This window comes from Camelus dromedarius, chromosome 5, assembly GCF_036321535.1.
Source record: "Camelus dromedarius isolate mCamDro1 chromosome 5, mCamDro1.pat, whole genome shotgun sequence".
In the NCBI taxonomy this organism is placed as follows: domain Eukaryota; kingdom Metazoa; phylum Chordata; class Mammalia; order Artiodactyla; family Camelidae; genus Camelus; species Camelus dromedarius.
Genome location: NC_087440.1, coordinates 42,848,438 through 42,920,526, shown reverse-complemented (window position 1 = coordinate 42,920,526; position 72,089 = coordinate 42,848,438). Strand labels below are relative to the sequence as shown.

Here is a 72,089-nt window from a genome sequence, read left to right as displayed (position 1 = left end):
CACCACCCACAGTCAACAATCAAATTTCATTTCTCAGACACAACTATTAGAAAATAAATGGTCCATGTAACATTCTTTGTATTTGTTTCCCTGTTCATTTGTGAATTCTCCTACCTGTTTGAGGCATTCATAAATGTAATAAAATACCTTTTTAAAAATTTGAGCAATAATCTGTTAATTCAAGAAAAATATTTATTCAGGTTCTCAGTATTTTAAAAATAGCTTTCTGTCAACAAATAAAAAAAAATAAGCAGAGTCATAAGCTACTTCAGTCCTAGTTTTTGTTTAGTCAAACTGCTTCTTATTTTGCAATAGGAACATGAGATGAATTGTAACCTATTATTTGCTAAAAAGAATTTTGCCTCTTTTATTTTTACACCCTGGGGCAAAAATGACTTAGTTAACCAAGTCGTTTCAAAAACAAGAAGAGGGATGGAGAATTTCTACTTCTCTTCAAAGGCCTCCCCACCAGAGCCATCCTTATCCTCTAATCTGAGACAAAGCGACAACACATGATATGTGTGCCAGCAGTGGCCAACACCGCATATCTCTAAGATACTTTTCCAGGTGCATGGTCAGGGAAAACCTAAACCAGGCCCCGACACTGGGATGTCAATAGCAACCATGTTCCTTCCTTTCCATTCCTGACTCTCCAGCCTTCTCTTGGTGGTTCCTTAGTAAGTGATGGTTACAGCTGAGTCTCTCCAAGTGTGGAGGCCTGGGAATGGGGACAAGGAGGAAAGTCTACTTGATCAACGTCATCTCTCCATCCTGTTGGGAGATAGGGCAGTAGATGAATAAGCAGAGCCTCTCCCCACCCTTCCCTTTATTCTCCCACTTTTCCCATCTCACAACCTCCTCCGATTCTCCTCCCCCATCTCTGATGATACCCCATACCAGTGATTATTGATCATAACCAAAACAGCATTTGACAAGAATATATGTGGGTATAATAACACTCAAAGTTTAAGGAAAGAGTAAAGCTAAGAAAGATTTAGGACAATGGTCTTATAAGAACTTCTTGGAATAAAAATCTCTCAAGAATTTTGATCAAGTGTCACTAAAAGTCAGTGTATATAATAGATGGTTTTCATTTCTCCAAACCACTAGGCCCCTTTTGTATTTTTAACTTTATTGGGAAATATCAGTTGATTCATTTAAAATAGTAAAAACTCATTTCTATATGTGAACAAAGGAGACAAGAATAACCTGCAGGAGCACATAAATTAGAAGGCATTTGAAAAATCTTGCCTTATAAAATTGTAAATATAGTATGCAATAATAAATGTGCTGATTTAGCCTTACTCTGCATCTCTGAGATGCACTCTGAATTTCAAAGGAAAATGCTTTTTTTTTTTTTTTTTTTTAATTCAGAGAAAACGGCTTAGAGATTCTTCCAAAAATTCTAAATATCAGACAGGTCCTTCCTGCCATACTGACATTTTCTATTAAAAGTGAGTAAATATTACAGCCAAAAAATCAATGAAGTAATTCCTTTTGAAGAAGCTGTGTGGGTAGGTGGCAGAGAAATGATGGGTATATATCAGGAAAACAGATACCTCGACAGACAGCATGGGGGGCCTGTGTACAGCAGCTACATGGAGTGAGACGATCCCCTTGTGGAAAGGCTAGCTTTCCAGTAATGGAGATTAGTGGGTGGTTTCACTGTGGAAAGAATGGAAGGATTGGATTTATCTTATTAAAAGTTGTTGCAAGTGGATTTTTAAAAAAATACTAGGTGAATATAGTTTTCAACCTGTAATAACTATTTCTTTTTCTTGTATCTAAGACATTATGCCCTCTGGTAAATATAATTTTAAGCAAGTTAAATAGCAGTTAAAAGAGATAAGATTTACACCTTAATGCAAAGAAAAAAATACTACCTTCTCATCTTCAGGATAGGAAGAAACCGAAGCAATTTCTTGAGAAGGGGTTGCACATCTAGAAATCAAAGGGAACTCCCCAGTGGTGAAAAAAACCCAGTTTTAGCTAAAGAGCATCTTGACTGTTATCCTAATGAGTCTCAGGTGGAGATAGTTGTTGCCAAATTCAGTAGTTTCTGCTATTTGGCTTTCTTTGTTTAAGACTTCAGAATATTTGAAATTAATAAAAGGTATTAGTACAGTATACCCCTGATGACTATTCAAGATATACCGTGGAAATTTACCAAAAGCTTTTGCAGGCTTGGAATTAAGCCCTCAGAGTATGTTAGTGAAAAAAAGAAAAAGAAGCATTCTCTCTCTTTTGCCATGTCAGTGGGGGATGTGTTTTCCACTCTCTTCTGTGTCCAGTACTAGTAAGAGGGACCGTCACTTGAATTCCTTTGAGAGCATACATAGTTTAAACTTGGATCATGTGTAACCTGTCCACTTTATACTTAAAGAACTGTAAGATTTACACCTGGAGGTTTTTTTTTGTCCAATTGCTTTGGAAGGAGAGCACATTAGTGCATGGAACTCCATGAGCAGTGTCTGATGTAATGAATGGATGATTTAACATGGGATTAACGCTCCCCTCACAAAAATACTTCCAGTGTGTACAAACCAACGGCTCAAAATGAAGAAAGCTAGCCCCCAGAGGCAACCAGACATTCTGATTGGTCAAATAAAGCCGGTGTTAATTATTTTAATTATGAAAAGGCAAATCATGGTTCTGGCCAGCCTCAAGCCCATGGGCTTCATTTATTAGCTATTGATATTAATCAAACTACCCACTTATTGTTGTGCTGGTTGCTCTGGATGATAAAGAGCCAGTCCAAAGTGTTAATGACTTTGTGCAGTTGGGAAGCCAGGACTATCACATGGGAAACAGTAGCAAATAATACAAGGCAGTATGTTCATATAGCAAAGGCTTCTAGTTCTGTTAGAGAGAAATAAGAAGCCATGCAGAATTTTTTTAATTGGGGGTAGGAGTGGGGAGAGGGGCGTGACCTAAGTGGATATGTGCTTTTTGATAACCTTAGAGGGAGTGGGGAGGGAAGAGTAAGAGCAGTGGAGACAAGGAGCCTGGTTTGGAGGCTGTTAATGAGAGTCTGCGTGACTTAGAGCAGAGGTAGTGGGAATAGAAAGAGCACAAAGGATACATTCAAGAGACTTGTCTAAGGTGGAAACCACAGGCAAGACTGACCAGCTCATGGAAGAGAGGAAGAGAAAGGTTCAAGGATATCTGTGGTTTCTCCTTTGGAGAAGGATCCTAACCTGAAGCAGGCAGTTCTTGGAATTTTGGCATGAAATGATGATACTTCAGTCTAAAGGCAAGATGCTTTTGAGGTTAGAAAACTCAGGGAAATACTGTGACTGTAGGTCAGACTTCTGATAAGACTCAGAGCTCCATTGACTACATAATATACATATGAAACTGAAAAAGCACCTGAAAAGCAGGTGCTGCCTACAGTGTTCTTAACGCCACCACAGCCCTGAAAAGGGAGCTCTGACATCCACTTGAGGCTTCACAAATTTGATGCTAAGCTACCATTCTTATTCACTTCTCCAATAGGATTTGATCCTGTTTCTCCTTTCACTACACCTGCTCACCCTTGGACCTCAGTTTAAATGCTGCATCCTTGCCCTTCCAGGAGTAGTGAGTTGAGTGCAGGTTCTCTGTCATCCTCTTCTATAGCTCCCCACTATTTTTCTTCATAGCACTTACTACACTTTGTAACTATCCATCTCTTAATTTACTTATTGTCTTTCATAAGATCATATTCCCTTAAAGCAAAAGATGTTTCTATTTTATTTATCACTGTAATCCCAGTATGGAGCTTGGAACCAAGGATGTGGGAGGTGCTCAATAACATATGTTGAATAAATGAATTCTCCATTTCAGTTCCATTGCCTTTGACGTTTTTGGGTACCTCATGGATGCTGTCTTTTTGAGCAGAAATTGAATAGTCTATTTTATGCGATTGGAGAGGAAGTGAAAGATGAAAGAGTGATGGAAAATATAAGTGGAATTAATGTCTAACCAGATATAGGAGATGGACAGGGGAGATTTCAGTGACTCAAACCTGGGTGACAGAAAGTGTTGTCTCTCTCATCTCATGCTCTCGGGGAATGCTATATTACAGGCCAGGAAAAAAAAAATGCTCTATTTTGGCAGTTAAGTTGGAGTTGTACTTAAATTCAGATTACAAAGTGCTGAATTATATGATAATTCTATTTTTAACTTTTTGAGGAACCGCCATACTGTTTTCCATAGCAGCTGCACCATTATATAATGCCACCAACCATCTATAACAATGTGAATATGCTAAGACTGCTGAACGGTACACCTAAAAATAGTTAAGATGGTACATTTTATGTCATGTCGTTTTTACCACATTTTTTAAAAATGTGGGGTGCTCATTGGGCGCCTACTGGGTGCTAAGCACGTTGGCAGCATTTCAGCTGACAGATTCCTTGGATGATACTGGCATCTCTAAACCCAAGTGTTTCAGTGGTGAGCCTGGGTGGAGAAGTTGGAGTGTTGGATAGTAAACCCATCCTAACTTCATCACTGCCCTGAGTTTTAATCCAGATGGGCTAAGTATTCTCATTGTTCATAAAAGCCTGAATACCAGTTTTAAGATTGACTATGTAGTAGTGTGGAAAAAAAATATGAGGAAATTTTATATACTTTGGCCCTCCTTCTAGCATTTCTGTTTTGTTTTCATTAAGCTACCCTGAGCTGAACTTTAATCCTCTTTCATCATTTGATCATCCCTTAAAGCCGCCTGTAGTCTAATTATTCATTTTGATGGGGATGTCAGTAACTCAAAACATCCAAAGGATATTGGCCTCTAACACCTCCCTCATATATCTATGCTGTTTTAAAAGAATACAGAGTATTCTCTTTAATGATTTCAAAACCAGAAGAGAACAAATTTCCTAAACATAAATATACTCTCAACAGTAAAAATAATGTATTTATTCCCTGTTGACTGAAATATGTGTGTGTGTTATATGTGCATAATGTCTCAGGTAGAGCAGATGTGGAGAGGGAAGACTGGTGAAGAATCCATTTAAGGCTGAGAATTAGCTAAGGTAAAGGTTGTTTATTCCAAGGGGCTGGCAAATTGAATTCTTATCCATCATCTTCAGAGAGGGACAGACAGAGCTAATATTCTACAACAGGAAGGGAGAGTCAGAGAAAGGCCAGGGGAGTTGCCCTCTCTTTGGGTTGAGATTCCCAGGTGGAGCCAAGTCATGGCGTGTGTGTGTCACCGAGCAAAGGGACTCACAGAGCCTTTTCTGAATTCTCTCAGCACAGAGAGGGGAAGACAATTTCCTGCTTTGCCGGTGAAGCCTTCTATGTGTTGAAATCAGCTTTCCCCACAGTCCTGCTAGTCTTCAAGGAGGCTCAGGAGTGAGTGAGGAGGGATTTACACGCCTTTTTCCGGAGGATGTTTCTGCTGGTTTTCCATGCCCCCAGACAGCAGGGCCAGAGCTTGTAAGTCGGCACACTGCAGCCTCCCAGTGCCTCCCCCTCCTCGTTCTGAAGGCACATTCAGATACTACTCCAAGAAAGCCGCAGTCGTTCAAGGCTACCCAGCTTGTCATGGGCAGTGTATTTCTAAATTCCTTCCCTGCTCTCCACGTTCGTCTCCCACAACTCAGGATGACCCTGCTAAATAGATCTGGAAAACTGTAATTCTGAACTATAAATTATAATTATAAACTGTAATTTGGATTCCCTAGTGAGATTTCCAATTAGCACCTACCCAGTCACACAGAGAGTGAGGAAGGCCTAGTATTAAACAAGAATATATTCACACATCCATTTAAAATTGTGAATTCCTGTGTTAAATATGAGATATTAAAAGAAAGTTGGTACGAAGTATTCTAATCTGCCAACAAGTGTAAAGCCAAATCCACAGTAAGACCACTCACGAAAGGTGTAATTTAGCAAAAACATAGCAATGATCTTCAGTTTTTCATAGATGTGTGTGTGTGTACTGTTGCACAGTACAGCAGCTAGCATTTTCCCTCTCACCCTTCAATAGTAAATCATGTCATATTGTGTGAATTCAGAGCGAAAAGAAGTAGAGTACCAAAAAGATATATGGCATCCAGTTTTATTGAATAGATTTGCCTAAATCACTGCTATTTTAAAACAAAAATTCCTGACACTACCTCTGAAGGTCAAACAAAAATCTTCTAAAGGTATCAGGTTTGAAATGCCATCTAATAGTAAGAATAAATCACATATCTGGAATAGACAAGCCAATATAGAAGCTGTGGTGCAGGGGTGTGTGAATTTATCAGAAACACAGGCCTTAAAATAGGCCAGATAGTAAGTCTGGCTAATGATAATTTCAAGGTCCCTGCATCTGCAAGGTAAATGCTAAGGTAACTGCTGATTATCCCGAGTGCTTACAAAGTGATAACAGATAAGCCTCATAGGATTTGAACTGAAGTAGCTGTGATTCTCCCCTGGCTTGTCCAGCTCTGTGAAGTGGAAATTCCATAGGCGCCGATAGAAAAGAAACACTGTCAGATGGTCAAGCACACACACCATACAAATCTTTTGAAACCAGATCATAGCATGGAACTAGGGCTGGATCAGAAACCAGTTAGCTGTCCAGAGACCTAAATACAGACACCACCTACTTTGTTATAAAAAGAATTCCTTAGAAACAAGTCCTAAAGTAGTACTTCAGATCCGTTTATTAGAAGACACACCAGCCAGCGGGTCTAGAACTGCTGGGCCCTGATTCATGACAAAAAGCTAGAAAACTCTGTGTTTAAATATTAGCATTTTTGCTAAATCACTGGCACTCTGTGTGTACAATGCATGCGTGTGCCTACACACATGTGCACTGGGTGTGTGTTATTTCTTGAGTGCTTACTGCAGACCAGCTGTGTTACTAGGGACCAGGGATAAATGCTAAAGAAGAGGGACACAACCTCTTCGCCCCCAGAAAATACAGTCTAGTAGAGCGGTGCTTCTCAAATTTTAATTTGCATGCAAGTCACCTGGGGATCTCGTTGGTATGCAAATTCTAATTCACGGCGTCTGGTGTAGTGCTGCGATTCTGCATTTCGGATATACTTCCTTTTAGTGCCGGTGTTGCTGGCATTTGAGTAGTAAGGTACTGGAGGGCATAGACATTACATCCCAGAAATAAACAGTTATATGCTTACATTTGTGATAAGTGATATGAAGGAAAAAGTACAAGGATCCATGGGATCAAATAAAGTGGGGGGACCCGTATATACTTTGGGGCTTAGTGAGGGGGCGTTTAAGCCACAAGCTGAAGGAGTTAAGAATATGGCAAACTAAGTTATTGAGACCAGTTGTAGTAAATGCTGCATATACCTTTTGTGTCTTTCTGCCTGAAGGTATTTTCCTGGACACCAGCCTGTGCATTATCTGGCTCAGGGATTGCTAGAGGCCTTCGGCCAGATACCCTGGAGCTACTGCTTGAGGGACAGGATAGCCCAGCCTCACCACCCCTTGGGGGGACATGCTCAGTTGGGTTTCATAGATTCTCAGATGGCTCCCTGCAGTATTGGTCTCTAGTTGCCCACAGCTGTAACTCATATATTAATTTCCCTGTCTCATTTCTTGCCAGTGACTTCTGGCCTCACTTCCAAATAAATTACTTACTTCCAGATCCTTGTCTTAGGATTGGCTTTTGAGGGAACCCAAATTAAGAAATCAACCTGTTCAAAGAAGACAACAAACAATGATAATATATATATATATATATATATATATATATATATATATATATATATATATATATGTATATATATATATATGTATATATATGCACTCCTGCATGTGTATGTGTGTGCATGCACACGCACACACACACACACAGACACACACAACCAGGTTGAAATCTTAGGGGGAAGAAAGAACACAGAAACCAAAAGTGAGCACCAAGACTACTGACTTTTGCCCTTGGATGTTTGCCACCAATCCTGGTAATCTTGAACTTTGGCTTTGACAACCTCCTAGGGAGAGAATAACAAGTGTGTAAACCCAACCCTACCCAAGGAAACCTCCTATCAATCAGCTGAACTGTATCCTCAGTGGCAGGGTAAACCAGAAGTAAACCCATCTCTCCTCATCTCAGGGAACTACAAGAGAAGTTGTCTCGGGGCTGGACAGAGCAGGGAGGAAATACCCCCAAAGAAGTTGTAACTATAAGCCGGCCCCATTTCCTGACTTGGATGGTGGCTTCTTGGTTATTTGGAAAACTGTACATAAGTGTTTTAGGCACTTCTCTCTATATATTTTACTTCACAATTTTTAAAGATGTAATTTTTAAAAATCTAACAGACAAGAGAGAGATGATTTAGTTAAAGGAAAATCATATGAGAATTACAGGTGTTTGGAGGAACAGAGAACAGCCAGTGTGGCTGGAGCAAAATGAACAAGGGGCAGAATGGTGGTAGGTTCAGTCATACATTCACGTACTCATTTGTGACAAGTGCTGCCTTTTTTATGGAGCTTCCATTGAGTGGGAGACAGGCAAAAACAATCAAATAAAAGAACAAGATACTTGCTATGAAGAAAACAAAACAGGTTGGTGTCATAGAAAGAGACTCGGGGTAGAACGTTGCTTGGTGGGGAAAGGGAGATTGGGTTCCCTTCAAAGATCTCACTTACATGCTGGCAATTGAACTGAGACCAGAGGGACAAGTGGATAAAGCTAAAAGGTGCAAAGGAGCCAGTGCCTCGTAGGTCGCAGTAAGGATCTGAGCTTTATTTTAGGAGCAGCAGAGAGTCATTCAAGGATTATACACAGAAGAAAGACATAATCAGACTAAGGTTCTTAAAGGTCATCCTGATGAGTCTTTGAAGAATGAGTCTGGATTCCATGGGGTCCAGAATGATGCAGGCAGACCAGTGAGAAGACATACGATAGGGGTTGACCAGGATGATCAAACTGGAGACATAAAACTAGACCTATCCAAAGTATACTGTAGACCTAGAATTGAATATATCTTACCTGTAACTCTGGTACAGCGTCTGCCCTCTAAAGGAAATCACTAATCACTGGGTCCTGTCTTCTTGGCTACTATGATTGAGCAAATGATTGGCATATTACTGAAGCTGGATCAATCAGAATCTTCTGTTAGGATTTTGCTAATGGAGCTAGAGGAGAAAGCTCTCCTTTAGTATCATGTTATACCGGCGTAACATGACAGCTGCCAGTGGTCTTGTTCAGGCCATCTGAAGAAAGACAGAAGGAAGCAAGGGAGGATGCAGCCGTGAAGAGAGAAGAGAAAGGGAGGGAGATTAAGACAAATCCTAATGTGATTGAATCTCCTGGCTGCTGTGGTTTTGGCACTATTCCGTTCTGACTATTGGAACTACTCCAGGATTTTTCCTAGCTACACGAATCATATAATTCCCTTTTGCAGTTAGCTAATTTAAGTTGGATTTCTATCAGTTACAATTGAAAAAAACCTGACCAGTGTAAGGTGAGGAAGCTGGTGGTGAGCATCTTACAGGATCGTTCACTGTTTACTGAAATGATGGAGGCAAGAACCAAAGTTCTGTTTAGAAAATGCGAATTTGAAATACCTAGGAGATATCAAACGTTAAGTACATGGTGGATATGTGAGTTTAGAGCTTTGTCAAGAATGGAGTGTGGATATGTTTGGGTATCACTGGTATAGAGATGCTATCCAAAACCGTAAGGTGAGATGAGATTACATGAGGGAGAGAGTAGCCAGTGGAAAGAGAAAAGGGCCAGGACTAGAACCTCCAAGTGCTATGGACCTGATCAGACAGATGCCAAACTTTAACTAATTAAAAGGTCTACAACGCACCCACCATCTCCTCATCTCATACAACTGTACTTTGTTTGCTGGATGATGTTAGCTAATCCTACACGTTTCACCTTCATTGTGATCTGTCCAAAAAAAAAAAAAAAGTCTGGTTGAGATGTGTGAGCATGTGTGTGCATGTGCATCTAACTGTGTGACTTTAAAGTAATGAGACTGATTTTCAAGTGTGGCTCATAAACTGGCTCTGTAGGCAATTTTGAAAAAATATCTGAGTAGTAAGATAAATATTTATAGTTTAGAACTTGTTAGGCAGTTGGATTATAACAAGCCTTCTGTGTGCATGAGTCATTCCTCCATTATTTATTGATTATAAACTTGGCAATGGGGACACGTACTAATTCTGCAATGACCACCAGAGAGTAATTTTTTATATTACCTCCAGGACACATGGAACATGGTCATGACTGCCTCTGTTTAGAGAGCAGTTTGAATGAAGGATCTGGAAGTTTAGTGTGTTTTAAAGTTTCTTATTTCTGTGCTTAGTTATGCTGTTCACTAAACCAAGAGAGTTGTCCTTGTGACATACGTTTCTGAAATGACTGCATATAAATGTGTGCAGATGACTTAAACACAATGCCACCTAAAAGAAGACTTCATCTATTCAGAGGTGTGTGAATTTGTTAGGTTACAAGCCTATATGATCTGTTGGGTTAAGAGTCGAACCACATATCCTGATTAGGACATGTACATAATGATGATTAGAAGCTGGGTTTTTGGAAAATAAAATTAGCAGGTTTTATCGTTCATTAAGCACTTCATGGATACTTGAGACTTAGAATTTAAATTTTCCTCAGTTAAATATATAAAAATTTTGATCATTGATCATTTCGTTAATGTCCAATACAGTTCTAAAAGGCAAAGAATCTTCATAACTCCTAGTCTCTAGCTTAGGTTAGCTTCTGAATGCCATGTTCTCCTAAGGGAATGTTGTCTCCTTTTCAATTTCCTCTGAAGTATTTTTATGTATCTTTGGTGAACTCAGAAATATGCTAAGACTCAGATGTTGTTTTCTTTCAATTAACAGAATTTATTCAGAGGATCAACAACTTTATAAATTTATAAGATTACTTGAGACATGATTAGTGAAGTTTTATCTTTCTCCATCTTTGTTTCTGATATTTTTAAATTAATAATCAAAGGAAAATGTTGGACTAAGCTTAATTTTGCTTATGTATTCTCTCTAGTTCTTTGGAAGGCCTTGTATAAATGAATGAACAAATAAATACCATATGTGATTCTTAATAATAATACTCACATTGTCTGGAAAGTCTAGAAACAGGGACATATTTTATTTATTATGCTTTTTCAGATTAATAATTGGCTTAAATTCAGAAATATGTTACCTGCAAAAGAATGTGGGAGCCAAAGTAAATATATCAACAATATTTCTTGAAAATATAACTAGCATCTTGATTTTATTTACATTGTACATTTTGGAACTCAGCTGCTTAGAGATTAGTTATAATTTTTGGTTCACATCTTTCTCTCATCATTTGTCCAGATAAACCCACTTTTATTTATTTTGTTAATTATTTATTTTTTTAATAATAGAATACCTACAAAGCCACAATCTAACACAAAAGCTAGAACTCTAACAGCCCACATCAAATACCATGTCCCCTACCAGTCCATCTTCCCCTCCCTCCCACGCAAAGGATCCATCACCCAGAATCTTACGTTCATTGTTCTTTTTATCTCATTTTTTAACTATTTTTTTCCTTAAAAATACAAATATATATTTAATAATTTTTAAAAATTTCATAAAAGGAATGCCAGAATATGTATAATCTTTTGGAATCTTTGTTACTTAACATTGTGTTGATAAGATTAATTCATGTTGTTATTTGTGGTGATTTTTCATTCATTTTGATTGCTATATAATATTTACTGAGTGAATGTACCACAGGTTATTTATTTACCGTCTGTTGCTAGACATTTGGGTTCATTCTGTTTTTTAATATGAAAGTGCTGCTATCAGCATCTTTTTATGTATCTTCTCTTGTACACGTGCAAGCATTTCTCGAATATATACCTGGGCATGGAAGTACTGGGGTAGAGAGTATGTAAATGTTCAATTTTAGGAAAAAACGTCAAGTTTTTCCAAAGTTGTTGCTCTCATCTGTAACATATAAAAGGCTGTGGATCCACACTTGGTATTGTCAAAATTTTAAATATTTGGAATCCAGTGGAGGTAAAATAGTATCCTGTTATGATCATAATACATTTTTAAACACATAGAACATTCTGAGAATAAGATTTCCTTTTGAAGTGATAGAAATGTTCTGGAACTAATGGAGGTGACGGTTGCCTGACACTGAGACTGTGCTAACCATCAATTTGGACTGAATATCCCTAGAGCCATGTTTCCCAGGCTTGCTTAGCACTTGATAAAAAAAAACTAGGGCTCTCCCGCGGGGCGGGAGGTGGGGGAGTGGGGATCCACTGTGGCTCTGGGGTGAGGTCAGGGAAGCTGGATGTTAAGGAACCTCTAGGGTGATTCTTGTGATCAGGCAAGTTACAGAAAAAAAAATAATTGTACACTTTAAAATGGTTAATTTTATGTTAAGTGAATTTTATTGCCATTTAAAAGGAAAACAAAAAACAAAAAAACATAGGCTTTGGATTCAGAGTGGTTGGATTCATCCTTGCTTATTTGACCCCAGACCAACTACATACATGATCTCCAGATTTTGGTTTTAAATCTGCAAAATGGGCACTTAACTAATACTAATCTTCAATGGCAGCCATGAGCACTAAACCCACACCCACCAGGATAAATGTTCAATCAGGTGAGCTGTTAATAAAAAATAATAAATTAGAAACTAATAAAAAGTAAAAGCATTCCTTCATTTCTAGTTTTCTCAGGTATACTAATACATTTTAAAATATGTTAGTGGTATATTGATCAATACAAAGTAATTTATTACAAAACAATATGTGTCTTACTTGGAGCTAATTTTTTTTTTCTAACTCTTCTCTCACATCACTGCAGGCATGGCCAGGACTGTGATATGCAGTCATTACGGCCACTGTTTTCTCTTCTAATATCCCACCTCCCTGAGCAGAATGCCAGGAGGTGAGATCACATATTTACTATCAGTTTTTCAGTCATTCACTCTTTCTTACTCTGGAAACCTCACCTCTTCTGAAATACCTAAGATTTTTAAAATATCTAAGAGATTTCCACTGACTACTTAGATTTGTAGAAAGTTTTATTTTATTAAAATATACAGTTCTGCATAGACACATTTATAAACACACAGTTGTTGGATTGCAGAGGTATACAGAGCTGGCCCAAGGAATTAAGTAGTTTTAAAATCCATTCAATTAGATTTCTAGATTTTCACATTCCTCTTGTGTAAGACATTAATTTAAATGCAAAGTCATGTTTAGGGTGATTCTCGGGCATCTGAAATGAAGGATTAATGAATGTCCTTTAAATTGGAACACAGCAAGGGTAGGAGAGCAATCCCACTACAGAACTCCCCAGTCAGCGAAAGCAAGGCAAGTGTGATGATGGTTCCTGTTGTTTACTATCATTTATTAAGATACATGGAATTTCCAAGAGGAAAAGAAGAGTGAAAGTATCAGTGAAAACAAGGTGGGAGCACACAGATGTGGTCCTGAAACCTTCCTTGCGCCTCTTCTCACTAACCTCAGCAATCCAGTCCAGAACCAGTGAGTTTAAAAGCCTGGCGTGCATTACCCATGGAATGACAGCTTTCATTCTGGTTATAGATGTCTTAAAGCATCATGCAATATTAAGAGGGCTTAGCTGAAATTCTTTATGTATTTCTAACTGCAGCTTACTTGGTCGCTGTGCACCAAGATAGATAACATATTTTTTAAAATGATGCATGTTGTCTAAGTTGCTCACAAGAAAATCCCTTCATAGTGCGGTGTTTAACTTTCCTTCCTTTACTCCCCTTTAATTCCTCCCTACTTCCAACTGAGTTGAAGTGTTTACATTAAAACAAAACACCCATTGGAACTCTAAAGAAATTGACTCACCTATTTTTTAAGCTGCAGGGTATTTTTTTTAGCGGTATACAGTATGTATTACCATGTAATGAATATTTTACTTTCTTAAGGATCTTGAACTCTGGTGTGCCTTAGAGGGGACTTTTACAACTTACTGCTACAAATACTGGCATTTAATCATAAGAGAAAATGATATTAAAATAGTTCAAGGATAAAATCACACGTAGGGTAGTTGTTCTCAAACACTAGTAAGGCCATGATCTCATTTATATATAACCTATAAGCTTGAAGCATTAGTTATGAGCCAATATAATGAGAGGAACCAATACAATGTAAGGAAACCTAACAACATAACCGTTAAGATCTAAGGCCGTTATTTTTCATTTAAACCTAGAAATACATTTCCTTTCCTGAGTGAACCAGTAAGGTCATTTCAGAGAGAAAGAAATAGAAGCAAAAAATAAACTTGTAAGGCGAGCACTGACGGAAGAATCAGGATTTCCCACTTAAGATACCCAAAAGAGAACCCTAAATTCTTTGACTAGCAATTAGCACGCCTGAACTCTCCTTGACAGCACAGAGGAGCAGAGCCAGGAAGGGACGGGCGCTCACACTGTGCTGCCTCTGGTGGCGAAGGGAAATGCTTATACTTCTCAAAAGATTTTTTTCCCCACCGTCTGACAAAGGCTGGCGCCGTCTACAAAGCGTTGTGGGGCCAACCCCACCGCTCCGTACCGAGCGCAATGCGCGGGTGTGGGCGGTCAGCAAGTCCACGTCTCCAGCCCTTCCTGCTGGAGTTCACCGAAGTGTTTTGGGATCCGAGGTTCTGAACGTCTCTGAGCGGGGAAAACGACACCCTCCTTCCCAGTGGCAATTTCCGTTTTCTCCTGCTCGAAGCAGGGTGTCTGACCTGCTGGTCGACTGCATCCCTGTGCCCTGGCGCCAGCTATGTTCCCGATCCCAGAATAAATCAGGGCTGCATCGGGCCTGGCAGAACCCTGGACACATTTCCTGTCGCGGCCTAAGGGAAGCCTTTTGCCGCCAGGACCCTGGCGGGGATTCTTGGCAGTTGAGGGGGTGGGCGGGAGTAGAGTGGGGGAGAGGGAGGAAAGCCAGCTGTGGGGGGCGGTGCCCGCGCTCTAGGGACAGCTTCACGCCCTCGGGCGGGACAGAAACAAGCTGAGAGCAGTTGTGGGCGCAGGGCCTCCAAAATGAGGCCGGCGTTCGCCCTGTGCCTCCTCTGGCAGGCGTTCTGGCCCCGGCCGGGCCATGGCGAACACCCCACCGCCGACCGCGCGGGCTGCTCGGCCTCGGGGGCCTGCTACAGCCTGCACCACGCCACCTTCAAGCGGCAGGAGGCCGAAGAGGCCTGCAACCTGCGCGGCGGGGCGCTCAGCACCGTGCGCGGGGGCGCCGAGCTCCGCGCGGTGCTCGCTCTCCTGCGGGCAGGCCCGCGGCCCGAAGAGGGCTCCAAAGACCTTCTATTCTGGGTGGCGCTGGAGCGCAGGCGATCCCACTGCACCCTGGAGAACGAGCTGTTGCGGGGTTTCTCTTGGCTGTCCCCCGACGTCGGCGAGTCAGAAAGCGACACGCTGCAGTGGGTGGAGGAGCCCCAACGCTCCTGCACCGCTCGCAGTTGCGCGGGACTCCAGGCCACCGGGGGAATCGAGCCCGCAGGCTGGAAGGAGATGCGATGCCAGCGGCGCGCCGACGGCTACCTGTGCAAGTACCAGTTTGAGGGCTTGTGCCCCGCTCCGCACCCCGGGGCCGCTTCTAACTTGAGCTACCGCGCGCCCTTCCAACTCTACAGCGCGGCGCTGGACTTCAGTCCCCCCGGGACCAAGGTGAGTGCGCTCTGCCCGGGGCAGCTCTCCATCACAGCCACCTGCACCGCGGACGAGGTCGGCGCGCGCTGGGACAGGATACCCTCCGGGGCTGTGCTCTGTCCCTGTCCCGGGAGATACCTCCGTGCTGGCAGATGCGCGGAGCTCCCTGACTGCCTAGATGACTTGGGAGGCTTTGCTTGTGAATGTGCTGTGGGCTTTGTGCTGGGGAAAGACGGACGCTCTTGTGTAACCAGTGGGGAAGGACAGCCGGCCCCTGGAGGGACCAAGGTGCCCACCTGGCACCCAGCAGCCACTGCAGCCAGCCCCGTGCCGAAGAGAACGTGGTCACCCAGTGTCCAGGAGAAGTCAAGACAGACACCCCGTGCCCCCGGACAAGGCCGTTCAGCAACATCTATTCCCGAGATTCCTGGGTGGGGAGAGCAGAGCACGATATCTACCCTTCAAATGTCCCCTCAAACTGAGTCAAAGGCCGACATCACCACTTCAGGAAGGGTGATTCCGAAGCCTAATTCCACATCTTCCTCTGACAGTCCCCAGGCTTTGGATTCCTCCTCCACCGTGGTCTTACTACTTGTTAGCATAGCGGTAGTCGTGTTGGTGATACTGACCATGACAGTGCTGGGGCTTTTCAAACTCTGCTTCCACAAGAGCCCTTCCCCTCCGCCAAGAAAGGGGCCTTTGGCCCCGCGGGGCATAGAGAGTGATGCTGAGGCTGCTGCTCTGAACTCTAATTCTGCACATTGCACAGACAACGGGGTTAAGGTCAGGGACTGTGGTCTGCAGGACAGAGTCGAGGGAGCCTCACTGACAGGGTCCTCTCTTGGCTCTGGGGACACATAGGGAAACAGGGAACAATGAGCACTTCTGGTGAGCAGAGTTTTTCACTTTCAATGAAAAGAGAAAAGGAGAAGAGGAACTTATTTGTGGGACTGACATTACCTACAGAAATTCCGCTTCTAAATTCCCTCTACTCCACTGAGGAGCTAAATCTGAACTGGGCACGACTTCCCTGAAGATGGAGAAACTGGAAGTGCCTTAGAGTGGTGGAGGGAGGGGGGCAGAATCCTACCAGGAAGAGATATTTCTTGTGTTTATTCTGAGAGATTTGGAGAGGTGATTGAACTTTCTAAGACACAAGAAGCAAATATATTTTTAATTTTCTTTTTTGCCAAAATAGAAAGGAAATCTGTCTGCATTGTTCAGACTGGGAGTATATTGGTTTGAAATTCCCAGGACGAAAATAAAGGATTGTTGATAACCCAAACTCAAAATCATTGGTGTCCCAGACAGGTGATTATTTAGGAAGAACAGCTGAGGAGAATGCTGGGAATAGCAGCAAGAGTGCCTCCTGCATTTAGGCTGAGTGGGAAAGTCCTTGCCATGAGTAGATCTTAGGAACTTTTTCCTGGGTTCTTTTATCCTTTACTTTCAAAGTCATTGCTACTTGTGTGCTCTGCTATAAATCCAAACTGTAGTGTTGCCAGAGTCACTGGCTCTAGAAGCAAATTATAGTTGACCACCAATTCAGGTGTTTACTGTATGTCCTTGCTCAAGGAAACAAGTGATTTGTGTTTTCCTCTTTCAGTGTTTGTGCTCTCTAGTGTAATGACCTTCCCAACCAAATAGCCCTCTCCTAAACATCTGGATGCTGATCCTCACTTCCAATTATGGTGATGTTAATTTTCAATTAAAACGTTAATGCTAAGTATTGATTTGAAATCTTCTGGGTACATTAAAGCAAAAATAAGCTGGATTTCCTCCAGAGTTGCTAGGTTCTTGTGCACTGTTTAATGCATAGGAAAATTTGAATTCCAAACCGTTTCCTTCCCCTCCTTAATAAAAGTGTGTGCAGTAAACATACTTGCCCATCCTAGAATGATTTCAGTATAGCACAATTTTCCGTGGGCAAAGGCATTAGGTAAACAGCTTTCCATAAGAATTAATAGTATAAGAAATAAGTGATAAATATAAATATCTATCATTGTGATTTGGGGTATTAGAAAATTATCTAAATAAAGCATTCCTCTAAAAAACAATGAAGACCTAATAATAATCACTTTGTAGTGGGACTGAAACCCCCTAGAAAATGCCCTGCTTCTATTAATATGCTAACACTTTAAAACTAAATGTGTGGGGGTTGGTGCATGGATAGAGAGAGACAAACAAGCTGAGTAACCAGGAAGACTGGAAACAGGAAGAAGTTTCCACTATGATTTTTATAAAATCATTTTGATGTTCTTGAGTATGTAATGTATAAAATACATTATACATATAATATATAGGGTACTGTAACATTAAAGGAATAAAGCAATAGGTAATTCACTTCATATACTAAATGTGTCTAAATAGATACATGTAAATAAAATCATAAATGAATTAGAATTAACAACATTTGAAGGAATTTTAAATAAAGTCATTTCACAAAGAAAACTAAAATCAGGTAGGTAAATGGCTTATCCAATGTCCCCAAATTGTCAGAGATTGTCTCAGTTCACCTCAGTTGTGGTGTTTTAGCTTTGCTCTCCATAGAGAAGGTAACTATTTGAATAGAATATATGGTACTTTTCTTTGTAGACTGAAAAATAGCCTTACCTGTAACTGAATGGAACTGTAAATTATCTGTGTCTAGAAGTATCTATATCTATCTTTGTGTATGTGTGTACACACCGTTTGTCTTGAGGTAGAGCGCGCCTGTATCATTGCTACAGTGCAATAGAGTATGCATCGTTAACTTGCTATGCAACATGCCACTGGTGGCATTACAAATCTCAGGGTCCAAATGCCCTAGTGAAGAATACATAGATGTCAGCTCAGTTACTTAACTATTATTTCCTAGTATTTCCCCAGGTAACTTGATCAGGAGAGAATTATAGAAATAAGTTTTTAATATGTATGAAATATGTTTTCTTATTTGATTTCCTGACAGGTGGCAATTGCAGACTAAGCTTCATATAATTTCCTTTGATTTCTGGCTGTAATGTTTTCCATACAATTTTGAACCCATGGCAGAATCAGGCCAGCCAACGTGATCTCTTAAGAGCTAGCTAAGGTTAAGGTTAGAGTTCTTCCTCCATTCTCCTGTACTGTCACATCTTCACTATTTCTACAACCTCTTTGAGATGCATTCCTGTCTTAAAATCCTCTGCTCCTGCACTCTTCTCATACCTGCGTCTTCAGCCATTTCCTTAAAAGGAAAACCTGGAACCTAATTTCCATTCTTTCTCTCCAGCCTAGGTCCTGCCATCACTTTCCACCATCTCCAGGTCCTCATGTATGACTCTTCCACTGCCTGTACACTTCAGTTCCTTGACTTCCCAACTCCTAATGATCTCCACTTCGTTTCAGCCTCCACTCCAACAGCCATACCTTAGTTAGCCTTTCAGTTGATTCTAAAATTGCTCTGCATCTGAAATCACAAATTCAGACATTTGTGTGATGTACACACATGTTCAGATCTATACTGCAGTGAATTTTTGCCACCAATTAGAAGTAAATCATCGTCTGAATTCTGAGATTGCTTCTTTCTCACAATAATAAGCCTTGCTGTGAATAATAGCATGACGTGGTTATCATTTTTTTTCTTTTCTCTTTTTTTTTTTGAAAGAATTTCATATGTGCAGAAGTTTGCAAGTTCAGTAAAGATAACTTTTTTCATGAATTATTTAAGAGTGATGCCCTGCTACCCCTAAATACTTCAGTGATTACCTCTGTTATTTAATTTGTTGATACAGTTATTCATCTTACTCCTATATTATTTTTCATTTCCATAAGGTTGTTAGTCATGTCCTCTTCTTTCATTTATAATTTTAGTAACTTGAGTATCTCATCTTTTGGGGATGGGGTAAGTCTAACTAAAGGTCTGCCGATTTAGTTGAACTTTTCAAAGAACTAACTTTTTGGATTCATTTACTTTTCTCCTGTTGTATTTCTATTCTCTAATTTATTTCTTATTTCTATCTTTATCCTTGTTTTGCATTTGCTGTGCTCTAATTTTTTAGAGTAGAAAGTTGAATTATTGACTTGGAATCTTTCTTAATATAAGTGTTTACAGCTATAAATTTTCCTCTTAGCACTGCTTTAGTGACATTCAATAATGGGGCATGTTGTGTTTTCATTGTATTTGTCTCAAAGTATTTTCTAATATCCCTTGTGATTTTTTTTCTTTAATATATTGGTTATTTAGGAGTGTGTTGCTTAATTTCCACATATTTGCAAACTTCCTTAAATTCCTTCTGTTTTTAATTTTTGATTTTACTTCATTTTGGTTATAAAGCCTACTTTGTATGGTTTCAACCCTTTTACATTTATTGGACTTTGCTTCATGTTCTGTCCTAGAGCCTAGCATAAGGTCTGTCCTGGAAAATATTCCACAGGTGCTTGAGAAGACTGTCTGCTGTGCTGTTGTTGGGTAGTGTGTACTGTGAAAGTCTGTTAGAACTAGTTTGTTTATAGTATTCTTAAACTATTTTATTTTCAGTTTACTCTTTTTCTTAAATGTTTTAGACATTGTTGAAAAGGACTATTGAAGTCTTTATTTTTTATTATTGAATTATCTATTCCTACCTTCAGTTATGCCAGTATTTTAAAATGTATTTTAGAGCTCTCTTGTTAAGTGTATATGTGTTTATATCTCCTGATGTTCAGACTCATTTATCATTATAAAATGTCCCTTTTTATCTCTAGTAACTTTTTTTTGTTTTGAAGTCTATTTTGCATAATGTTAGTATAAAAATTTCAGCTGTCTTATGGTTGCTTTTTGCTTGGTCTATCTTTTTACATCCTTTAGCTCTCAACCATTTATACCTTCAAATCTAAAATGTCTCTTGTAGGCAGTATATGTTTGGACTATTTACTTTATTCTCCAATCTATACCTTTTGAATGGATGTTAAATACATTTATGATTAATGTAATTACTGACAAGGTAGGATTTACATCTACCATTTTCTATTTGATTTCTATTCTATTTTCTATTCTATATCTTTTTTTGTTCCTCTATTCCTCCATTACTTTTTTCTTTTGTATTAAATAAATATTTTATAGAGTACCGTATTAATTGTCTTGTCAATTATTTTACCTTTGTAAAGCTGTTTTCTAAGTGACTGCCATGGGGATTACAATTAATATTTTAATTTAAAGACTGTATACTAGGATAAATACCTGCTAACTTCAGTAGTATACAACAATTTTGCTCCAACATAATTACATGCTTTTTTTAGGGATGGGGTCAGTCTAACGGAAAGTGTGCTACCTCCCTCCTTCTTTGTGCTGTTATTGACATCTTTGCACAATATAAACTCATCATTGTGGTTTATAACTATTGCTTTATTATGCAGTTATCTTTTAAATCTGATAGGAGAATTTAAAAATTACAAACAAAAAATGCGTTTATACTGTCTTTTATGTTTACCTATGTAGTTACTTTACCAGTGCTCTTTATGTCTTTGTGCGGTTTTGTTACTGGCTGGTGTCTTTAAATGTCATCCTGAAGGACTCTCTTTAGTATTTTTTGTAGGACATGCCTGCTATTGACAGTTCTCTCGATTGTTGCTTAGTTGGGAATGCCTTAACTTCTTCTTCATTTTTGAAGGATAGTTTTACTAGATATAGAATTTTTTATTAGTAGTCTTTTTCTTTTAACATTTTGCCTAAATCATCCCACTGCCTTCTGGGATTCATAGTTTCTGATAAAAGTCAGTTAATTTTTTGAGTATCTCTTGTACGTTTTGAGTAGCTTTTCTCTTCCTGGTTTTTAAGTTCCTTTCCTGTGACTGCTTTCCTTTTTCTTTGCTCATACATTTTTTTGTTGAAGACTGGATGTATTAAATAATATAATGTGGCAGTTCTGAAAATCTGTCCCCTAGTAGCCACACCATAGGGTTTTGTTGTTGCTGCTGTTTGTTTAGTTATTTGCCTTGATGACTCTGAAAAGTCTGTATTCCCTGTCAGGTGTGACCACTGAATGAACTCTAACTCTGCTCAGTTAGCTTACTGGTCAGGTAATGATGAAACAGAGATTTGTTTAAATGACTGGACCAGTAAATCTCTCACCTTTGTGGAGAGGTTCTGTGTATGTGTTGGAGCAGGCCTTCAATGCTGAATTTACAGTTCTGCCTTAGGCTCCACTTCTTGCTTTTCCAGGAACTCAGCATCACCCAGAGTTAAAGAAATGTGGGCCTTTTCAGATCTTTTCTGGGCAAGTGTGCAGCCTTACACATGCATCTGCCTTCCTAGATTCCCAGGAATATGTTGAGTTCACAAAGCCCCATGTGGACATCTTTTTCTTCAAATCTTCCTTTCCGTAGTTTTTATTCAGTTTTGATTTGCTATACTGGCATCACCACCTGGGTTAGTTCCCTGTATCTGCTGTAACAATTACCAAAATTGGGTAGCTTAAAACAACATAATTGTATTCTCTCACAGTTCTGGAGGCTGGAAGTCCAAAATCAAAATGGTGGCAGGGCCTTGATCCCTCTGAAGTACCTAGGAAATGACCATCCATTGCCTCTTCATAGCATCTGGTGGTTTCGCACTTCTGAGTGTTTCTCAGCTTAGCTGTATCACTCCAATCTCTGTCTCTGTTGTCAAGTGGACTTCCTACCTCTGTGTGTGTCTTTTACCTGTCTCTCTGTCCAAATTTCCCTCATGAGGACACTAGCATTGGATTGAAGGCCCACCCAAATTCAGTATGACTTAATTTTAACCTAATTACGTCTGCAAAGATCCTGTTTCCAAATAAGGTCACATTTACGGGTACTGAGAGATAAGACTTAAATATATGTTTTGGGGGGCACAATTATAGATAGGTAAACAGTGCTAATTCTCTGCATGGGGGCCCTTTGAAAGTTCCAAACCTGTTTTACCTCTTCCAGTGGCCACTAGGCTGATGGTTGTCATAGCTACTCTGCTTGCAGCTCTGCTGTTCTTCAAGGCTTCTTCAGGGCTGGGGAGTGGAGAGTGGGAACCAAGCAACAGGGAGGGGTGGCAGCAGTGTTGATAGTCTGAGAACCTCCTCAAATTACGTCAGTTAATTTGCTGCCATACGCTCGACTGATTGATAGATTAAATTGAACCACTCTATGCAGTTGTATGTACCTCGAGACAGAAGTTTAATCTCTTCATTCCCACTGTCTGGCAGCAGTGGGTGCTTAATCAGTGAGCAGAAGTGCAGTTTTTCATTTCAGCAAGTCTCGGGGGAGGCTGAGGTGTCCTGTTGTACCCACATCCTCTGGACAGTTTTGGTATCATCTTGCTCTTCCACTTCCATAACACGTTTGCTTAATTAAGCTCGTCAAGAATAGGATGAAGAACAACTATAAAGAGAAGTTAAATGGTGGTGGGAGAGGTGATAAGAGCATGTCCCTCACTGAAAAGCATATTGTAGTGGTTAAGCAGTTTGCAGTGGGAGAAATTCTGAGCTATTAACAGAAATTTCCTCTTTACTACCTATTTCCCTGGAGAGCATCTTCCCCCTCTACTGAGTCAATGATATTTCTATCACTAAAAGAGGCTGTTTAGTCTAAGAGTGAAGAGTCAAATTGTTGCTTTTTGAATTCCAAAATAGGTTTTTGATATTCATATCAGAGAGAAAATCTTGAAAGCCAAAGCATATTTTTCTGATCCTGTTTTTTTTTTTTTTTGGTTTTTTTTTTGTTTTTTTTTTACTTATTTGTTTTTATAAAATAAACTGTGGATACAGAATGTTACACAGAGCAAACATACAGCTTGGTGAATTATAGTAAGGGAAACACTCTTGTAACCGTCAGCCCCCTGGTCCCTGGCATCAAGAAATAGAACCTTGCCTGCCACCCCAGGAGCCTTTCCCTGCTTCCCATCCCAGTCACAGCCCCTTCCTCAATCCAAAAGTAGCCTCTATCTTGGTATTTGTAGAAATCATTTTCTTCCATTTTTATGGTTATATTGCCCAAGTGTGCATCCAGGGACATTGTATTTTAATGTTACACAATTCACGTTTTCTTTTTATTTTAATGTTTTCAGTTAAAAAAAAAGTTTCCATTTTGAAATCATTTGGAAAATTGTTACAAAAATAGAAAAATTCCTAAATACCGTTTACCAATATCCCACAAATGTTAACACCTTACATAACTACCATACTATTATCAAAATCAGGAAATTACCATTGCTATAATGCTGATATTAAATATACATGTCATTCGGTTTTCCCACTAAAGGTGCTTTTCCCTTTTCATCAGTACTTCTACATTTATTATTTGGATTTCTGTGTAAGGAAGAGCTTTCCTTCTACCTCATTTTAAAAAATTTAACCGTCACTTGCTTATATCAATATGGACTCATAGATTCTAATTTTATTTTGTGGTTTGAACCCATTACAATCGTAGTGATTTTATTATTCAAATTGTCCGAGACTTGGTCAATAGGAGGCCTTTCGAGGTATCTCCTGTATACTTCTGAAATATCCACATCACTTTTTGAGCAGTCTCTTACTTTTTGGTATGGGCTCATCTTGTAATTTCTCTGTCCCAGCCCTGTTTTGCACCAGCCATTTCCCAAGGAGCCTAGGTTAATTTAATTGAAGAACAGTATTTAAAAATCAGTATTTGGTGCTAGATGTGCTCAGTGACACTGGGATGGCACTGCCTTTAGGCCTTTTCAGTAGACAGAGCTAGGAAAATTTTTATGTATAAATACATGTACACAACTATATTAATTTCTATATATTTCACGAGTTCATATTAACATTTATAATTTCAATTATACACCAAGAATTCATTCCACTCTCCCCCCTCCCCTTATTTGTAACCCCTTTTTCCAGCGATGAAAAACAAAGTACGTGTGTGTGTGTGTGTGTGTGTACACCTGCTTATTTGTTCAGTCCCAGAGTACATGAAAAATAGTTTCAGAATTCCTAATCCATATCTCCGTGAAAAAGAATCTACTGTTTAAAGTACAGTATGTGTGTACAGTTCTTTCTGGAATTTAGCCCTTAAGGCTAAGTATAATAATATAAGGCTAAATATAATATAATCAATATACTGTATCCAAAGTCACTTGGGGTAGTAATTGTTATTCATTTGGAATACAGTGACGTTCACTTGTCTGTATTCTATTTTAGTCCTCCTCATTCATACTGCTTTTATTTATATTTATATTCTATTACTCTAAAATTATGAGAGCTACGTGAATATCTTCCTTTCCCCCTTCTTTCTTACATGAAAGGCAGCATACCATGGATACTCTTTTGTACTTTGCTTATTTCATGTAAAAGTAGATCTTGAAAAATCACTTCATATCATTAGTTTGTATAGATCGTCCTTAGTCCTTTTTACAGCTGCATGGTATTCCATTAGGGAATGTACCATCTTGTACGCACATTTTATGTATTTTTAACTCTGTATTTTCAAATATCTTTTAATCTATAGATATGCTTCCCTCCCATCCCTTCCTTTTTTCTTATAATTTTCATATTAAAGAATTTGGGGGTTTTGACCTGTCGAGATTACCAACAGTGTGAATTTTGCTGATTTCATACTCATGGTGCAGTTTGATATTTTCCTTTGTCCTCTGTGTTTCCTGAAAATTGGTACTTAGATTCAGAGTCTTGAACAGACTTAATATCAGCCCTTTGACAAGACTATTTAGGTAACAATATGGTTTTCAACAAGAGCACATAATGTCTGTTTTTTTCACCTTTTTTTTTTTAACTATTAGTAGCCATTGATGCTCAAACCTTAGATACATTAATTCCTGGGAGTTCTGCAGTGGTGCTGTTTTTTTTCATGAATTACCTGGAAAATTTTATGAGGAGACACTGTCCCTCATTTACTAGTTGGTTATGAAATTATACATTTCATATATAGGAAAGACAGAATAAATAAGTACTTATCAATTTTTAAATTTTTTTCAACTTTAAAAAAAAATTATTTTAATGGATTTTTCCCTATAATCCTCAAAAGACGATTATATTTTCACTATTAATATAAATTTACATGATTAAACTTATGGTATGATGGGTTCCAATAAACTGCCATTCATATCTTTGTTTAAGCTCAAATTATTCTATCAATCATTGTCCAGTGGGAGCATCCTAAACTGACTCCTGAGTCCTTCTGACATGATCCCAGTATCTTTTGATACTTAACCTGCCATCTGGTATTACAAGACTTTCCAGCTTCATTATGTATCTTTCCTGTACCAGCTCTGGAATTAGCCATTTCTCCAGGAAGTCCTGGTTTCTCTTAATGTAAGATGCTATATCAAGACTGCAGTCTGGGTGCTAAGGATTGCACTGCTATAGAATTGGTCATTGTTTCTACGTCTTTTCAGAGGATAGATATAGAAAGTATAATAATTCCTAAAATAAGATAGAATTCTACCAGCAAGAGAGAGAAAAAATATGTAGAAGTGAAATAGATTTATATAGGTAAGTGTTCTTAAGTGCTCATTTGCTTACCTTCTCACTGGGTGTGAGCACTGGGTGGGGTGGGGGATGTGGTACTATAAACTGGACTGATTGGGGGAGACTGGGTATAAAGGGAATTGATAACTTTCTGCCTAGGGCATGGCCCAGGGAAGCTTCTCTTAGAGAAGCTACAGTCAAACATGGTGCGGATGTTGTAGGGGAGCAGTGTCAGAGAGGGGTATCTGGGTGGATGGGAAGCATTACAGGATAGTGTGAGAGAGAAGCTAGAACTTCTTTTGTCTGAGAGTGGGCCTGTGGCTCTTGTGAAACCTTTGGGTTGGAGCAACCATGATACTGAATAACCTGAATAGCCCCAACACACAGAAATCAAAGAGGAATTTGTACGTTCCAGCCACAGATGTAGACAGCCAAAAAGCACTGGAGATTGTATGTCCCACTGTAAACCAGGCTGGACAGATCTAGCAGCTCAATGCCAGGGCACTGTGTGTACTTCCTAGAACTTAGATTACCCCTATGTATAAGTGAAGAAGTGAGAGGAGGAGAGTCCTAAGGTGATCAGTTACCCAGGAAGCACTAAGAAAAATAAGAAGTAACTGAATTTATTTTAATGTGGCACGATTAGGCTTTCTGTCATCAACAGAAATGGGGCTCAAGAACCGAGTTCTATTACTGAGAAATAAGGAAATTTCTATTTGTACGTACATTTTATTAGCTGTTTTCTTAGAAAAAAATGTTTATACTTTTAGCTTTGTTTGTACAATAGAGGTAATGTTAACTGCCTCATAAAATTGTTGTGAGAAAATGAACATAGAGACTTACTACAGGAACCTGGGTAGCCTAGTGCTGGACTGAGGAGGGAAGCTAGGAAATGCACCTCACCCCCCCTCCCTGCCGTGATATTTATAAACCACTCAGACACACCTACTCAGGGTTTTAGGAAGTCTTATTAATGTCATTATAAACTAGTGACTGTAATTCAAGAGTACTGAGAACCAGAAAAAAGTCTATTAGTCCATAACTCTGAAAAAAAAAAAAGCACTTAAATATGTCCAAGGATAGCAAATGATGCCCCTAAGGCAAACATTTTTTTATTCTTTTCGCTAAAGATGCTGACTTGTTACGTGATATGAGGGTGCGATGGGAGTTGGTAGTAATACTCATTATTTAGAAAAATGATTGCTTTCCATTTCTCACATTTCTCTCTCTTTCAAATGACAGAGCTGGGAGCACACAGTATCAGCCAGTGGGTACTAGATGGGTGGATACTTACAGGGCCCAGAAAACCTCTTCCTCAAAAAGCCTTGGGTAGGAATATATCCTTTAAATGAACCACCTCAATAGGTAAGTTTTCCTGGACTTACGGTATCTCAGGAGGCCTTGGACAAGCCCCAGACGGCCTGACTGTCCAGTACTGTGGCTGTGGGTCCATCAACAGTGCCCAGAGTGTCTGTTTGGCAGACACCATTATTACCAGTGCACTGTGCTTGGTTGAAAGTATTTTCTTCTCGACCACTCCCCTCATCAACATGTATAGAAAGCTCTTTAAAATGATAAACCATAAACAAACTCCTTCCAGTTCTTTTTGTAAGAAAGTTGAGTATCAGTTGAAAAGAATGAGACAGAATAATTACTGATTTTTCTGATATGTTGTAATTTCCAATAGTACTTTTTTATAGAACTGCAATATCCACATAGCAACTTTTTATGGGAAAAATATTTTTATATATACTCTCTTGTTTTATTTATCCTCACAAAATCCCTGTGAAAATGGGGACGGGTGGACGTCTGCAGTGTCTCTTGACAATTCTTCGTAAGCTGAGACCTGCCAAATCATTGAGACTGGTATCATATAGCACATCTGCCAGGTAGGGGTTAAATTTTAACAAGAGGTCCTTATCCTTAAAAAGGTAGGAAGCTAAAGAATTTTATATGGATTAAAATGTCTATGTTCTTAAGGCTGAGCCACAGCTGAGTGACCTTCTCACGCTTACATGAAAGCCAAATCAGAGTTAAAACTTCTTACTCACGCTTCTCCTGTGTTTGGCGGGTGACTCAAGAGACATGGAGCAATGCTAGGAAATCCTCGCCCTCAGATGTCAGCGCCTTCATCTGTACCCCCTCACACCACTCTGCATCTCTTCTGTTTTCCCTGTGTGAGATCTCAGGGTCGGCAGGGTGAGATGGCTAACGCTTCCATTTATGGTCTTGACATTCCCCTCAATAATCTGAGACTCCGTCTCATCTTTACCTTTAATTTTCCTCTCTGTGCTGGTCTTCCCTTTGGGCTATATGTCCATTAAGTCTGCCCTGTCCTAAATCACCACCACAGACGGAAATCTTATCACCCTGCTTTTACCTTTTACTCTTCATCTCTCTCCTCCTGGTGAGTTACCCCAGCCTGTTACCAAATGTACCTCTGTAATGTGCTGCTCTATCATTCAGCTCTCTTGCTCGACAGGATCCCAGACTTCCCCAGTGAGGCCCATGCTCCTGAGCCTCAGCCAGGCCCCTCCAAGACCCTATCATGTTAGGCCATACTCCTCTCATGTGGTACCCTGTGTTCTTGCCAAACTGAATTACTCGGTCTTGCATTATTGCAGCTCCACAATTTTAGCAGGAATTCCTATCTGGAATGCCACCCATTACCAGCGGGCAGACTGAAATGTGTCTACACTACTAATCCAAGTTTAAATGCTATCTCCTCTAAGGTATCTTCCCCAGTTACCTCAAACTCAAACCAGTTCTCTAAAATCTCTCATCATTTGCATCGCTCTTATTATAGCTACTTGTGTATTTTTTTTTCAGCTCCTCTACTACATTGCATGCTGTTGCACCTTATGCATTTTGTAAAAAACTAATTGCCTTCTCATTGCTATAAATAGATATTTTGTTAAGTAAATTATAATTAGATAATAAATGATAATAAATTTGTTTAAATGAATATTTTTATACTGAATAATCAAGTTTCTACAGTTTTAAATCCTTAAAAATAATTTAGTAACTATATTATATATTATTTCTAAAAGCTCTCCTGGATTCCTCATATAAGTTTTCACTTCATAATATATATGTGTTAACTCAGACAAGTTTGAGACAAAGTTCTCTGATCTGTATCGCTGAAAGTCTAACTTATCCACACATACCCTCCCCAATGGTTAAGAAATGAGACACTCTTTCTACCTGGATCATCTCTTTTCTTACAAAGACATGCCTGTATAAGACATCCACATGGAGTTTGTCTCTCTCCAATCCCTCCAACACCTGCCTGTTCCACCCACCGTGCTCACCGTCACCTCCTGAAGATCAGTGTCAGATGTCTTGAGAGCTCAAAACAGCAGCTGGATTTTCTGGGATGCCATTGTTTGCGGGGGTAAAGGTCAGGGGCAAATCCAAGGCAGGCAGTGAGCCCAAAGCTACATGATACACGGCAATGAACTTGGTCCCTGGGGTAAAATCAGCTGGTGGAAGGACCTAGCCCACAGGACAGCACCACAGCTGTAACTTGGGGAGAACAGGGGTCTCTGGCCACACTGGCTTCACTACTCAAGAGTCTGTGGGACTAGGCGCTTCAGTGGTTCCAGCCAGCAACACCAGTCCAGACTCTACGACCCAGCAAACCTGTGATCTGATGATAGAAAACAGAAGAAAATACAAGTAAGTTAAAATGATTTACACATCTACAGTCCTTTTGCTCTCACCCCAAACCTCCCCTATTACTGTTCTTTTCTTGGTAGCCCACTTTTTCACCATCTTTATGTCCCTTGTTTCATTTCCTGAACCCAAAGACAGACCGAAAGACTGAAATTGGAAGCAAGTGAGGAAAATGCTGGATAATTTTTCTAAGCCTGCAAAGCTGAAGGCAGGCCTCTGCTCTCATTGAGATTGCCTTTTGGTCTCGGTGCCAGGATTGCAGGTGGCTAGTGAGATGGCAGTGGCTCTCAGTGTTCACAGTTAGGCCCTCCCCTCCAGGACTTCAGGCTAGTAACTTCCCAAATGAGCTATTTTCAAAGAATCATCTGACTCAGAATGCCTCCTGCTTCTGCAGAGCTCCGCCTAAACTCTTCCGCTTTGAGGAGGCCAGACTGATGGAATTTGGAGCACATAGTTCTCTCCTTTTCACTGTTTAGGGAATTGATGAATTTGTATGTATTCACCATCTGTATCTCCTTTAATATATAGGTCCTATAATGGCAGAGACTGCATCGGCCTGGTTTGTTTCCATGCCCACTGTGTTTGGCAGTAAATGGTACTTAATCCTTATTGAATAAATGGAGGAATAGGTGGATCATTTGGAACACAAATGAGGGATAGGGTTGGTGGGTGGAGACATATTTGCTGATCTTTTCTGAGTACATATGCATTTGACTCTGTACACACATGTGCACTCACCCAGAGATACACAGATCTTTTACATCTGTAAGTAAGTCTTTAGAAGCTGCCTGTGTGCCTCCGCTCTGGACCTCTGCACTTCCCAGCCATGCCATTCCTTCTGGGATGCATTCCTTCTGCCACTCTCTGTCCCTTCAGCTGTCCTCTGCCCTGCCCTTCCTCTGCATGATCTGCCGTCTTCCTTTCCCTTATACGCTGGCATGGACACAGTCCAGGGGCTCCACTGGCAGGGAAGAGGCCACGGGAGCACAAGGCCCACTTGACGACTGTACCGAGGACTGGCTCTGCTTGCCGTAACGTGTGCTGGAAGAGACACAAGCTGAGCAGAGGTCTGTTCAGGCCGTGCATGTCCACAGCATATGGTTCCCAAGGCTGTATCTTCACTGACAACACCTGCTCTCCAGTCCTCAGCTGCCCGCTCCATGGCCCCATGTAGATTTCCTCCCACACAGCAGATACAAAATGCCTCAAGTTCAACTCATCACAGGTGCCTTTTGCAACATTTATCTCTTTAATGGTACAACTCTCATTCCAGAATTCTAGGCTGGAACCTTTAGTTGCTCTTATTCCATCTATTTTTTTCCATCTGTTTTTTTCCATCTTTTTTTTTCCCCTTAACCCTTATATTCTCTGTCACCAATTCCTGTTGATCCTCCTTTTGAAATATCCATTAGGTTTGCCCTTTTGCATTGAGGTCCACCACTGGCATCCCAAACTAGGTTTTCATCACCGTAGTCTTGACTTAGTCATCTTTTTTACTTTAATATTTACATCCAAACTCACTTGGCAAACCAGTAGATTCTTTCTAAATCTCCCTTAAAAAAAAAAAGCCTGTATTTCTCATTTTCTAGTACATGGAGATCCACAAATCCATGACTAACTTCTCAAAATCTGGTCCCATCCTACTTACTGGTCCAACCTTATGTCCCAAGATTCCTCAAGATACCCATCAGGCCTGCCTCACAGTTCTCCATGAAAACAACAAAAACATATTAAGCACTTACAGTATGCCAGGCCCAGTGATCAGCACTGGAGATAAAGCAGAATCTAGGACAGGCATGGTCCCTGTCCTCTTGCGTCCTACAGTCTACCTCAGGGTTTTCTCCCTTCTCAGATCTTCCAGTAGTGCGCTGCCACTTAGCATTTACTCATATGCCATCCCACTGCTGACTGATTCATATATGAACAGTGTAATTTGGGTAGGGCCCCATGCTACCCAGGTGGAAGCTTCAAGCTCCAGAAGTTGGGGATTACATCACCAGTATATACCCGTGTCTAACCTGGAGGTGGGTGAATATTCCATAACCCTTTTTAAATGAATGACTCACATTATAAAAGGTCATAAACATTGAGCCATCGAATTTAGAGGAGACAGAAGTCAGGAATGTTGAGGAGTTTGAAGAAAACTGTGTTTTGGAGGATGTGTGGGATGTGCCCAGACTGAGAAGTGGGAGGAGGGCATTCCAAGCAAGCAGGGCGCTAGAATGTGAGGCTGGAAATTGAGACCAACTGCCCCCAACTGCCCCAGCTATCTGCCCCGCTCTGTTTCCATAGTAATGCAGTATAAACAGCCCTGCTCACCCTTGAACCAAGATTATCCATGCAACTATGTTCTCACCCATAAAACATGGGCAGAAATAATGTGTACAGTGTCCACATCATCTGCTGTAAAAGTCAGAATAGGCTAGGTTATGTTGAGGCATAAACAGCACGAGGTGATTTCTTGCCGACCAGAATCTGCTGCAAGCCCAGAGGACTACTTTGCATTCACTCAGGATTCCAGCAAGTTCCCATCTCATCGCACCTCCTGTTGCATGAACATGTGCTTTGTGGCCCTCATGGCAGGGGGAGTAAGGGATGGAGAGTCCAGCCCCAGCCACGAGAACTTCAGCACACAGGTGACGCATGCCTCTCCGGCTCCTATCGGCTTGGTCAAAACAAGTCACATGCCTGTGCCTAACCACGGAGAGTGAAGAAGTGTAACGGTCCATGTGCCCATAAATAGAAAAGAACTGGATACTGGAAAATATTGTTCTGTCTATTACACTTACGTAAAATGAAATTGCATATCATAGACTTAAGCTCTACTTTCTGAAGGCTGAAACAAACATGTATCGACAAGTCTTTGACCATAAAAATGAGGAAAATGCCTAGGGGATGGTGGAAACACAAGATGATAGGAGCCCAAGTCCTTACAGGATTTCGTGGAGCAGAGCCACAACTCCAGCCTGGAACTCCCACCTCCAGACTGTCGTGGGAGAGAGAAATAAACTTCTCTCAGGTTCAAGCCCCTGTGTCTTGAAGTCTCTCTTTTCAGTAGTTTAGCCGATACTCCAACTAATGTGAGAAGAATCGACAGAGATAATAGCCTTGACTGGAGTTCGGGCTTGTGTAAGGGAGTAGCATTGTGGCATTAAAATAGACAAAAGGAATAGCAAGATACATCTGTTTCTTTCCAACCTGGTCATAAGCTTTGATCTCATAGGAACTAAAGCACAAAAATGTTCCTATGGAAACAATGTTCGCTTGGTCTCTTCAAGTTCTAACGTATTTCTATACTAAGGGTATTCTTTTGTAGATAGTTGTTGAGCGCTTGATAAGAAGAAACAAAAATATGAGAAATCAAAACTCTGTATCTAGCTATCCCAAAGACAGCAGAATCTCTGAAATAGAGCACACAGCCTCCAAACTGAGAAGGACGTATACCATATTGATGCAGAAAAAAGTTGAGAAGGTCATTCTCCTCATGGAAAAGGAGGTGATGCTCAGGGGAAAACATCCATTGCCCCACTGCTCCTCCAGATGCACAGTGTGCAATGGCCTTAATCTTTTGAACCACTAGTGTTTGCTCTTTAAGTTTTATTTTATTCACATTATTGTTACCATTTCTTTTACTTTTTGCTTCAGGTGGAACAATGGAGAGTGGTTAAGGATTCTCAGTAAAGATATGTATTTCTTTTGCTTTTTCCTTGTAAGCAATTTTCTCTTCTCCACTGTTCCCAGGATGACTAGGGAAGATATTTGTTTCCACAAGTAAGATCATAATTATACCAAACAATTTTTTATACTCCATTTGAATATGGGAAGGGTCCATCTATTAGTCCATTAGAAATATTATACTGAAAGTGTTAACGTTAGAGCAATAATAAAGCAGAATACAATTCTCCTCTTCGTCATAATGAACTGAAATATGCGTCAACCACTGGAGGACTAATATCCCGATCTCCTATCTAGATAAATGTTGGAGTGAAATGAGAGCTTCCAAGAAGCTACATGAAACAATTTAAAATAAAACACAAAATTAGAGACTTTACAATACAATTTGAGGAAAAGTAAAAATGAATATGTTGATGATTAAAAATGTATTTATAACCTGAGTAACTCATAATGAGGTATTTAACTTATTTTAATCTGATTACTACCCAATTTTTCTATTAAGTTGGCTCTATAAACATTTATCTCATTAGCCTCAAAACATGTTCAGGGTGACATCATTATAAGTATGTCTCTAACCGAAATCAGCATGAGGAAAGCACAAAGCGGAGGACAGACTTGCCCCTGCAGCGCCGGGTCGGAGGTGCTGACGGTTGGGGAGACAGTTCACAGGTGGCTGGGAAGGAGGGAGTTGTGGTGGAACTGGCTGCAGAGCTCGGAAAAATTTGAATTCTAGTCCCCACGACTGTGGGGCTTTGGTGTTGAGATATAAGGGGCCTAAGCTCAGCCAGTTCTAGACCAAGTAAAACAGGCACAGGAATCAGAAAATTACTTCCTTTTAAACGAATTAGGAGCTAGACGTGAGAACAGAGCTCAAGTGTGCAGGCACCATGGCCCTGCGTATACGAAACCCAGAATTAGACAAACATCCCTCACCATCCCGTCAGAAGCACAACTAGCCAGCTGCAGGCCGCCCCCACGGCAGAGCCTAACCCTGAAAACTTGGGGTGAGGAGGAGCAGGGCAGAACGTGCATGTCCTGTGACAGATCCCCACGGGAAAGAAGGGCTGAGGGCTGAACCCACACTCCTAGTTCCTCTCCAAACTCATAATCAACTCGCTTTGCCTCTAAGGGGGACGTAAAAAGCCAGAAGCGCTTAGGAAAAATTCCCTCATTGAAGAACCCAGAGGAGCGAAGAAGTGACCCCTTCCCAGGTAAGTCACCCAGTTTTATAAGCCTCAGCGTTCCCCATCTGTAAACCAGTATCTCCAGGGTACCTTTTAACCCTAACATTTATAGTTTTAAAAAGTCTTTTGGGGGCAGATCTGTTCCCAGGACTGAAGAAGAGAGGACAGCGTCCTTGCAGGTGACTTAGAATGAGGCCGGTGCTCCTGAGCTAAGTGGTGTATGAACTCTATCCCATCACTTGATTTTATTTTACCATATTTCAACAAATATTTATTGAGTACCTACCTTCTATGTGCCAGTGAACAGAATGATAAAACAGATTAGGTCCCTTCCTGCCTTCCTTAAGCTTACACTCTAGTGAAGACAGATATTAAATCAACAAGCACATGAATGTGCAGTTACCAAATGCAATAAGAGCTTTAAAGCAAGGAAAAGTAGAGGGGGGTAATGGTAGAGGGTGGGGAGAACAACCTTCCAGACAGCGGGACTAGCATGTGCAAAGGCCCTGGTGCTGAAATGAACACAGCACATTTGAGACCGTAAAAGACGACACTGGCTGGCGTTTACTGAGTAAGAGCATAAGTAATCTGAGTTGAATATAGACAGACCAGGCAGGACATTATAGAATATGCCAAGGAGCTTGGATTTCATTCTGAGAGAATGAAAATCCAGTGAAGGGATTTAAGCTAGAGAAAGATATGCTCTAATTTATGATGCTAAAAAAATTACTTAGCTGTGTGGAGAATAGATCTGGGGGCATGGATGATCAATACCCCCATGAAGTAATGTAAGCCGTGTGGGCAAAACCACAGAGGAAAGGGCAAGGGTGTCCTTTGGGCCTCTGGAATGCAGCCCAGAGCCCCTGTGTCACAGTCATTATTGGTGAGAGTGCTTGATGTCAAAATGGGTCATTAAACTCAAGTTGGTTGATAACTCATGGTTGGTGAGATGACATTAACCTATCATTTTATGTATTAATCTTAACACTATTTCGTGTTCAATTCAAAGGAAGAGAGGTGAATTTTTATCCAAGGATTCCCCCAAATACAGTTTATTCCAAATAGATGTTTCTAGTTGTTTCATCAAAATGATATTCTTTATGCTCCACCCATTTCCAGCCCTCAGAAAAGTCCACTTGAAATATGGATTTTCAAGTCAAATCTTGTCAGTCAGCTCCTCTCCAGCTCGAACCCAGAAGGAACTGGCCAACTGGTAAGTGAACTAATCTGTGCTCACTGTGGAGCTGAGAGCAGCGGGGTCCCCTTGGTGAGCTGACACCCTGGGCAGCGGCTGTTTACACAAGGACTGTGACACTATCCGTGCCCTCCCCACCATAAACTGTTTCATAGGCCTTGGTGTCTGGGATCTCTAAACATCTTCTCAATATATATCATTATATAAGGCCTTTAAGATTAGAGGAAACATGAGAGCAGTGCTGATGGGGCCAGCCGGACCAGACTGGTGGTCTGAAGTGTGTGTGCTTGGACGAAGCCCCTGCGTCTTGGTCAAAGAAGGGGAGGGAGAACGGTTAGGGAGGAGATGGTGTTTATCTTGATGGCATATTTCAGATCTCTAGTTAGTGACCTTTATAAACAACAACTGGAGGTAACACTGCCTTTTATTTCAATAGCTGTCCCCAAATTATTATCAAGTCACCCAGGACCAAAAAAAAAAAAAAGTGCCTATAAAGTACAGAAACAAAGAAACAAACAAAAATCACAGCCTGTGTTGATGCCTCAGGAGCTGTCCCTGAAGGAGGCTCTGCCAGCACAGGGCACTCCTGAGGGACAGGTAACTCGGCAGTAGGCTCTTGGGAGCCACAGGTGGGAGAGTTACTGACTGTCACTCACAGTCCTGAGACCGCCCCCAAGTAGCCCCTGCTCCATTCAGTCATCTCATTCAACCAGTACTTACCGAGCGCCTCCAATGGCCCAGGCCTCATCAGTCAGGAAAACAAATTTTTTTCTGCAAACACAACTCAAACTGACTTCAGTGAAAAGGGAATTTATGGGTTCATGTGACTCAAAAGTACAGAGTTAAAAAATCCAACTGCAGGCAACAAAGGAGACAGAAGCTCCAGTGGTTTCTTGGAGGATCCATTCTTGGCTCTGTTTTCTTCAGTGTTAGCTGCATTCTCACTAGTAGCTCTCCTTGGAGGGGAGGCCAGGGCTTCCCTGGCAGTTCCAGCCTCACAGAATAAAAGCCAAAGTGGAAACTGAGTTTTCTTTTCTCCACAGTTTGGGGAAAAAAACCCCCATAAGATTGGCTCTAATTAGACCACCATGTGCACATCTGAACCAATCTGACTGAGGAGGGCTGGCCAGTGACCTGTATCACTTTGACCTGTGGAACCTGAATCATGTCCCTACCCACATGGGGCAAAGGAGGGTAGGTTCGGCTCCATTCACATGACATGGGCTGGGGATTAGAAGAATACAAAGAGTGTGGCAGGGTGATTTCCTAAAGACATCTTTATTACAAGAAAGGTGAGAGTAAGGCAGTAGATATCCACTAAGTATTTAAATTCCACTGGCCATTGCATGAAGTGCAGAACAGCCTTGCCCTCACAGTCTGATTGTAGGAGGAGGTTGGTTCCACAATGCGACACCTTAAAGGCTATAATTAGGGTGACCACACATCCTGGTTAGCCAGGGAAGTCAGCATTTACAACCGCTGTCCCAGGGTAATTATTAACAGTGGGCCCCTTTCCTCTCAAAGTTGCCCTGGTCTGGCCACCCTAACAGTACCTGATGTGTGTTCAGATGCACCTGGAAAGAAAGGAAAGGGAATGACTAGCTGTGAGAGAGATGGATGCAGTAGACTGGAAAGACCTCATAAGGTAGGTGATGCTTTACCTGAACATCGAAGGATGTGTCAAAATGTTCCAGAGGTGAACAATGCTAAGAGCTTTCCAAGCACCAGGAAAGGCAAGGAGGGATGAACAATCATTTGGGGTACAGGAATTGCTCCCACACCTCTGTGATCCAACAGGGTCAAAGATGTGCAGAGGAAAGGGGTGGAGCAGAGGACAGGAAAAGGTGGGCCAGGTAGCCAGCCTCTGATCAAAAGGACAAATACCACATTAAAATGAAATGAGTTATTGAAGCTTGTAGAGTCTGGAGGTAAGCTAGACTTCCATGGCTTAGAATAGAAAGATAGAACTGTTCCTTTTATTTCTGGTCCCATGTAGCACTCTGAAGTATTCAGAAGTGAATTTAGAAGCCTGTTTCACTTCACTTAGATTCACAACACCTGCTGCTGAAGATGTAACCCAGACTCGAAGGATGAAAAATGTCCTCTGTCAGACACAGACATATGTTACCAGTTTCGATCATATGTCATCTGTGACTCAAGTAATCATGAACGCGAAATGAAAAAACAAACAGTTGTGTTGTATAATATGTTTTCTGCTTATTCTCCTTGTGAGATTCATTATAAAAAAAGGACAGATAGAAATGGATCTATCATAGGGCATCAACAGAGCCAGTACATTTGTCAAAAGAACTGGAAGAAGTGTGTAGTAAGTCCTTCCTGTAAATTGTACCCCAGATATGCTGATTGTTTTGCTTTATTAGCTTCATGCAGCCAAAGGGAAGGTTCAGTCTTTAGTGTTAAATTGTTATGTTCACAGTTTGAGAGGGAAAGGGAAATTGTAAATATGCAGTCTTATCACCTATGAGAATATAGCTTCTTCCTAGTCTTGTATTTCCTAGTCATTATATCGCAATTCTCCATCCCCTCCAGTGAAACATCCTATAATGTCAAGGTTTATTTCATACAAGGCAAATCTGAAAATGAATAATGGAGGTGAATGTATTATAATTTCAAATACTTTATGTATACTAGCTCCTTATTCTCTAGAGTACCTCTGTAAGTGGGTGAGGTTAAATATCTTTATGTAATAGAATAAAACTGAAACATGAGGGTTAAACTCTAATGAATCCTATCCCTTTCTAACTCTGACCGTTGATGGAACAGACATCATGTTGTCTACACGATACCAGTTACTTAGATTAAAGAAAATAATTTGGCCATTAATACAGATAACCCTTGGGGTTTGAGAGTGAGGTTGGTGTCTCTGATCTCTTTGTGCTTCTGTATAACTGCTCTGTCCTTGAAACTCAGTCATCTTTGCCGTTCACATCAGACTGGCCTACCTTTCCTTTTGGTGACATACTAACCTCCTGGTCTCTTCCCTTCACTCATGGAAGATTTCAGTATTGGAATCTCTGTCATCTCCTCTGCTCCCTTATCATTCTTATTGGTGTCTTCAATGTCCTTGTGAAAAATTCATCCCTCATGTGGCTGCACTGTTCCTTGACCCGCCTCACCTTCCGCATCCTTCCCCATCTTACCAGCTACCGCACCTGCGGGTCTGCCCTGGACCTTGTTATCACTGACAGCTGTACTGTCCCCCGTCTTTTGTATCCAGTTTTTTTTAACCTCACTTCCCTGCATTCTCTCTCATTCTCCTGTGCCTCTGTGCTTTGATCATACCAAGTTCTCTAAATCAGCAGTCTTTACTCTTGTTGATTCTTCATGATCTCTCTGACGTTTTTCTTTATTCCATACTCAGCTCTATCATATCTATGTACTTTCAAAAAGTTAACTCTCTTAAGACTTTCTTCCATTTCACTCTCCCCAAAACAACTCTCCCTCTGGTTATCCCACTGTCTTGTTCTGCATTGGCAGCTGAACAAGCCTGGAGAAAAGCATGTACTTTTTGCTGACTGATTCCAGTTTAAACTCATGAGCCTGTATCCTGAATGGGTATTCAGTACTGGTTGGTTATCTTTATACTTTAATAAATGCCCATTTCCCACTCTCCAAAATGAGATTGTCACCCTTTTCATGTATCTCCAAATCGCCAGTCTCCATTCCAAGAGGCAGTACGCACCCGGTGCCCCCTTTCTCACCCCTCTCATTGTGAGATGAGCGCGCTGGCTTCCACCAGAGCCAGGACGGGCGCAGGCTCTCCAGCCCGTGCCTTTGCTGCTCCGGGAATCCCCTCCTGGGGTACTCCTTCTTTTCATCAGTTTATCCCTGTGAACTTAATTATGCCCACTAGTGCAAACACGTTCTCTTGATTTCTTCCTCCAGCTCCTGCCATATTTCTCATCTCTGTTTTGGAGAAAAACTTTGCAAAAGTGTTGACTGTACTTATCTCCATTTATTCATTTGTTTCTTTCCTCAGCCCACTGCAATGAGCCTTTATCCCATTCCTTTGAAACTGTGCTACGTTAGGTCAGCATAGACCCACATTCTATCAAATTAATGGTCACTTAATTGTCCTTATCTTACTAGACTTCTCATAAGCATTTGGCTCCTCTTTACAGAGTCATGTTCCTCTCTAGATTTTCCTCCTTCTTCACTGGCCACTTCCTCTCTCCTGCTCATCCTCTTCTGCTCAGTCTCTAGTTTGTTCCTGGAATACATCGTTCCCATATTAGGTCCTCAGCTGGGGCGCCCTTCCCTTCAGTCTTTCCAGGGCCGTCTCCTATAGATCATTTATGTCTTACCTTAAATAGCAGCCCCTCTGAAGAACATTTTCTGACAACTCAATTTTAGTCTCCCAGAAACACTGTCTTATATTACCTTGCTTTATCTCCATGATAGCTCTTAATATATTTATATTTATGTGTTTATTGTCTGTCTCACCCCACTAGAATGCGTGAAAGTAGAGAGTTTGTCTTGTTTGGGGTTGTAGGCAATTAAAAATATTTCTTGTATGAATGAGAAAGTTAACATTGGTTTGCACAGTAGCAAATAATAGTTTTCCACTAACAACTGTACCTTCTTTGCATTTCTATGTTTGTCAAAATGTTTGATGCGATATGGATGGAAATTTCTCCACCCATCCATGAAATAAGATTGGTTTTCTTTTAAATTTAAACTCAAAGAGGGTCTGGAATTCAATAAAGTTTTAGAAACCACTGCATTTCATTTACTTCAATCTCCATTTTCACATACTAACTTAAGAACTGTAATACGAATCCTTTATAGGTCAAGACCCACTCTTTAAAAAAGAAAAGCTCCTCAAAGGCAATGACGGTAGCTACTTTTCAAAGGGGGGGCTTCTAATTAAATCAGACAAATATACCACAAGAATGATTTTGTCTGCCTCAGATTAAAGATTAAATGTTAAGATTTAAACATATATATTCATTTAAATACGTTTAAATTAGATTCATTTAAATATAATTCTAGATTATTTTCTATGGCATTGTTTAGTGCAGAGTATTATATTTTTCCATAAATTATGCTAATACTTTATTTATAACTTTGATTAATCATTTTCTTTAACTCTAGGAACTGAGATGGAAAATGAATTCTGGAAATGAGAAATCGAAAAAACTTGAGTAAATTTTTGTTTTAGTTTTTCTTCAACCAAAGAGTAAATCAACTAAAACAAAATCTGTCAATTATTAATTACACAATTTATGAAATTTAGAGTAATGTTTCATGGTAACCTAAAGACTCGTGCCCTTGTAAAAATCTGATCCTATAAAAAAACTGCTCAATAAATATAACAACACTGGGTGCTGCCAGATATCTTTGTTAATGTGTGAAATAAATGTATATTTCTCAACAGCTCCTTTTCATGGCAAAGAATTGCTGATTCTGAGATTATCTATTTATACTATAAACAGGACAATTGATATTCTACCCTAAAGAACAGAGATAGGATTTTTCTAGCCAGTATGGATGATGAGTCATGGTGGTTTCATAAAAAGTCAAATCCCAAGATAAAAGAAAAACACACTTTTAAGGAACTTTTTCTCATAACACTTCAGCTGTGCAAAGTATTATTCACCAATATTACTTGTCTAGGGATGTTAATCCACATGTAGCGGAAATAAAGTGAATACAATCCTTTCAAACAAGATACTAATTTAAGGATACACAGTTGCCAATTTACTGTCTAAAATTTGTCATTTTTGTAAAATAAATAAAACATTGTTGGGGACAAGCAATTAAAACAAAGATGCAGAATCAGGATATTTACAAAGTCATGTTTTCACTAATCCTTGATTTCTAAGAATATTATTTGAGTTTTTAACTTACTAGACATAATATTAAAATATGTATTTTCTAACTCAGAAGTAACCTTCACCCTCCTACACTGTTGGTGGGAATGTAGTTTGGTGTAGCCACTATGGAAAACAGTGTGAAGATTCTTTAAAAAATTAAAAATAGATGTACCATATGATCCACCAATCCCATTCCTGAGCATATATCCACAGGGAACTCTAATTCAAAAAGATACATGCACCCCAATGTTCACAGCAGCACTATTTACAATAGCCAAGACATGAAAATAACCTAAATGTCCATCTACAGATGACTGGATGAAGAAGTCATGGTATATTTATATAGTGGGATACTACTGTATGTACAACCATAAAAAATGAAATGATGCCATTTGCAGCAACGTGGGTGGCCCTGCAGATTGTCATACTGAGTGAAGTAATCCAGAAAGAGAAATACTGTATGATATCACTTACATGTGGAATCAAAAAAATGACACACATGAACTTATTTATAAAACAGAAAGACTCACAGACATAGAAAACAAACTTATGGTTACCAGTGGGGAATGGGAGTGTGAAGGGATAAATTGGGAGTTTAAGACTTGAAGATATAACTACTATATATAAAATAGATGAAGAAGGTCATACGGTGTAGCACAGGGACCTGTATTCACTGTCAACTATAGGCAGGAGGTCATAATAAGGATAACAGAGGTAGTAGTCATTGTCATCATCACCATACTATTCCCACCAGTCACAATCCCAACCTCCTCAGGCCCCAGCATAGACTCCATTTTTGTGATGATTAATGAACTAAAATATCAAAGAAACATAATCTCTTTTTGCTCAGGGACCTTGTATTACATATGCTAGTCACTTGAGATAACTAGAAAAGATGCAGTAGAAGAGGTTATGGTTAATAATGTTATATACACTTTTTTAAATTTAAATAATTGATGAGGCATGAACCAAGACCCACGAGAGTAATGAAGCACATGGAAAGGAAAGCTACAGAAACTTACACATTTACAAAATCTGATTCCCATGAAGAGAAGTGTCTTGCAGAAAAAAAATATCAAAGAGGAAGAATGTCGGATGATTATTTTCCATCGCCCTTGAAAATGATACCAGTAAGAGAGGGATTGGCAACAACACTCTTGTATTAGGAGATTTACAGAGGGCTTCTGAAGAGCCACTAAACGCCAGGCAACTCATGATGGTATGGAGCAAACTGAAGAACAAGAGAAGGTCCCATACTGCAAAAAACAGCTCCACCACTGATAGACTAACCACAGCACCCAAAATTTCTTCGCTACAAATGCAATACTTTGCTTTGTGAAATCTTTTGAGTCCAGGTGAGGTTCAATACCAGTTGGTGAAACCACCTATGTCAGAATCCTGTGGAAATCTTGTTTCCAACTAATGCCTGGGCCTTATTTTCAAGAGTTTCTTAAATTGGGCATTCGGAATCTATGTTTTTAAAAGGTTTCCTGGGTGTGTGTGTTATGCAGCCAGGTTAAGGAACCAGTGTTAACTCCCGTTAGAAAGCCAACACATTTAGGATTCAGGAATTCATAATAAGTCAATAATAACTTGTACTTTAGAAAAATTAGTTGACCTGTGAGTGAGCAGCGCATGTTGGGGAGATTCCAGAAGACCAGAGCAGGGAGAGAAACACTCAAGAGCTGTGGTCCCAATACCAAAATCAATGACTTCAAGGCTTTGCCTTGTCTTAATAAATCCATCAACGTTATGATATTTGCTGTATGCTTAGAAAACTCGTGTGCCAAGTATTGTTCTGGGTGCTTTACGAATATTAACTTATTTAATCTTCATAACAATCCTATGATATAGGTTCTGTTATTACTCTATTTTAAAGATGAGGAAACTAAAGCTAAGGTTAAGCTATGAAGTCACTTACCTAAGCTATTAAGTGACTGAGCTCCAAGTTCCTGCTCCTGACTGCTTTCAGATGGCTGTTCCTTGGCGCTGAGGGATCAAAGATAAATGGCCCAAAGGGAATCTATAGACTAACAGAAAACAACTGGGAAATCAGGTTCCTGCCGTCTGTGCTTTAGGAAGAGAGAGCAGGAACTGGGTCTTGCCCAAGCAAATCCTGGTTGACCTTCCATCCTCTTCATTGCTACTCACCAAATTTGCAAGAACCCATCACTTGGCTTGCCAATTGCTTCCCCTTGGTTTCCCCTGGGCTTTTGTCTGAAAAAAAAAATGATAGGGAAATTTGAATATATATTCAATTCAGAGTGGAGTCTGTTTTACTTCATTTTAAAATGGATTGTAACCCGATGTTGCTTGTGATGATTGTAGAGATTCTCACTTTGGGGAAGATAGTGCCATAGGAAAAAGATTAACTCTCAGAGGAATTGATGCAGTCATCAATTTTATTCTTTATAGATCCATCCTTGGTTTGCAAATGAGAGAGATGCAGCTGCAGGTGAGAAAGCACACATTAAAAAAAAAAAACTTGGCAGACCCCAGCTTTAAAGTGTCCACAGCTGTTTCAAATTGTGCTTCGCATCTCTACCTCCTTGTTTTGCATGCTACTCCTTCTGCTCATGGATTCAGTGAGATAATTTACAAAAAGAAGAATTTGTAAGAAAATAATTTTTTTATAGTTTAATAAATCAGAGTTTAAAATTTGGGAACAATTTTTTTTCTGAGTTTCTCATCTTTCCTTAACTAGACTCTATTCATTTGAATAATTCAGGGTATTCTATTTAATGGGTATCCTGATAAATGACATGACCTCTTAATTGGAAAGACTGCCAGATAAAAAGATTGAGTTTAATGCTCTTTAATTACTTTACACTATCGTTACAGCAGAACAACTGACTAGTTTATTTAAATAGAGAGGAAAGAAATCCCAACTGTTACTAATGTCCTAAAAGTTGTTTATCATAGTTATGGGACTGAATTAATGTTGCTCATCTAGAATTTTGCCTTCTTAAACTCCGGGGTTTTGTCCTATTCTCATGGCCATTTTAATGATAGTATCTGATAATTATTTTAATGTTTCTTAATTATTTAATTCCTATTAATTAGAACACATTTACCATATCATCATAAGTAGAAAGAAAACTTTCTGGTTTGCATTGTTCTTCACCTATCACTGTCTCTGTGATAGTTCTGTAAATGAAAAGGATTATTCAAGTGTTTAAAAAATCCTGAAAAGACTTATTGTTACTTTGCTAACATTATGAGACATAAATTATTTTTACTCACATTTTTTAATTAAGATATATGAGGCATGAGTGTATAAATAATCTGCTTATAGTGACATAGCCAGTGATTTTCAAAGCCAGGATTCTAAACCAGGCATTCTGATTTCTAACCCCACCTACATAATCACTGAGCTCTGGCATTTCCTTCTTTAGAGCAGTTCTTGACATGGCCACATGTGACGTAGAGGTGAAACTGGCATTTCTCCTAGGCAATCAGATTGTCTCTGTGAGGTATGTGATAACTTCTTTAGTATCTACCAATAATTTATTTTATTTTTTCATCCGTTAAGTACAGACTGTGAGTAGAGTGGTACATTTTCACATTTGATTTTGGTCACTGTAGTTTGTAAAACCTGAGGTAACAGTCAAACTTTTCCCATTTCAGCGTAGTTCATGGAATGGAATCTCTGTGCCATTTAAAAGACCTTTAACTGATGGGGTAGAAGGATCATGTTCTTGGAGTCGATAGGTCTGCCTTTTAGATCTGGTCCTGCCAACCACCAGCTTTAACATGCTGGACAAGTTTCTTTGGTGGTGTTTTTGTTTGTTTCTCTCTCTTTCCTTGCTTTGTAAGAGAAATAAAGATTTCTAGTTCATAGGAATCTTGGTGAAGACCAAATGAAATAGCATATATAAAGCACCTAGAAAAAAATGTATTACTTACAAAGGAGGTACTGAATAAATGTTACTTCTCTTTTCTTCCCTGCCTGCCCTGCTGCTATATTTTAAACTCTGGTTACTGACAGCTTTATGTAACTGCCATAAAACCTGAGGGGAACTGAAACTGTCAGTCTAATTCATGCGAGTTGGTTATCTTCATGATGGTATTTCAGGCCCCAAATATGTAGCACAAATACATTTGTAAGCCACAGTAAAACAGAAGGAAATCCAAATATTTGGATGCTATTTTCCTAATCGTTGGTACCTATTTCAGGCTGTGGTGGGCTATCTGATTTCTATTACTTAAAACTGTTTTAAAGCAAACATTTTCCCAATTGCTCATGGTAAAATGTAACTTCAGAGCTGGCCCGACCAAACACTGTACATCACTTCATGTTGTTCATATATGTTCCTAATCTCCATACCATCTTCAGTATGCTTAGCTGTATGCTCTGTATAACATTAAAATGCCTTTATAACCTTATTTTAAAATATATTTAAACAATGTCATTAATCTTGTGGGAATGTAGTAAATTATTACTAATCTGGATTGATGTCTAATTATTCTCATTTTAAAGATATAGAATCTGATGCACAGAATGGTTCATTTTCTTGAGGTCATATGGAATCTTGTCAGTAATATTTATGAGATATACTTTGACCTTTCCAAATAATATCATTATGTTAGGTAGTTTAGATAGAAATGAGCACTGGGCAGGGGGAAAGGAAGGGGAGAAAGGAACAATCCGGAACACAAGGAAACTGAGCTGTCAGTTAACCAGAGCACAAGGAACCTGAGCTGTCAATCAACCAGAGCGCAGGGAACTTGAGTTGTCAATCAGTCAAACAATCAATCAGTTAATCAATCACGAAACCAGGATATAAAAACAGGAAAAACAAAGGAGCAGTGCCATTTTTCCTCTCTTGGATTGGCCCGCTCCTGATTCTTGGGCGTGTACTTTTACTTTTTTACTTCACTAATGAAAATCTTGCCTATATCGCGCTTTTTGTCTCTCATCAAAAATTCTTTATTTGGGTGACTAAGAACCAAGGTAATTCTTATTTTCCTTTTCCTGGTAACAATTAATATTCTTTCTCTTTTTATTACATAAATAAAAATAAATTTTGCTCAACATTCATATGTGCTAACATTTAAAGAAATAAAATTTGGTATATTTAAAGTATTTCCTACTTACTTAATACTTAAATATATGACTAGATCAAATAGCAGAATTTTAAAACCTGAATCACTTTAATTTTCTACTTCCTCTTGCAGATAACCTGATATATATATATATATATATATATATATATCTGATATATATATACATATAATCTGATATATAAATAAATATAATCTGATATATGTATAGAATCTGATATATACATATATATATATTTTTTTTTATATATATATTTAGATACAGATATATATCTGGCTCCTGAATCTATGCTAGACAGTTGTAAATGGTTCTTACTTAATTTTATTTTTGCCACATAACATACCCTTCATCATCTATTTGGGTAATTGTATATAACTTTTCTTCTGGGAATCCCCCCTCACTGCCCCTCCCACTTCCAGGTAGAATTAACACTCCCAGCTCCAAAAGTAGAGTAGATCACCCAGGCCCAGCCAACCATAATCCCCAGGCCTGGCTGATGGGTTCAGTGGTAGATACTACCAGGATCTGGGATTTAATTTTACTCTACTTACAAGCTAATCAATTGGTCTTTTGCTATTTCATAGATGCTGGCAGAAGACACAGGATTTCCAGGCAGAGATGAAGGACTTTATTACTCGTGGTGCAGCCAGTACACAACATGATTTACATTAGCCCCATTTGTCCCTGATTCTCATGGGGGTGATGCAGTACGAGCCCAAATGGATGCTGTGCTGCAGTCTGGCTGAGGCACAGCTGGGGGACACTGATCTTAGGGAAACCACCACTTTGTAGTAGCAGTAATCAAGCCTTCTCTTTGTCTATGCTCAAGATTGCTTGCTGCAGACACAACCTTGAGAAGTAATCCAGGTAAAAAGTGCCAGAGCCTCATACTCTTGGCATACCCAGCAAAGTGTATGGAGGGTAAGAGACACATGGAGGGGTGGCTCCCAACAGATACGTGATCTCAGACAGCCTAATCAGAGAGAATCGTTTTTACTCTATGTCCTGAAATTTGAACCTGGAAAAATGTCATGTTTCAGTTTCTGCAGCTATCCTGTAATTACACAGGAATAGCCAATCTGAGAATAGAGTCATGGTTGCAAAAGTCAGAGGTAAGAAAAGGAGACTGGAAAAAAAAAAAAAAAAAGATCGTACTGAGTTATAGATCAAGTACACTGTGAAGCCAGGTCTTCCTCAAGAATTTTCAGTTTTGTGGGCTAATTAGGTTTTCATTGATTCACAACTAAAAGAGTTCTGACGGTTTAGCATTTGACATGCATTGTCTCCTCATAACAGCACTACAAAGGAGGTATTATCCTGATCTCACAGATGAGCAAAATGTACGTGATGAAGATTAACTTCCCCAGCATCACAGGACGCACAAAGCAGAACCACATCTGCTGATGGCAAACTTCATGCTCTTAACACCTAAACTGCTGGTTCTCAAACTTCAATGTACTTCAGAAATACTGAGCCTCACCCTAGACTTAATGAATCAAAATCTCTATGGTGAAGCATAGAGAATATGCATTTTTGTAAGTTCTTGGGTGATGCTGATGCAGAACTTGTGGACCACTTGTTAAGAAATATTTGCCTTAGAAGAAGATGTAATTTCAAGGGTACTGTTGCCTGACATTCTGATACTGTGTCCTTATTAAAAAATCTTGCTTCTGGAAGATAACACCTGAAGCCTTGCCAGTGATGTAAACTACAGATCAAAAGAAATCCTTTTCTGAGAAAAGCTCTATTGGGAGAAGTGGGAAAAGTCAGAAAGCAAAGGGTCCTAGGCTGGGGGAGGGAGGTGAGTTAGGAAAAGGGAACTTAAAAGGCAAAGGAGGGGGGACAGAGTTTTTTAAGTTCTGTTTCACCAATTATTACCTAAGAAATTCCTTTTTTTGCCTAATTAATTAAGTTGTGTGTGTTCAGATTCCACACAGAGTTTATACATAGGGAGACTTGAGAGTCTTGAAAAAGACAGGCAGACATCTGCTTGATTTGCTAGTTATGGTGGCTCATTGGACATGAAGGAGAATGTTTAATTTAATTATTGACTTTGAATAGACATTTTGCCACTGCTAATAATATTAGCTAGATTAGTGAGTTGTTCAAGGGTTACAGAGACAGAAAGAACACTATTGAGAGTTACTGTTCATCCATGTTTGGACAGCCTTTTCTAGAATAGCTATGTCAGTCAGTCACAAGTGTGACTGTGATACTTCCCTGCTTGCTTATCAAGGTTTTTTCTCTCTTTACATTTAAATGGAGTACTAGTTATCTTTTGATATAGGTATTGCTACTGTAAAAGTCAGAACTATTTCTGTATATGGTGTTCTACAGTGTTTCCATAATACATCCTCCTCCAAGTAGACTCTGATACATAATAAGTATTTCTTAAATTTTTAAAGCTGGGAGTACTCGAGGTCCCTGTCTGTAACCAATGTGGGCATGTAGGCACTGGGGAGGGGCGCAGAGTTGAATTCCACTGCAGAGACAACATGTTAGCTGCTGGCATTCCCCACTTCTCATTTCCTTTTATACTTCCTGTCCACTCAAAATTGAAAATTTGAATCAACCTGGCTTAAAGAGTTATTTATTTTAGAGTTTTAAGCTAATTATCATTCTGAAGAACTTCAGGAGCATGTCTGCAGTGTCAGCCTTAAGTTAATATAATATTTCCAGCTTTGGGCTGAGAAGATTGAGTTTGATATATGTTTTGATAATAATGAGTATGTTTATCATCAAAGTGAACATTTTGCCAAAGGGCTTATACTTTAAATTGTACTTCCTTTTTAGATGATGCTTTTCTCCATCTGTCTGACAAGCAGATTTTTTGATAGTTTGACCTGGTTACTTCTGTTCACAGGCCTCCTCAACTTTGACATCGTTGCAGAAACACCTTCCTTTTCTTTGTGGGTGAAATCGGAAGCTGGACTGTATCTCATTATCCCTAAGGCAGCCCTTTCAAGAGTGAACTCTATCATACCCTGTCTCCAGATAGTCCACAAAACAGTAAATGATCACTAACATTATCACTGGACCTGCCTTCCTCTCAGTAAACCACATAACAACGTTGAACCTCTCTGCCTTCTTTTAACACCAACAAAAGAAATGTATTGAATGAGCAGCAAGATATCCATCTGAACATGTGGAATAGGTTCTCATGAGCTCAGAGGTATATGGTGCAATAAGAGAGCAGCACAGACTTTGCAGTGCTTTATTTTTAAAGCACACACCACTGTAACGATCATGTAGCATCAGTCATTACAGTTGAGAACCTCACCTCTGATGTGGTGCACGGGGATAAAAACAACCCTACTACCCAAGTGTTTTTTTAAGAAGATTGATATAAATATGACATCACTATTATTTGTTCAGAATAACTTGGGAATATATCACAATTTTTTAAAATGTATCTTCCATAATATTCTCCAGGAGAACTCTTTGCTTTTTCTCTCTTGCCCAAACTCTATGTTCAGCATTTTTCAATGATCAGGATTAAACTGGATGAGGCATCAAAGATTTTCAAATAATGCTCTTTCCTTGGGATATCATGTCAGAAGATGGCCTGAGAAATTCCACCCTGGAAACACAGAGGTCACCGGTAAGAGAGAGACAGATCACGGACGCTAAACTGATACATGTTACCTCCCTCCATAAATCCTATTTCATTGCAGTCTCTTACCCTGAGGTGAGCTCATCACCTTAGGACAGGAGAGGGCTTGTTGCCAGCCTCCAGGCAATGCAGAAAGGCTGGGAGATCGCGTGAAGTGGTGGGGGTGGGGGTTGCACAGAGATTAGCTAAATTCTTTTTCTCCTGCCTCAGCACATCAAAGGCTAAGATTAAAGGACGCAAGTCCTATGCCTTTTCCTCTAGTGTAAAGGGTATGCGAGGTGTGTGGAATGTTTTTAGTAAACGGGGTTGACAAAGGTAAGGAAAGACGCAAGAGACTTGAGACAGAACCACAGAAAAGGTTATCAGACAGAGGAGACCCAGACGTTCACTCATCTAGAGCCGCCCTAGATCCCTCCTAGTCACTGAGCCAAGAGGCTCAGCATGCGGCTGCCTATGGCAGGGCCACGTCACTCCTTGGCAGAGGCGGGGTGGACCCCCAGCTGGGCGGCTGTAGGAGAACCACGGAGGACTGTGAGAAGGCTGCAGCCTCCCCAGCTCGGAGGTCAGATCACAGGCTCTGGAAGCTGCAGCTTTCAACATATTGCAGCCAGAAATCATCCAGGCTGACAAACAACCTATTCCCAGAGAGCAAAGGGCAGACAGGGCGCCTTTCCCTGAGGACCCCACCTCACCCCCTCCTCCGTTAGGATGCATGAAACCTCTTCCCAATATTCACTCTAAAGCCATTTTAGAGGTGAAAGAGGAAAAGGAGGCCAGCCAAGAGACTGTCTAAACTTAAACAAAATTTTGAAATTTTCTGAAAATGGCTATTTAAATTATCAGCTCAATTGGATGTTTGAATATTTATTTAATAGTTTTTTCTCCCAGCTAACCAGCTAGAAGGGGCTTGGAATAATGTTTAGATTAGACAAAACCAAAAGAACAAATGTTTTCTCTGCACATCTAAGTTATGAATTCAATTTGCCACTTTGCTATAATTTTTAAAAATAATAATGAAAAGACAAAAGTCTAGCTATCTTTAGTTGTACTGAAATAACATATGGAACTCTAAAGCCTAGAGTTAAAGGCATTTGAGGTATTTGAAGCCTACATTCCCCATTCTGGTTCTGGAATCACTGTTTAGAAAATGCTCGTTTTTCTTTATTTTGCTGTGAAAATAAAACCACTCTAAAAAAAAATTAAGTCTGTAAAAAACAAATGAACTCCTCTAGTACCTTATTAAATTCTTCCAGGGATAGAAATGGGCATCATTGAACAAAGCGTAAAATGTCTGTCTTCTTTTATTTTGAAATCTGATTTTTATATTTCCTTTACCCATTGACCTCTGAAACATCTTTAGGAGATCACTTTTTCCCCTCTTCCATTTATCTTTCCCTGGGATGTAAATTAACAATTACTTAGTTCCCACAACAAAGTCTCAGGTCATAAATGAGGGCAGACAGTAATTTAATCTGTGAGAGACTGAGACATCATCTAGTTAGTTTGGTGACAACAGCAAACCATAAAGAGTGCAGCCAAGTACGCTGCTTCCTATTCAGGTTGACTCAAAGTTCTCTCTCTGAACAAACAACAACAACAACAAAAAAATTCAAGGTATAACCTCAGTCTAAAGGTAATCTGAAAACTTTCTTCTTAAAATCTAAGTGAAACATAGAGCAACCAAGCCAATATGCCTGTGTGTTTAAGTAATCTGTTGAAACAGTAAAATTCAAATGGCAAATTCAGACAACTTGCAACAACATAATACATTTGTTTATTTAGTTATTATTACAGTGGTAACAGATTAAGAGCACTAGATTCATGTCCTCTTAAGAGGATAATGATCAAGATTTTGATTTGTAAATTTCACTGTTCTTAACCATTAAAAATCTGTTTTCCAAAGGAGTAGTAATATGCATTATTATTAAATGACAGATCTAAACTTTCAGATTTATGACCAAAGCATATTTGTGCATTAGTTCAAACAAAACGTTAGGGAGCATTTTAACTCTTGCTTACTGCTTTCAGGAAAGCACGATCTTCTTGAAGTAACTATACACAAAACATGTTTCCATAGTGATTGCAACCATTGTGTATCATGTCAGTGAGGGAGCCTGAGAACCCCAGATTTAGTATTTCCCAATTGTAATACACTCTGGTTTACTTAAACAGATAACCAACAAATATGTATGTAGTGCCTACTATGTACACTCCAGCATACTAAAGCAATACAGGAAATACAAAGAAGTAAAATGACTGGTCCTTGCCCTACTCAGGCTTCCAGTGTAGCTGGTCAGATTAAACAGACACAAATTACTCTACTTTCACTGTCTTTGAAAGAAGTGATGATGTTAACTAGATTGTGTGTTAGAATCACATATGCCTGAAACTAGAGGAGGCAGGGACATCCTCAGCACTGATTAAAGTCTGTCTGAATCAGATCTCTAAATTTCAAGTTTGAGGGCTGCCTCAACCCTCATATCTTGAAATGTTCTAGCCAGTCTCACACCTGTCACTGCTAGTGACTGCATCTGGCGACTGTCTCATGGACTCATGACAAGGGAGCAAGATAAACAAATATATATAGTATGTGGATCTATTATGATTTGAATATATATAGTATATAATATATATTCAAATCATATATAGGTGATGCTGAAAGCTAGGCGTTCAAGACTTTCCACTCTGCATGGGAGAAGGCTAACCCACATTATCATTTATTGTAAGACAAAAGACTACATAAGAAAAGTGTGAAGAAATCTCCAAACTTCACTGGACACAAGCAAAAAATAGAAAGGCTAGAGGAAGGGATAAGTAAAGAGGGCCTAGCAAAGAGGAGAAGTTTTGAGGGGGCCTTGAGGAGAGAGCTTTCCCCCACTGCCACCGCCACGCCACGCCCGCCCAACCCCCCGTGTCCTCCTGAAGAAAAGGCCCTGGACTAGGAAAGTGGAGAAAGGGAAAGCAGAGACACGTTTTTCAAATACCACAAATAAATAAATAAATAAATATGTGAAGCAAGAAAATAACTTCTTAGGCACCGCTTGAAAGACAGAAGCCCTCAGGGGCCTGGCGGGCCGCGCTCTCTAGCCAGCAGGCGGCAGCACTGCGGTCCAGATTGGCCAAGCGAGACTCGGAGGGCGTCACCCGAGGTCCTGGCCCCGGTGCCCCTTGTTTCTCTTGGATCTGCACCTGCAGAGCTTGGGCGAGGGAGAAAGCCTAGTGTAGCTGCAGCCACGCACCCGGGCGGCTCGTGGGGAAGGTGCGTCCTGTCCTGCCTGGCCTAACGCGGTCCAGCGTCCCGGGAGTGCCCGGAGAATTGGTATTTGAAATCAAAAGCGCCGTTTGTGAACCGGGCGGAGGGTGGCTTCCATCACAAGCCCTTCTCCCCCTTCCCAAATCCCGGAATCGTTAAGAAAAGAAAAAAAAAGTTGCTTGTTCTCAGCTCCCTTTTGCTCCAAAGGCAGGGTTTGGATAAGGGGTTGGACCGGGGTTCGAAGCGCGGGACCGATTTTACTAAGCACCTGGCTCCGCTCTTGGTGGAGTGGGGGTGGAGGAGCTCGGGGAAGGGCGCGCCTTCACCCGAGAGTAGGAGAAAGACCGGCCGCCCAGGTCCTTCCCAAGTCCGACTTCCCTTAAAGGAGGGCTGAGGAGACGGAGAGCGGTGGTTCTTGAGACTCCTCTAGGGGCGTCAGTCAGAATCTGGCGAGCGAGGGGGCGCGGCAGGGCGGGGCTGAGGGCGAGCTGGGGACTTGCCCTGAGGGAAATCCGTGGTGGTGGCCGTGGCTCAGCTTAAACAGAAATAACAACTGGCGGGGCTGAGGGTCGGGCTGAGTCGGCGACATTAATAAATCCCTGAACTGCACCGGCAGGACGGGGCTGAAAGACCAACATCGCAGAGTGGGGAGCAGAGAGGGGTGCAGAAGTGCAAGCGGGGTGGAGGAAGGAGCGAAAGTAGGAGACCGAGTTGAAAGGGGCCCGGAAGCCGTCCCTGTTTATAAACAAAGCGTCCGACTCTATCTTTGTCACGCGTCTCTCCCGGGTTCTTCACCGGAAGCGCACAGTGTCCTAGCCCCACTTTCCTCATCGCACCCTGACGCCTGGGACACTTTCATCTCTCACACCCGGCCCCTCTTTCTCCTCATCCTCTCCTCTTGGCGCAAGGATCCTGCGTGGCCTGGGCTCAGAGAGTCGTGATTCGTGATGTGCAGGTGCCATTACGGAAGACGCCGCCGGACTCCAGATTCTCGGGCTGGAAGTCCTCCACGCTGTAGGCGCGGCTCTTGAGGGCCGTGGCGTAGTAGTCGACTGGCTCTTCGGCGGCGTTGTCCATCCAGCTGAGGCAAAGGATGCGCTGGAAAGAGCGCTTGAAGTTGTCAGAAAGGAAGCCATAGAGGATGGGGTTGGCGCAGCTGTTGGCATAGCCGAGGATGACCGACAGCTGGCTCACCGTGGCATCGTCCTGCTCTGCGAACACGTTGACCAGCTGCACCACGTAGAAAGGCATCCAGCAGATGACAAACACCATCACCACCATCATCACCATCAGGGTGATCTTGCGCTCCGAGCGCTTGCGCTGCTGCCAGCCGGCCTTGAGGGCCACCATGCGCATTTTGGCGATAATGAGCACGTAGCACAGGCAGATGGCCCCGACGGGCAACAGGAAGCCCATGAGAAATGTGTACAACACGAAGCCCACAAGCCAGCGCTGGGCGGGCTCGGGCATGAGCATGTTGCAGGCCACCGTGCCGTCACTGTTGGCCGCCGTGCGCGAGAAGACGACGATGGGCAGAATGACGAGTAGCGACAGCACCCACACACCCAGATTCACCACCTTGGCCACAGTGGGCCGGCGGTAGCGTGCTGCCTTGATGGGGTGCACCACGGCCACGTAGCGGTCCACGCTAAGCACAGTCAGACAGTAGATGCTGGTGAACATGTTGACTGCGTCCACGCTGAGCACGAGGCGGCAGAGCAGCGCGCCGAAGGGCCAGTGGCGAAGTAACGTGGAGGTGACCAGGAAGGGCACGCTGAGCATGAGCAACTCATCGGCGATGGCCAGGTTGAGGATGTAGATGTTGGTGGCCGTCTTCATCTTGGCATAGCGCAGGATCACATAGATGACCATGGAGTTCCCACACAGCCCCACCAGGCACACCACGGAGTAGATGAAAGAGATGAGGATAGCGCTGCCCTGGCCCTCGCTCAAGGTCCCGTTCTGGGACGCATTTCGCCCCGGCTCCTCCATCCCGTCTGCAGCGCCGGCCCCGGGGCCCCTGCTGCCGCCGCCTTCGCCGCAGCTGCCTGGGCTGGGGCTAGGAGAGGAGGGAGAGGAGGCGGTGCCATTGGGGAACATCTCAGCTGATGGGGTCCAATGGGGCTGCCCGGGCTGGGGCGTTCTCCTTGCACCCCCGCCGCTTGCGCCCTCACTCCGCACCCCGGTGGTCTGCCCGCAGTTCACTGCCACCCGGCGCCTGGGGGAAGCGCTCAGCGGCTGTAGGGAGCGCGGCTCCACCCGCGCCGGCCGGGCGCATCGCCCAGCGGAAGCCTGCGCGCACCCGCTTGCCTCTCCAGGGCGCCTGGGCACACGCGAACGCAGAGAGGGGAAGCCGGGAGACTAGAGCCCCGCGCGGCACAGCCATTAACTGCCGCTGCTGTGGGCTGGTGAATGATTAACAGGCACCAGCAGCGCGTCAGCAGCTACGAAAGGGGGGGGGGTGGAGAAAAGGAGGGAGGAAGGCGACTTATAGGTGGTTTATCACCCTCACCCAATTCTTTCCTTCCCAGTTTTGAGCTTCGATCGGCTAGAGCAGTTGCTTCAGGGGTTCCCTGCAGCACCCCTTTGCCCATCCCTTAAGGGGACCTGGGGGGTTTCTCTGCTTTCCTGGAGGGTGGGTGGGAACAGAAGGTGTAGATTCTGTCCCATCCCACCCGGCTCCTGTCCAAAGCAAAGACTGAAGCAGACCCCAGGCACAGATGTACGGAGTTCATCTCAGTTTCCCTCAGTTGCTGCCCCGCCCTGAAGGACCCCAACTCCACTCCGGTCCAATCGTCCAGGGCCCTAAACTCCCACCTCCAGCCCCCGCCTGCCCTGCCCCTCAGACCAGCCGCGGAGGCCTCTAGTCCTTACCCAGGGCGCGCTACCTCCAGAGCGACGCGTAGATGGCCCGTGCAAAGTGCCTGTGCTTGTCTGGTAGCGCGGTGACGTTCTTCGCGCGGTCCCACTCCTTTCCTTGGGCGGGACCCCAGCACAGGCGCCCACACAGATACTCTGAGAATCGCTTAATCTGACCCTAAGCCGCAAGCGCTAGATCGAGGAAGGATAGCAGCCTTGCGTTAGGGCTTCTGCGTTACAACCCCGCAGCTCTTCGCGGGCTGGTGTGTTCCGGAGCCTGAGAAAAACCATTGCGAATCTTTTAATAAAGCTTGTAGTGCCCAGAGCCCCCTGTGTCTCCCAGAGGAATAGCGAGTGCAAAAAGGCGGACGCGGGGCTGGGAGCACGGAAGGAGCCTGAGGCTTCGCCCTCTCCACTCCCCCACAACCCGCGGCGAGCGTGCCAGGCGCGGTATCGGAAATCCATGCAGGTGTTCACCCGGGATGGATACGGCTGTGCCGCTCGGCGAGGCTCCGCCCGCGTCCCTGCTGTACTTTGTACCCGGGAGAGTTGGCGGCCCCTGGGGAGGAGCGTGTAAAGGCCTGGCAGTAGGGATGCTAGCTCTTCTAAACTCGGTGGGAGCCGGCTGTGTAGGTAACCAGACCTGTCACCAGCTCCAGGAACAGCAGGACGACCTTTTAAGATTTCAGCCTTTTCTGAGGTCCCTGGATGTGTGTCCCAGCTCCAGTTCACGTGTCTAAACCTTTAAGACAGAAATCAATGTGGGCATGCCTAAAACTCGCTGACTTCATTTAGGAATTGAATCGTTTCTGCGTTTAAAAAAAATGTTCAATTGCCATGATTTTTAATGACCTCCAAGACTTTCCACCACCCCTAGTCTGGACTCCTTTTGGCTTGCCAGCTGTTTCAGTCCAAAGAAAAATCACTCCATCTAGCTCCCCTACTCCTTTTCAAGATCCCCTTAAGTCTTTTTCTGAAGGATGCCTGTTTACAGGAAGAGTGACCTGAAAAGCCTAGTGCCTGGCCTCTTCCAATTCAGCTTTGTGTCCAGTTTTTTGTTAGTTCTTCCTCTCAGCCAGGCGGCACCCGCTGTTCTGTGAGTCTCAACTTCCCTCCCATTAGTACAGTTTCCACTAAGGAGAGGCAAACAAACAGAAACTAAACCCCTCACCAAGGCTATTTGTATCAGACAGTCTGAAATGCAGAAACTGGAAAAAGAAAATGTATTATTCCTATAGTCCCCTTGCTTATCCAGGTAACCACTTGCATGTATGTGTTTTAGTTCTCAAAAACTAAGTGCTCCTGAAAGGCAAAGAATAACTTCTGTAGCGTGTTGATTATAGCAATCAGAGATAAAAGAAATGACAGACTCTCATAGGAATGTATGCAATGGACACTGAATTATTAATGAGAAACACGCTAGGAAGAAATTTGAAATTTTCTAAGACCCAAGCTGCTTAACCCATTGCTTTAGCTAAACAAATTGCTTTATCTTAAGTGGGATGTGGGATTCTTGGTTAGTTGTATTTCATGTTCCTTAAAGATTACAGCACATATGGGGGAAAAAAAAAGAATGTTCATCAGGTTTTTTTAAAAAATATGTTTTTTTCCCCCAGAAGAACTTTTTACTAGCCAAGCTTCATAGTGATTTAAATGCCTCTTTGCCAATCACTGACTAAAGACACCTGGCTATTCCTCAGGGGGCTGACATTTCAACAGTCTTCATCTAGATGCCTCGGCGTCAGTCATGGTTGCTCCAGGAGAGGGGGTGATGGGAGCTGGTGAAGCACAGCTCTGTTGTTCAGGAGCTCATGTGTTCACTTTGCGCTCATCTCAGGGAAACCACTTCTCAAGTTAGTGGTAGGCCTCATGAACAAGAGAAGGAAACTTAGCACCTGACATGGACATGATTTGTTTGTTTGTGAAGTGGTTTCCATAAAGAATTTTCAATCCGTGAAAAGAGACTGACAATAAGATACCACCTCACACCCGCTAGGGTGGCTATAATAACTTAAAAAAAAGAAAAAAGAAAAATAACAAATGTTGGTGAGCACATGGAGAAATTGAAATCCTTATATATTGCTGATGGGAATTTAAAATGATGCAGCAGCTTTAGGCTGTGATGAGTCCTCAAAAATTTAAACATAGAATTGCCATATGCCCCAGCAATCCCACTCCTAGGTGTTTACTGCCCCAATATAGGTATTGGGGGTATTGAAAATAGGTATTCAAACAAAAACTTGGACATGAATGTTCCTAGCAGGACTATTCATAATAGCCAAAAAGATGAACAATCCAAATATCCATCTACTGATGAATTAAAATGTATATAATCAAAGTGTGGTATATCCTTTTGTCATTCATCCATAAAAAGGAATGAAGTATCAAAACACGGTACAACACAGACGAACCTTGAAAGCATTATGCAGAGAGAAGCCAGACACAAAGGTCATGTACTGCATGATTCCATTTATGTGAGACATCCAGGACAGGCACATCCATAGAGACGAGGCAGATGAGAGGTTGGCAGGGGTTGAAGGGGAAAGGGGAGGGGGAACAAATGCTTCATGGGTATGGGGTTTCTTTTGGGGGTTATAAAAATGTCTGGAATTAGCAGTGGTAGTTGAACAATATTCTGAATGTGCCAAAAGCCAGTGAATTGTGCACTTTAAAATGGTTAACATTATAAATTTTATGTCGTGTGAATTTTACTTTAATAAGAGAGGCTGAGATGGATATGAGCAAGCAGTATTATCAAATTTTTGCAGCCACACATTTCTTAACGTTGTATCTGTGAACTAATCCACAAACAAAAACAACCAAGCAAAAGGCAGCACGTTTCTGGGCTAAACAACATGTGATTGGAGTTGCAGCTGTTTTAAAATTATATTAAGAGCAGGAAGCTGGTTAGGAATCTGTCTTCCCCTCAGACCGCAATTTAATGTAAACATTTCCTAAAGAAACAAGAACACGAATGTGGCCGTGGGATTATTTTGTTATATTATGTAAAGAACACAACCTATGAGAAGTTAGGACTTTATGTTTAAAAACCTTGTTTTCTTTTTTTCTGAGTGTATGTATCTAAAATAATGAAAAGCTTAGGATAAGATTGTTTTCTCCATCACAGTTACTTGTCCTTAAGTCCTCCTTTCTTACTATCTTTCATATGCCTCTGTGATATGAACATTTTCTCCATAAGAGAGAAGAAAAAAGATAGCTTTCAAGAAGAGGAGAATGGAAAATACTGATTTAGGAAGTTGCAGAGTCTTAAGCAAACTGATTTTCTTCAGCCACCTCAATTCTCTCCTACAGGCTACACTCCCCTGTGTGATCACATACCAGGTGTACACTTTGATTACTGTATTTATCACACTGTGCTTTGATTTGTGTGTGTGTGTGTACTTATCTGTCCCCTCTTCTAAATCTGTAAGGTTGTTCGGAACAGGGACTGTATTTTATTTATCTTTGCATCCACAGCACCCAGCACAGTATCTGGAAAATTGCCCAACACCTCCTTGTTCTATTTGTCCAAGGATAATACCTTCTTTTTTTCTAACCCATAAAATGTAAATGCAAAGAAAAGAACTTCGGGCCTCTTGCAAGAGGAGTTTTAGTATCTGTGTAATATCACCATCTGTAATAATTCCTTATACATTTCAGTCTTCTGAATAACTTCAATTTGCATGTCCTATATCAACAATTATCACGCTGATGACTCATTCATTGATCATTCTTGGGCTTAAATTTCTTGGTAGAGAAAGGGCTATGGAAAATGGGCAATACATACTTTTGTAGCCAATGATGGTTATTTAATAGTATCATGCAGTGTGAGAGCCATTATAGGTGGAAGAGCGTTTCTTTTTAATTGCAGCCCTGAGTCCCAGTTGGTTTGGTGGAATAGTAATTATCAGGAGCTCAAACTCTGCTTCTGTCAAAATCATTATCAATGTGTTTTTTTTCCAATTGGAGCCTATGATGATCCTCAAATGAGCTCCTTTAATCCGTGCCAGTGGTAATGGGCTGGCTAGGGCCAGGGATGAAAGGGAACACTTCCTGGAACATACTCCGCCCTGGCATCATCAGAGCTGTGTTTACACACACCTGTCTGGGTAGATGGGACCAAGCTGGCTATGAGGGGCAAGCACCACTCAGCAGCATGACCCACAGCACAGGTATGTGTCGCTTTAAGGACCATCTGTCATTAAGCAGTTAACATGATGACAGTCCAATAAGAAAGTCACCAGAGTACAAAAGTAGCTCTAGGCCTAAGGAACAGTCCTGGACCTCATTTCCCGAGGATGCCCCATGGCTTCACAGCAGAGCTGGTGGCCTGTGGTTCAGTTCATCACCAATCTCAGCAAACTCACCCTGGCCTGTTGATTTTCCTATTGCCTCTTCTGTGAAACGGCAGGATAGCATCTTTTTTGTGTGCTTTTGAAAAAAAAAAAAAAAAAAAGCACACAAAGTGCAACAACTCATGTTTATCCCTATGGATTCTCTACTACTAAATAATATTTCTAAGAACAAGAGTTCAATACATACAGGAAAGTATTCATTATTATTAATGGATAAATAAGAATAGAACAAAAGCAGCCATGTGTTACCTGTCTTATTTTGAGCAGTCGCTGCCAGTGATAACGTTTTTCTGTAATGTAGTCTCTGTTAGTCAATGATTTCAAGATTGGTGGTATTGGTTTCAGTGAATTTTGGGAGCATTTTTCTTTTTAGCAGAAACTACCAAAAATGCTTTTAAAGGCACAAAACCATATTTTTTGTTTCTTTTGATTGATATTTGAGTTTTGAGCAGAGAATCTAAACATTTACAGTCAATCACCCATTCCCTGAGGAAGGGCTGTTCCTTTGGAGTGGGCTGTCCCTGTCAGTCAGCTTCACCAGCCAAGAAACCACCCAAACACATCAAAGGGCCAGGTGTGGGAAGCAAAGCCATTTTGTAGATGACAGCTCTGTAACCCTCTTTTTTTAAAGATATGAAAAGTTTTATTCTTAATTTAAAACAAGAAGGCATAAAATCAGAGGCTGATTTAAATCTATGTAGACATCATAACACCTGCCACGTTGAGGCAGGAGCCAAGGCATGTGCTCCATCAGCCAAAACACGGTTTGCTTAGATGACAGGAAGTAACTTAAGTGATCGGCCTTTTCTCCTTTTCCACAGTTAAGGTGGAACTGGTCAGTGGCTGGTCGGTGTCACATGCACCTGTCTTCTGCTGGAGGCAGGAAGAACGATGTGGCAGGGAGGCAGTGTCATGAGTGGTGGGCTCAGTGGTCCAGGAAGGGAAGGGCTGGACTGCTTGATACTCCTTCCTCCTGAGGACGGGCTGTCTCACCTACACCAGCCGGGCCTCTGCTCTCCTTTCTCTGTGCAGCGGGCAGGAGTCGGGAGGAGAGGTACGGTGGGAATGGTACTTCCCTTTGACCTTGAGGAAGCAGCCCCTATGATTATGATTGCCTGCCCTTCCTTTCCTGTTGGGATAGCTGGTGGGGCCACCTGCCCTGATTAGGAAGTCACCCCTCTTTGTCAGCTGCCTGGGTGAGCGGAAATTTCACTGCTTATGCAATTCGCCAGAGCACTAGTTTCTAATACTATAGCCTAAAACTTTTAAAACAGTTTTGTAGAAGTAATATTCAGTAGAAAACAGACTTAATTACCTAATTCTATATAGTTACTTTTCGTCCCCATTTCTTATTGAGAAAGAACTGGACATTAATATCGGAATTCCATTATGCATGAATAATACTATGTTTTAAAATCAAAACCAAGTAAAGTATTCATTAACTTAACAAATATTTATCGAGTGCCCCCTGGGTGGCAGGCACTGCTCTGGGCACTAGAGATACAGTGGCAAAGAAGAACTAGTTTCCAGTGGAATTTTAGAGAGACAGAGTCAACAAAAAGACACATACGTAATGTGACTGTATTCAGTGATAAGTTCAAAGAAAACTTCTCTTCTCTTCTTAAGGGATGAGGGGTCAGAATGTGCTGGAGAGGTGGGTGCCTTTGATCCAGACCAGACCAAAAGGGCAGGGAAGGAGATGATGCATGAGCAGCCCTGGGGGACGGGGACGTGAAGGCAACAGGGCCCACGCTCCAGTCACAGCAGCACGTGCGAAGCAGTCGAGATTCTGCTGACGTCGGTCCTAGGCACCTTTCAGTTACACCCCCCATTCCCCCCCCCCACTTTTTTTTCATTTCCTAAATTCATAATAATTTAGAAAACACTTCTCGATCTCATCTGCACTTCCTTTGGAATCTGGTGGACCCCACTGACAACTTCAGTTGAGATTTCTGAGCCCGAGGAGAGGGGGGAGGCAAACAGCCCCTGCAGAGTGCTGTCTTTGTAAAGTTTCTCCCTGACGGTGCTCCCTGTTACACTGACATCTGTTAGCAGACAAGGGAGGAAAAGGCCAGGAGTTCAACAAATGTGAAAGCCAAAACTAAAACTGAGAAAATTTGAATAATGCACTTATTCTTTTCCTCAGTGAACTGGGGGAAAACTCCTTTTCTTCCTGAGTGGTGAGGCTCTACCACAAAAGCTCTGGATTATCTGCCAGAGAGGAGTACGGGGACCCCTGAGCTTGTCCATGAGAATGGGTGTTAGGGTGCTGCTGGTTCTCCCACTGCCAAGACTTAAAAACAAACAGAAACGAAGATCTGCTTCAGACCAGAACTGTATGCAAACGAGCACAACTGACAGTAGGAACTGGAGAGAGGAAGGCAGGCTATGTGGGAAGAGACTTGGGTGGGAAGGGGCAGCTTCAGGCACGTTGCGGGACGCATGGGTTTAGTGTTGTCTTCCATAGTCACACTTTAAAAGCAACTGCCTACTATAGCAATTCTGGGTAAAAACAAAATTCTGGTTTTCAATCATCCCACATTTCTCTCATTGTTGGTAGCGCAAAATTCACACGTGAATAACAAAGACCCAGATGTAAATAATTAATGATCCATTTTAATCAGCGCCTCCTAGAGATGCCTGCCCAGAGGCCCCAGGCCCACCTTCAAGGCCAGTGTGGGCCGACCACACGGCATATACAAACGCCTCTAGGCTGGAGCGGAGCCCAAAAGAGGACTGTTTGGGGGAGGATGAGGCAGATCAGGAGCAACCTTGGCCACGGTGGCCAGAGTATCTATACTCGTGTACACAAGGCTGCTCACTGCGCAGCACAGAGCCAGGGGTGGAAATTGGAGTGGGAGGGGGTGCTGGTGGGGCAGGTTCCAGTGCAGAGCTCATGCGTGAGGAGTCTAAATTCAAATCCCACCAGATCATAATGAAGGTAGGATGACAGGACATATTTTTTTTTAACAGAGTCTAAGCCAGATTTATAACTCTTAAGTTAAGCCAACCAAACAAAACAGTTGGATCTTTGGGAGAACTCTGAGCACAGATGTTTGACCCAGGCCATGGAGAAGATGGAACAAGGATGCCGCACCAGCCACTGTATCCTTTTCTGCCCATCCCCTTGGCCCTTCCCATTCCAAAATAAAAATTTGCTCTTCCTCTAGTCAAAAAGCTAAATACTATATAAGCAACAATTGATGCAAACAAAAACAGCACAATATGTGGTTCAGGCCCTTGGAAAAACAGGTGAGGTGTGAGGTGTTATGGAAGTGTGGTCAGCCCGTACGACATCCGGGCCCCAAATTTGCCAGTCAACAACAGCCTGTCACATCTTAACTAGTGAAAAACTGGATGGGGCAAAGGAGGCATTAAATATATTTCTTGTATTACATATTATCTATAATATGTATCTATTGTATCTATCTATTGTAATCTATTGGATGCAACCGAATAGTAATTAAACACTAAAAATTATGTTGCAGATGAATTTTTATTGATATCTAAAGATATTCAAAACATTGCTAAGTGTGAAAAGTCTATTTCAAAAATATATGAGCCCACTAAGTATACACACTCGCACACACACACCTCCTCCAAATGAGCATGTGTGTGCATAGGTCTGAAAGGACAGTGACAGAGATATCAAAAGTGGTTATCACGAGGCAGCTGGGTTAGGGATGTCTTCATCTCCCTTTTGCATATAGAGATTTTCTGATTTTTTTATCCAGGAGTGTGTACTGATTTTAAATAAGATAAAAGTAATAAAAGCTTTTTTTATTCACTCATTTAATAAGTATTTTATTGAGTATGTGTGTTAGGCAGTTTAGATAGAAATGAGCACTGGGCAGGGGGAGAGGGAGGGGAAAGGAACAATCCAGCACACAAGGAACCTGAGCTGTCAATCAACCGGAGCGCAGGGAACCTGAGTTGTCCATCAATCAATCAATCAATCAATCAATCAATCAGAAAACCAGGGTATAAAAACAGGAAAAACAAAGGAATGGTGCCATTTGTCCTCTCTTGGATTGGCCTGCTCCCAATTCTCAGGAGTGTACTATCTTCCACTATTTTTTTTTTTACTTCACTAATAAAAATCTTACTCATATCATGCTTTTTGTCTCTTGTCAAAAATTCTTTTTTTTTTTGGGTGACTAAGACTGAGGTAATTCTTATTTTCTTTTTCCTAGTAACGTGTACAGAAAAAAAATGTACAAATTATAAGTATAAAGTTCAATGAACCTGTACAATTGAACACACACACGTAACCACTACTTGGGCCACTCTTTCCTCTCTCCAAATCAGTACCTCTTCCATCCTGGCTTGAAACACTATAGATTAGTCTTGCTAGCACTTAAACTTTACATAAAAAGAATCAAATAACAGGTTTTCCTTTGTGTCTGGCTTATCTGTGTTTTTTATGCTTACATTATGTTTCTGAGAATCATGCATATTTTTAAAGCTTTTTTTTTTTTAGTTTTAAAAAAGAAAAGAATCCAAGCCATAAAGTGTCTGCTCTATTTAATGGGGCATTCACTGATTTATTTCCTCCTTAATTATTTTAACTTTCAGAAAAACACAATAAATATATTCTAGAAGTTAACACATTACGATGCAAATTAAATAGCAGACAAAATGCAGCCAGCAGAAGAAACTGACATAGGAGCTGGAATGGTCCATTGTCTTCCAGCATCTCCCACAGATCCATGGCCAAGTGGTCTCTTGACTGTGCCTGAGCCCGCCCCCTATGCCCTTCTCTTGGAATTGCTATGATAATGTGAATCACAAGGTGATGTCTGTGACAGCATGGTGTAGTTGTCTACTGCCAAACTTTTGGGTTTAAATCACGTATTTCCCATAAATTTAGCCTTGCGTCAGATTATTTGAGCTGTTTGTGCCTCAGTTTCCTCTTTTGGAAAGTGAAGATAAAACATCTAACTAATAGGGCAGTTAAAAGGATTAAATATGTTCAGAGTGCTTACAACAATGTCTGGCATGTAGTAAGCACTATTAACAGAACTCCCCTGCTACCTGAAAGTAAAGTGTTCCTTTGAAAACTTTCATAAGCCAAAGTGGTGTAAAGCAAGGAAGCAATTACCTTAGGACACATCTTGCTAACAATGCACAAAATAAATGGAGATAAAGCACAGATGCTCACAGACACAGTGCAAAGCTACAGCAGCTTGGTGCTGCGATGCTGCGTGTAGTTCCTGTGGAAGCAGCTCGGCGGGGCCACTCTTGCCCGGGTGCACACTGTCTCTATAACAGCTCACTGCACAAAAAACGCTGAACACTATTTTTGCTTTTTGCCTTTTTTCATAAAATCGAAAATCCTCTTCAGATTTCTTCCCCTTAGCAAAAACAGGTACTAAAGTAGATCCTTCGTAAAAGGGATGTGATATAAAGTAAGCTTTCAAAAAGCAGGGGATACCCATATAAAATAATTGCTAAAGTATGAATTACAATTAATATTATTTTTGAATCACAGTCAAAAGAATTTAAATTTATTTTTCCCTCATGCTCAAAACCTCATACAGTAGGTCTAACATGCACTTACTCAGTTTAAGAAGTATTTACTGAGCAGTTACTCTGTGCATGTTACGTATCCTTTCCTTTTCCTCCTGCAGTCTCATAATTCAGTGCTGTGAACTGTGTTCCATTCACAGGCTTTTAGTACATGTCATACATTCAGCTAAAATGCCCCTAAAATGTTAATCACTTTTATCAACATCATACCAAAGTGAGCCCAGTCTATCCACAGCATAAGGATTTGAATTAACCACTGTATTCACTGCTTCAAAGAGCCCAATTTTTGAATATTACACAGGCATGGTCTGAGTTTGCTGTAACTTTTCTTTTTGTCTCAATTTCCAGTGAGACCTCCAAGCTCCCAAGCTAAAAACCCGAGCTGGAAAATACATTCCCATTCTAAGGAGAGGTGCTAGTCCCTCTGCAACCCATCACCCACTAGTCTGCATGTAAGAGCAGAAAGGAAGATTGAGGGAGATTGTTTCCTTAGAGAGAGTTGTCAGAGTGCTGTGCACTTTCCCTCCCTCGGAAGATGGAAAGTGGCTTCTCACCCACTCTGTGTAGCGCAGGGGCTCCTATAAAACTACTTGGAGAGGTTACTGGGTGTCCCCTGAGGTTGTTAAGATACAGACTGGTGTCTGATTTTCACTCGGAAAATCTGAAGGTGAGCAACAGACCCACTGGAACTTCTTCAGATGACAGAGTGAAGAGCAAAGACTGCAGGTGAAAAAAGCTGATTCCCACGGAAAGTGGGGTAGAGGCGGTGCTGCCCATGAGGTGGAATGGACAGCACAGCAGGCGGACAGGTGCGAGCAGCATGAGGGGCTCACGCTGCCTGGCGGAGCGCGACGACCTCAGCGGGAAGTTTGCGGACCAGGAGGAGGAGCTGAGGGGGGCAGCTGGCCCGCTGGCGCTGGCGGAGGATGCTGGGCGGACCAGGAAAGGGCACGGTGGGAAGTCTCTAGCAAGCGGCGATGCTGAAGAACCCAGCAAGGACTTCCAGAAGAGAAAGAGCCACTCCAGTGCACCAATGCACGATTCTAACTGCACCAATCAAGGAACAGCTTTACTGTCTCGCTAAGGCTCTTCCCTCCCCCACCCCCTGCAGACGCCAAAGGCAGAGAAAGGAGTGGGAGGAAAAATAATGTAAAGAAATAATAAAGAATTCAACCACTCCTCCTTCCCTACTGTAGGATCCAAACATGTGTCAAACTGAAGCTGGTACAGGGACAAAGAGCTTTAAATTGAATGGGAAATTAAAGTTTCAATTTAGAAAGAATTGCTTTTTATAATGTCTAAAAATGAGACTGCTAATATCTGAAAGTGAACTGAAATGTTACAGGATCTGTGTGTATTAAAACTTTCCACTTACAGTTTTGTAGTATTTAACCTACACGATGAATACGTTTCTACTTACTACCTTTATTTTGCAGATGAAGAAATTAAAGCACAGAGAGGTTGAATAACTGGCTCAAGTCACACAGCGAAAAAGTCAGAGCTCAGATTTGACAAGCAATCTAGCAGAGGGCTTATCCTCTTAAACCACCATTCCACAATTCTGTGGTCTTATCTTTCATGGAACTCCTTAGTAAAAAGATGATTTTGATGTCAAGAAATTACATAAACAGCAAATCTGTCATTTTTGTGATTTGTTTTTCTCAATGAATTCAGTAATTACTCCAGTTTTCCCCTTTACCTATATTGCTTCATCATTTGAAAATAGCAGATTTGACCTCAATTAGAAATTTAGAAAATACATGTTTTGAAAAAAATTTGCCTTAATAAACATGATTGCAAGGAATTTAAGACTGGCAATCCATTGACGTATCTGTGCCAAAGAAAATGCTGTTTTCATTAACCACTGACCACTGTTTCTCACGGTGTCATGGTCAGCTGTTCAGCACTGAAGGCAGCTTAGCACTTTCTTTTGCATAAGTAATTTTGTGTAGTTTTTTTTCTTCCTGCTTTATTCTTGTGTTCTGGTCATGCCTCACTTTTGCCCTGCCTCAGGCAAATGTACGCCAAGCGGTGAGTCAACTGAGTCACTAGATGGAGGGGGAAGAACTGAGAGCTGCTTTGAAATTTGTACTGACTCCACAGAACTACAGCCAAAAGGCATTCCCAGGAAAGGGAGACGGATTGCTGCTGAAACAAAATCAATGAAAAAAAAATAAGTCGTTTTCCTTCCTAGAGCAAGTGTGTGCACATTTCAAGTGGTCTAGGGACTTTGCACTTGGACTTGTGTTGATTTGACTGACAGCTATAATAAAGCCGAGAAGATACAGATGCCAGATGCATTCAGATAGGGGCACACTCTTTCCTAATTGAATCGTATGTCTCTCTTGACTAAACAATTAAGTGGGAAATTAGCATTTTCAGTCCATAAAAATGCCTTAAGTCACTAAAGGATAGGCACATAAGAGAAAAAATTTGTCAGATGCAATATTCACACTTGTGCAGGAGACTAGAGTAAACCAAAATGATACTACTTTATAGCATTAGAATTTTGTTTTGATGGTAAAAGTTTAATTGCAATGCTTTCACCTCTAAACTTTGAGATTAATAGATCTGGTTTTCACATCTGCAAAATTTTAGCATCTATTTATTTTCTTGGAAAATTCTATCCAATTCTATGTGTGAAAACACATGCTGTTAAGATCCACCAGGGGGAGATTCTAACATTGAGAACTTCAGCAGAGAAGTTTTAGACTCAATATAGTCTTTCGGTCGACAGCTGGAACAGCTGAAATTCTGAACTAAGCCTTGATGATAAGGTTTACATCTTGATAAAGCTATGATAAAACCAGGGCTGAGTGGCTAGGGAGAACTGACAAATTATTGCTCCGTCTTGTCAGGGAATACACGTGGTGTCTGAGTGTGTCTGGGAAGGGGGTTGGGTCTGGATGAGATGGGACCTCATGTCTCTAGAGGGAGAATTAGATGACACAGTAATCTCAGGCCATTTCCACTATGTACGCTGTCAGTAAGTAATTCCTGGTTTCCGCTGATGTATAACACCTTGACTTGGTTCCTCAGGGCAGGCTTTGACACTGCAGTTCTTTGTAAGAATGATAAAAAGAAGAAATAAAAAGTGCATATAAGGGATACTTCTGAGACAGTTTGTTTTTTGGGGAAGACATGATATTCTGCAGGAATCTGGATAACCAATACCACGGTGCTCCAGCAAATCACTTGTTCGTATCAAGTAGCAGTAATTGGATGCCATCAAAATCCCAGTAAAACTTTAAAAATAGATAATCTCTAGAAAGAATTCTCTAACAGGATTTGAGATGCGATGTCTTCTCCAAAGTTTGATTAGCCCTACTAATATACAGAGGTGTTCCTAATGCTCAGTTTAACACCTGCAATTGTGTGGATTTTTTTTTTTTTCTAGAATTGAGAATCAGGATTATAAAGGCCACTGTACTGGTTCTAGCAGACACTTCCCCTTCTGCCATTTTCAGAGGTGATTTTCTGCATACAAATGACTCAGTCATGCCTGCCAATGAATGAACTTTTCCATACTCTTGAATGGAAAATATATATATATATCCTTTTCCCCATACAGTACAAAAAACAAAAAAAGCTAACTAAGTATATATACCCTTTAAAATATTGTGTGGGTGTATTGTTTTGTTTTTTAGATTTAACCTAATGTTTTATCCAATTATTTCCTCATTAATTTCTCAAAATGCAACACACTATTTGGTTCTTGCTTCAATGTAGTATGTGGCTGTCTTCCTGGCTTTTATTCTGTAGGGCTTAGCCAACTAAGAGAATATGTTGTAAGAAGAAATATTCTTACAGAATAAAAGGAGCTCCCTGGAGACATGATGGGATTAACAGAAGGGCAAGGTTTATGGATTCCAAGGATAGAGGTCCTCTGGGCTTTTCTTCCTGGCAAAGCTCTATGAATATCACAGAACTTTGAAGTTACTGGCCACATACCACAGCAGGGAGGCTTGAGATCCAGGACACCCAGGCTCACCCAAGAGTTCTGTACCTAGAATAAGGCATGGAAGCAGCAGAGTGGTGGACCATGAAAGCTGGTCCATGGATGACTGAGTTGTAACCAGTGTATACCAACGCCCAAGGTCCAAAGGAGTCTCTAGATACTTCAGCACTGGCTGAGAAATACCCTTGGAGCTTGGCACAACCTTGAAAGAAAGGAAGCACCAGGAATGGCAGGGGGGGATTTCTCACCAACTTTAGAAAAATCCATGCCCTGAACACAAGCGTCAGCTCTTCCAAGTAGTTTGTGTCTTTGCCCTGCCGTTCAGGCTTTAGAACTCTCAAACAGCCCTCCTGACTAACTTTACAGGTTTCCCTACTCTGACCGACGCAGGAAGCATGACTTCAGGTACTTTCTCAGTAGTACTCTCAACATCCTGGCTTCCCTCTTCATCTTCTGCAACTGCCCAGCAAAATCCTTACCCCTGATCAATCCTATCCATGTCTCCATCTCTAAATCTAAGCTGCTGAGTGGCAGCTAGAGAAATTCACAATTTCTCACTGAAAACCACTTTTCATCTCAAATTGTCACATGATCTTGCCTGCTAAGCCTTTGATCTGTCCCTACACGGTTTCCTTTCCTGTTCCCCATGACTGCTACTTCAAATTGGTGCCACTCTTTTCAAGTACCCTCCTTCATTCTGTCTTTCCGTAACTCTCAGTGGCTGGATCTCTGATCTTATTTCCCAGAAGAACCAAAGTTCATCCCTGAGATAGAAACTCCCTCACTTTCATTCACTCTACTCCCCAAACTTATTAACATCCAAACTCATCTTTCCCTTCTTCCTTCTAATCTTGGGGGAAAGGAAACCTATGTTTCCTTAACATTTTCTTACCTAATTTTCCTCTTACTTCTCTGCACATCACTTAAGTTAACGTTCCCCAGAGTTCTACCCTCACCCATCTTTTCCCTCTGTCTGCTCTCCAAGAGCAATCTCATGGTTTTCATAGCTGCAGCTTCACCTGTGGGCTGATGACTCACATGTCTGTATCCTTACCCCAGGCCTTTCCTGAGTGCCAGCTACCGACCAGACACCTTCACTTAGATGTTCTAAATGCATATCCAACTCAACATTTTCAAAACTGCATCACCACTTTCTCCCCAAATCTTCTTCTTATTTATAAATTTATTCAACTATAAAATGCATTGATCAGTTAGAAAATGCCAGGTCCTGTTCTAGGGTCACACCAATGAACAAAGACAAAAACGTCTGCTTTATGTAATCTACACTCCAGCAGGAAATGTTATTTTTTCTATCTGTATCAGTCAGGATTTAATCAGGGGAGGAGAATCTCTATAAGTATTATGGACTAAGGGTTTTATTGTAGCCATAATCCCTCATGCAATGGTGGGAGAAGCTGGGCATATAACAGTTTGAAGGAGAGAGTTAGAGGAAGTGGGAAATGTTACTAAGCAGGACTCCTGAAACCAAGTCCATCCAGTTGTCCGAGTAGGAACTTAAGGACTCGTGCATCAGGGTAGGGACAGCTGTTGTCTCTTCTCTCCCTGCATCCAACCTCCAGGACCTCCAGAGAGTAATGCTGCTGCTTTGCTTCTGCCCATTTTACCCTAAGAACCTATAGCAAGTCTTAGATCAGCTAAATGAACACGGTCCAAAGTCACCACCCTCTCATAAATAATCTGTAGCTGATTGTGCCATTGTTATTTGAAATCTACTCTGGAAATGTCTATCTTTTCATAGCTAAACAAGGAGAGAAGATACATCCAGGATATACATCTCAAAGGAGGATATGCTTTTCACAGAAACATGGGGAAATAATGCAATAACAGTGAAGAGTGGCAATGGGAGCCCTGAGAGAATGAGATGCTCTTGAGAGAGAAATT

General features: G+C 41.2%; 2 protein-coding genes and 1 long non-coding RNA gene across 5 annotated transcripts; 1 reads left to right on the top strand and 2 right to left on the bottom strand.

The window, feature by feature from the left end:
* The first annotated feature begins 14,878 nt into the window (after positions 1-14,878).
* CLEC14A (C-type lectin domain containing 14A) lies at positions 14,879-51,452 on the top strand. Of its 3 annotated transcripts, XM_064485912.1 has the most exons (5): positions 14,879-15,610; positions 34,469-34,550; positions 35,643-35,736; positions 37,243-37,363; positions 40,834-41,067. In XM_064485912.1, the coding sequence occupies exons 1-5, from the start codon at positions 14,978-14,980 to the stop codon at positions 40,885-40,887; spliced, it is 984 nt and encodes a 327-aa protein (XP_064341982.1). In that variant the 5' UTR covers positions 14,879-14,977; the 3' UTR covers positions 40,888-41,067. The 3 variants fall into 3 exon arrangements, with proteins under 3 accessions (XP_064341982.1, XP_064341983.1, XP_064341981.1); XM_064485913.1 differs by lacking the exons at positions 37,243-37,363; positions 40,834-41,067 and adding an exon at positions 49,484-51,452; XM_064485911.1 differs by lacking the exon at positions 40,834-41,067 and having other exon boundaries at positions 37,243-37,888.
* LOC135318462 (uncharacterized) lies at positions 27,641-30,081 on the bottom strand. The gene is made up of 2 exons (XR_004137327.2): positions 29,301-30,081; positions 27,641-28,162 (listed from the first exon to the last, which is right to left on the bottom strand). It is a non-coding gene; the product is annotated as an uncharacterized LOC135318462 (long non-coding RNA).
* Positions 51,453-51,528: 76 nt separating the features above from the next.
* SSTR1 (somatostatin receptor 1) lies at positions 51,529-56,291 on the bottom strand. The gene has a single exon (XM_010983784.3). It carries the CDS (start codon positions 55,584-55,586, stop codon positions 54,414-54,416), a length of 1,173 nt encoding a protein of 390 aa, XP_010982086.1. The 5' UTR covers positions 55,587-56,291; the 3' UTR covers positions 51,529-54,413.
* Between the last annotated feature and the right edge of the window lie 15,798 nt (positions 56,292-72,089).

Bases quoted from the DNA above. Each gene is read 5' to 3' on its own strand.
- CLEC14A (XM_064485911.1), top strand. From the start codon at position 14,978: ATGAGGCCGGCGTTCGCCCTGTGCCTCCTCTGGCAGGCGTTCTGGCCC. The intron at 15,611-34,468 runs GTGAGTGCGCTC...TTTGCCTCTAAG, and splicing joins TCAGTCCCCCCGGGACCAAG to GGGGACGTAAAAAGCCAGAA. The intron at 34,551-35,642 runs GTAAGTCACCCA...ACCCATTTCCAG, and splicing joins AAGAAGTGACCCCTTCCCAG to CCCTCAGAAAAGTCCACTTG.
- SSTR1 (XM_010983784.3), bottom strand. From the start codon at position 55,586: ATGTTCCCCAATGGCACCGCCTCCTCTCCCTCCTCTCCTAGCCCCAGC.